Raw genomic sequence first — 72089 nt, forward strand, 5'->3', positions numbered from 1 at the left:
TTAAAATAGCTGATATTATTTATTAAAATTACAGTCAAACCTGTTTGTATGCGGTGGATAGGGACGGCATAAAAAAAGTCTCACATAGAAAATAACTCAAAACCGTACGAAATAGAATTTATTGACAACAGATGTCAGCACTTGACTGCATCGTCTCGTCTATCGTCTGTTTTACATATTTTTGTCCAGGTGGTGTTTTTTTTTACTTAAAAAATAAATTATTTCATTTTTCGCATATTCATGCAATAATATTACTATAATAAGTTCATTTATGCTGTAATAAGTTTATTTAGCTATAATAAGTCAACGTGAGATATGACGAATCGCACGAGACTAGTCGCCAACTATACCGCACAAATAAAAAATCGCACAAAAAAAACCGCATAAAAACAGGTTTGACTATATATAAAATATCAAAACACCGGTTAATTTAAATAGAAATTGACACTACTCCACCCGTCTGATTCCTATTTAAATCAATGTAAAATGAGAAATGCAAACAAATTTGGGGTTTCTGTATGTATGGATATTAGTGTGTAGGGTACGATTTTCTTCACCCTTTTCGAGGCTTAATAACTTTTATGCTTTTTGTCGGAAAATTTCTGAAATTTTGCAGGAAGTTTCTGTATTAGGGAAAATGATTATATTAAATTTCCATGATTCGGAAGTTAGAGGGGATGGTGTTTTACATCTAGAGTAGGGTCGATCTTAATGACGACTTTACTCATTATTAGCATTTATAAATTTTTATAAACTCATCCTTACCCACAAAATCAAGCTTTTTCCCATTTTATAATTGTAAAAAATATAACAAAGTTCTTTAAATAAAATATCATAACAGATAGGGAAAATTAAGCAACTCGTTACTGAATTTTCTAAATTAATTTATGATATTTTTGTTAAAATTGCGATTGTATCAGCAATCCTACTCTAATTTTCTACACTTGTGTAACTTTATTAATGCATTTTAGGGATGTACAAAAAAAATTATTAACATATTTTTGTATGTATTTAAAAATACGAATATCATGTCAGAATATATTCCTATAAATGTTAGTGAGTAGTAAGTTAAAAATATAAGCTCTCTCCGACTTATAGGCACCCAGAAAAACTTATATGTATATGCTTATGATGGAACCCCACGTTGGGAGAGGCTTTGATGGTAAAGAACTAGATGAGACATTCCCGAAATGACATACATAAAAAAAATTCCTGAAATCTTCACTCGAAATAGAACTTAGTTTTAAAGGAGCGTGAGGTGCTCTTGTTTTCACTGTTCGCTTGAGTCTACTCTGTCCGTTTTTCGTTTTATCTCTTATTCGTGGTCTCTATAACCAAACTTGAACCCACACATGATTACAAGTTTCTTTTTTCTTGCAACCTATCAGTTTATACTTGGCTTATTAAACTAGTCAGGCTAATGTTTCTACAGTATGACACACGTTTTATCCTTCTTTGAAGAAGGAAATATTTTGAGGTACTTCTTTAAAATATCATACACCTCTAAGCTGATCAAATAGCTGACGAATCTTTGCTTATCGTTCATATTTTGCAGTGCAACAATATTGTCGTTATTGTTGAGACCTAACGTCTTCGTAATGTTTTCTGGTATTTTGACGCGATGTTCGATATTTCTAAAATAATAAAAGTTATCGATAACGTGGTATATGCCACAAAAATAGATTTTATTTTTACGTCCGATGGATTTTATTCCAGTTAAGAAATCCGCTATACAAGATGCGGATTCTCGAATGTCGTGAAAATATTCCCATTTTCCGTATATAGCGTGAAGAAATAAGTAAATTTCTAAGTTATGTAAATGAATGTAGTTATTAAAAAATTCAATTAATTGCTCTTTCACTTCTTTATATTTGTTGCATGTCACAGGAAAACAGAAAAACAATCGCCGAAAAAAATACAGAGCTAACAATTCCTTCATTTCTTCCACTTCAATGTGATAGAACTTAACGCAGGTGTTGGCACAGAAGAGTTCCCAGTTTCTTTTCAGCTTTATCTCTTTGTACGCTTGAATCATGAATCTTGGACAGAATATTCGTTTCTTTAAGTAATTTAAGAGAACAGAAAGAAAAGTATCGATTTCGAACAATCCTAACAAAAATAACAAATAATAAATAAATATCAAGCAATGGGATCGGTTAGTGTATACGTTAAAAACAATAATCTTTAAAAATTGTGAAATTTTTAAAAATAAACGAGTTTTAAAAAAATTAACTCTTTTTTATCCGATTTCGAATGAGCTAAGAACTGAGATGGACACTGAAAATTAACAAATATTCCTTACTTTATTGTTCTTTATCCATACGTTATTATCTGAATTATCCAAATGCATTTCACAAATTTCTTTGCCTCTTCAGTGGATATTACACCTTTTCAACACTGTTACATTTATACTCTATCAAGTTTTCCCAGCATGCATCTACAGATAAACCCGTATTCAGGTTGATGACATTTGCATAACTTTTGATACAATAATGTTCTGCGATGCGTCTTGTTACAATATTATCTATTTTATACAATATTTTAATATTACTTCTATTTATGATACAATTATTATTTTTACAATGTTGATACCATGGGGATTCGGTTCTTTTCAAACGAATTGCCGCCTCATGCTCTTTAACACGTTGTTCAAGCTGTCTACCTGTTTCACCAACATAGATCTTACTTCTTGGACATGTGCATATTAGTTTGTAGACGACTCCTGCTTTTTTCAAAGGGTCGCTTGAATGTCCTACCCTTTCTCTGTTCACCACATAAATACTTTTGCTTAATCTATTTTTCTGCTCACCCACTAAGTTGACAGAACAATTTTTAAAGTTATTTTTATATTTTTCATAAAATTTTTTAATATATGGAATTTTTATGTATAGATTATTACTTTTTTCTTTTTTTACATTATATCTACTTATGGTATAACTATTGTACCACTTACGTATTACTTGTTGGGGGTAATCGTTAAGCAGATATTTTTTAAACAGGTTTTCAGTTTCAAGTTCTATATACTTCTGCAATGTCGTTCTGTTAAAAATTTTTCTTAGTTCCATTAGGAAAACATTTCTTTTTATACGTAAAGAACAGTACGATTTATAGTTGATTACTTTATCATTATTGCAAGTCTTTGTATACTTACGAAATAGTAGTGTTTTTTCTTGTCGTGTGATTGTAACATCTAAATAGTTAATTTCATTATTTTTCTCTTCTTCGTAGGTGAATCTAATATCATTGTTTAAACTGTTTGCATAAGTTTCAATGTTTTTGGCTGTGGTAATATTGGAATCATACAGGATCAATATGTCGTCTACATACCTGGCGTAGAAGGAAATGCCTTGGAACTGGAAAATCTTTTGATCTAATGATGTCATGCATATATCTGCAATCTTCGGGCCTATAACGGACCCCATTGCTATCCCATCTTTTTGTCGATAAAAGTCTGTAGAAACCGAAAAATAGTTGTTTTTAAAAGCGAATTGTATAAATTCTAAAATGTAATTAGGTAAACCATAATTACTTAAACATTCTAAAACAAAGTTCCACTTAATTGATGGGTACATTGATTTTACATCCAGACTCATAAGTCTAAAGGATTCCTTACTTTGACCATATAACAGATGCGAGATTAGTTGATCTGTATTTTTTATACTGTAGCTGGAATCTGGTATGCACTGTAAATAATTTTTTATATAATGTTCTAAATTATATAATATAGAAAATCTAAAATCCACAAGAGGTCTATAAACATTTCCTACTTTATGAGTTTTAAGTCTGATATTAAGTTGCGGTATACGTATCCTGTTAAAATCTATTATCTTTTTATAATCTTGGTTTGTAAATTCTTTTTTATGTGTCTTCATTAACTTTATTAATCCTTTTTTAATATCTTCGGTTGGATTATTATGTAGTTGTTCATATTCATCAGTAGATACTATTTCTTTTTTCTTCAATTGTAAATCTGAATTCGTAATAATTATGAGTGCGTGAGATTTATCTGCTTTAATGATGGATAATTGTTTATATTTAAAGTATTTGATTAATCTATTCATTTTACTAGTTATATTAATTGCTTTTTTATCTACTATATATTGGTTGTACGCACCTTTTCCCTTAAACTTTTGAAGATCTTTACTTAAGTGTATTCTCAACTGTTCTTTGTAATTTCTATTCTAATTCTATGAATAATAATAATATTAATATTATTATTAATATTAATACTAATAATAATTCCATTAGTTACCGTTACGTTTATTCTAAATCGCCGCCGTAGATAAATACAATTTTTTAATTTTTTTTTAACAATCAAAACGAGGCGCCGATCGCTACCGAAAACAGCCGACCGATTCCAATCACTGTAACTAAAAGTATTGTTATGAAATCGGACGGAAAAGGTTTTATAATTTAAGTAAATCGACTACCTACTTCCAAAACTTATAATTTTAAACTTGAGGCGGAAAAATATCGACAAACTTCGTCACACTGCCAATCAACGCGTCAAATGAGATAATTTTATAATTGTAATAATAGTAATAATAATAATAATAAAACAATTTACCACAACAGACCAGACATCACACTTATCGACAAACACAATAAAATGACATACATTACAGACATATCCATTCCAAACACTCACAATATACAAAACGCATGCACTGAAAAAATTAGCAAGTACACAGAACTCGCCCAGAAAATAAAATATCTGTGGAGGATGGATAGGGTGCTTATTGTACCTGTTGTTCTCTCCTCTACAGGTGTCATACCACACACACTACACAAAAGCCTGGGCCCATCAGAATTAAATAGAAACACATACATCACACTACAGAAGGCCACTATATTGAATACATGTCATATTGTGAGAAAATTCCTGAATACAGACACACACACTGATACACTTCTTTAATTTCTGTTTTGGTTACTATGCCTTGACTTTGGTCCGGCATAGTACACAGCCACCGGTGTTAACCGAGTATATCTCACTTAACCCAACATATAATAATAATATTGTTATTATTATTATATTATTACAAAGTATTTGAACAATCAATAGGAATGTCGATATTTAAAATTTGTAATTTAAAATAATGAAAACATTCCGAGATCTCCCGCTTGGGGGCTTCTGCTAGTTCGCTGCCGACGAAATCGAGTGATTCCAAGTACTGTACATTTATCGCGGCGAAACTGAACGGATAACGTTTTATATTTTAAGGCATAAACTACTTCGTTCATAACTACCGCCAGCGACGATTTATAATTTTTAACAACAAAAAATCAATCGTTAATATTCGGAAAAACGACAATGTAAGCGACATCAACGTTTGAAAAAAGCAGGAGTCGTCTACAAACTAATATGCACATGTCCAAGAAGTAAGATCTATGTTGGTGAAACAGGTAGACAGCTTGAACAACGTGTTAAAGAGCATGAGGCGGCAATTCGTCTGAAAAGAACCGAATCCCCATGGTATCAACATTGTAAAAATAATAATTGTATCATAAATAGAAGTAATATTAAAATATTGTATAAAATAGATAATATTGTAACAAGCCGCATCGCAGAACACTATTGTATCAAAAGTTATGCAAATGTCATCAACCTGAATACGGGTTTATCTGTAGATGCATGCTGGGAAAACTTGATAGAGTATAAATGTAACAGTGTTGAAAAGGTGTAATATCCACTGAAGAGGCAAAGAAATTTGTGAAATGCATTTGGATAACTCAGATAATAACGTATGGATAAAGAACAATAAAGTAAGGAATATTTGTTAATTTTCAGTGTCCATCTCAGTTCTTAGCTCATTCGAAATCGGATAAAAAAGAGTTAATTTTTTTAAAACTCGTTTATTTTTAAAAATTTCACAATTTTTAAAGATTATTGTTTTTAAAAATAACAAAGCTTTATCGTGATATATCTTCGATTTAAAAATATCAGCGATGTCGTACGTGCTGTCGTAACAATAGCTGAGATAAGCTGTAAATGCGGCAAGAAATTCACTAAATGTTCGATGAACAAATTCGTAATTGACATCATCGTCATACTGATTGAAAGAATAAAATGCAAGAATGTCCAATCCCACGATGAAATTGAATTCTTCCTCCTTCGGAAAATGTTCTTTCAAAACCGTAGAAGTGACGGATCTGCAATAATGTAGTAATTTCCCTAATCTAAATATTAATTCTTCTCCCACAAAATATTTTCCACGTTCAAAGACATGTTCCTGGATGTTTTTTCTATTATATCGTTCGGTAATAAGAGAGAAAATTCGTATATATAAGTCTGTTATTCCTTCTATGTTATCTACGTTGTCATCCTGGTGTAGACAGCATAGCATGTGCAGCATAAGAGGACATTCGGCCATTTCAGCGCACAGTTCGTTGTCTTCCAGTTTACGAAGCATGTGTTTTCTTTTGGCATCATTATCACTGAACATTGACGTAATGTAATTCAGCTGTCGTTCCCGAGAAAATACTTGCGGAGAAAATCGGGATTATGTCCTCTCTGATATTCTCCGCAGCTTGAGGTCGACTGGTTAAAAGGATGGTCATTTCAAGTGAAATGTCGAAGGATTCTTCTCTTATAAACTTTTTTTGGAACCGTAGTCCCCGTCCAGTTAGGTGTCTGCTTGCACAGAAAGAAGTTGCGACATGATCTCCCCACCCAATTCTTACACGATGACACACATTTCTTGTGTTTTCCGTGAGCAGTTCTGTACGTACTGTATTATTTATGCCTATACGTAATGTATGTACTGTACATTTATTGGCTTCCATATTACTTTTAATAAACATGTTTTAGTTAACCGAAATGGGTGTTTTATTTCCATATTAACCTAGGTAGCATTTTACTCATAAAATGTAGAAATATTGTAGGCTACTTCTAGCAAAATAATGCCAAATGCGTAATCACTTTCGGTAATCCGACATCTCTTTAATCCCATACCTGTCGGATTATCAAGGGTCAGCCGTTTTTTCCTGAAGTTCCTCTCTGGGTAACTCAACTGAAGTCTTTACCTATACGTTAAAAAGTTATTTAACCCGTTTCGAATACCATAAAGTAATTCTGACCTAGAAAATTATCAATAAAATAAAAATGGTTAATTTCTTAAGTTTATAGTTTTATATACTTTCTTTTTTTACTTTAATATATATTCTAAAATAAACCAATTACTTGGCCCCATTCAGATTCTTTCAATTCAAACAAACGAAAAGAGATAAACTATTTATTGAAATTTCTTACAGAGAATATAACAAAAATGAAAAATTTAAATAAAAATTATTCGTTACATCAATCAATTGAAACGACTTTATATGGAAAAGTGTATAATAAAACAAAGTAATACACATATCGATGCAACTTTTCACTCTTCAGACGAACAATTAAAGTGTAATTTGAATCTATGAATTATATACTTCATGGAATCGAAGGATTGGTAAAGTACATAAAGACGTTGTTCTTTGAAATTATAGAACTGATTAACAGCAATGAGATGTTTTTCTATATCAGAATTTATAGTGACGTATCGATTTTCATTTTCTCTTTTATCCGACAAAAAATAAATCTTTTCGGTTTTATAACCATAAAAGCAATAAACCCTGCCATAAGCAACAAATGCAAATTGTATCAGCATACAATTTGTAGGATCAACTGTTTGTTTAGACAAAATTTCTAAATTTTCTGGATCGATTTGAAGCGCCTCGTGAATCACGTAAAGACGAACATCTATAAGGGTAAATGCCCAAATATTGTCCTCGTCTATGCAGAAATCCAGGTAATCATGAGGTGGAATATAAGGAAATTTATATCCTATTATCCATCCCCCAGTCTGGAAGTTGTATTTGACAATTCTGTGTTCGTAATCAGGTCGAGCGTAATAACTTCCATTGTATACAATTCCCGAATTTGACAGTGTGTGAGGAAAAAAAAGTTCCTTGAGAATTTCATAACTTCCGTTTTCACTTAATCGATATTTTTCTAGACCAGGTTTATTTTTTTCCTTCAGCCAAATGTTTAGATTTCCTTCAGAATCCTCTTCAAATTGTGCAAAAGCAAGTCTTTGGCTGACATTAAATATTGGAAATGGAATAATCTGGTAATCTGTAACGTTGTCGAGAACGCAATCTGAAAGTAAAAATATCAAATGAATATTTACATTTATTTATATTTATAATAAAAATTTAGACTTGAAATGTTCCAATCAGCTTCCAAGTTTCGATCACCACAATATGATATCAGTTTAATTGTTTTGAAAAAGCGAAAGGATTAATATTGAAGACTGAGATGAGCTTCTTAAAAATTGTAAATGCCACTAATGAATAAAATTTTCATTAAATGTCATCCCACTAAAGATAAGACAGGTCTCTATATTCTTATCTCCGCGTGGTCCCTTGATTTTTAATCACCAAAACAGAATAGTACGAATGTCCCGATATATGAAAATATTGCCGAAAAGTCCCACAATTTTCGCAAATTCATCTATAATTCAGGGCTTTTGAAGTGGGAAAAGTTTGAAAAACTTTAAGTAAAAAAAGTACTTAATTTACGATCTATTTATTTACTGTATATCTACTTATATTGGTATTTCATTTGATTATAATAAATTATATAAACTGCTGTCCCTAATAAATCAATTAGAATATTTCCATCAATTACAACACTTAATTTTAAAAAATCTAGCAACGAGTTGCCTAAGTTCTCTGATGTTACGATTTTTACTTACAAAATAACTTTTATATCGATTTCTTAAACACTATATAGTGCAAACAGACGAACTCTTGGCATTCTTCACATTTAGTTTATTCAATCAACGGTTAATGTTACTTTAGGTAGCCAAGATGGCGGCTTGTCTCTGATTGCAGCGAGGAAACAGTGGGACGCACGTTTCAACCTAACCTAACCTAACCTAATTCTAATAATTTTGTTGCTAATAATTATGGTAAGTTATTAGAATAGGTTCGGTTAGGTCAGGTTAGAACGTGCGTCCCACTGTTTCCTTCCTGGAATCAGCCGCCTGGATGCCGCCATCTTGGCCACCTAAGGTAGCATTAACCCAATCAACTAAATTGAATAAACTTAAGGTGAAGATTGTTTGAGTTTTTGCACTACATAGTGTTTAAGAAACCAAAACAATTGCCGACAGGGTTTCAAAATTGCTAAAACCTTTATATTATCAATCATAATAAATAAAATTGTTTGGCGTTATTTGTTATAAGATTTTATCGTTAACATTTATTATTATTAATTATTATAAACTAAAAAAAAAGCTTAATTTTGAGAGTTGTGGCAAGTTTTATAAACAAAAAACTGTAAATGATAATGATTAGTGAAACCTTCGAGTTCGATCCCTCTCGAGATGTCATGTATGATCCTCTTTTTATCTCTTAATTCCTTGACTTTTAACCTCCAATATTTAACGTCAATGCTCCTTATGCACACAGCTATTATGCCAAAAATTTATATTCTTAACGATTATTTTACTTCGAAATAGTAAGCGAAATATATAACAATATACCCCAATCAATAGTAAAGTAACATTTCTTTTTCGTATCTTCTTTATTCCCGAACAATGAAAACATGACACACATGTGATAGTATACTTAATTACCGAACCATATTCTTACTGTACTCTACTAAATGTTATTAAATGTATAAAAAATTAAAAATTTATCAAATAAACAACCGAAAAGAAAAGAAAATGTATTATAAAATAAAACTTTTCTTACTTCTACGTTCTTGTTTTTCCTTTTTATCAAAAGCATTTTTTTCTTCCTCTTCTTATCCTGTCAAAAAAAACCATGTTGTATCAGAAATTTGGGTTAATGTTACCTATGGTTCCAAAATAACGGCTCGTCCATTCCAGCAAACAGAAGAAAGGAAATAGCGGGGACGCACGTTCTAACCTAACCTAATCTATTCTAATAAATTACCATAATTATTGCCAACCAAATTATTAAAATAGGTTAGGTTAGGTTAGAACGTGCATCTCCACTGTTTCCTTTCTTCTGTTTGCTGGAATCAGAGACGAGCCTCCATTTTGAAACCATAGGTAACATTAACTGAAATTTGTTATTCCCTAATATCAGAATTTTAGAAAGTTAATCGATGGATATAAAATCATAAACTGCAACATAATGTATTAAAAATTGCACGAAAGGAAAGGTTAGTTAATTTAGTACATTTCTTTATCTTTCCTTATTGATATACGCCAAATGAACGTTAACAAGGAAAACAAAGGAAACAGAAAAATAAAAGAAACAAAATTGCTTTTGTTTCCCACTTTTTCTGTCTTCAAATTTGTATTTTTTTAAACAAAGCAAGAAGATTTAATTATCAGAATATTTTTATAATTTCGACCATCATAGACATGAACAGGAATGTCTTTTCATTCTATAAACATTGTAATATCCAGTGTACTGAATTATTTTATTGATAAATTTCTATACGTTTAATTAATTGTATATCTAATATATGATAATATGTATGTATATATTGTACTGACCTTCTGTTTCTGTTGTGTTCTGTTGTATATCTGTTCTATTTTACAAATGTCTTCTGCAGAAAGACAATACTCGCGAAGCTCAGATTTCTTCAATATTAGAAAAAAATGTAAGTAAATAAACAAACAAAAACCCTTTTCTCATGTTGTAACTACTTATATTTTCAGTAATTTCTTATTTCATTTTATTTTGAAGTGATATTTAGAATACAATTTACTGTAGACTTACTTTTATACTGCATTTTCCGTCCAGCGTTACTGCATCTTCGTCTTTCTCTCTGCATTCGGTTTTAGAAGAAATTTCTCTTACTTTAACTCGACGACGAATAATTTCACGATTGATGTCTTCATACTGTCTTCTATTTTTCTCGGATTCGATAGAGCGCTCTTCTATATCGGGTGAAGCCATTTTAATATTAGAATTTTGAACTGAATAAATGATGACGAACAACGAGGACAAACAGGAAGAGCAGCAGGTTCAGAAGATAGAGTATTTTTATCTGTATTCGAAGGTCTTTTTCTTTACTATTCTTCATTTTGCTATTATCACGATAAGGTACAAATGTAATTATTATTAATAAATACATTTCTGAAAAAATTAAATACAGTCATACCTCGGTACTCGAACGTTTCGAAGCCCGAACAAATCGGTACCCGACCAAAAATATCGAAAAAAAAAATGTCCCTGTTCCCGAACAAAATTTTGGTACTCGAACGGGAAAGCCCGCCAAGCCGACGCCGACGCCACGGCGGGAGCGTCAGTTACGAGACATCATTGTTTCGCATGCACATTAACTTACGCTGTGCTATATTTTTTGGATTAGCATCCTTTTCTTTTGATTTATTAGCCCTTAGACATGTGTCCCAAGAAGAATAAAAGTGAAAGTGGTCAAGTGAAAAGGAAAACAGTGAGAACAACAATAGAACTGAAAAAAGAAATCATTGCTAAACACGAAAATGGAGTGCGTGTTTCGGATCTTGCTGTCCAATATTCTATGGCTAAGTCGACGATATCGACTATTTTAAAGAATAAAGAAACAATAAAATGAACTAATGTTGCAAAAGGAATGACTACGTTGACAAAGCAAAGGCCTCAGATGCTTGAAGAAGTGGAGAAGTTATGTTACTAGCGAATCAACTGGGAATTGGAACGCATTAATCCATTTTACATTATTTGTAATGGAAAAAAATGATTTGGAGTTCGAACATATTGGTACTCGAACCTTTTTCTGGAACGGATTATGTTCGAGTACCAAGGTACCACTCTATAAAGATTAAATTATATGTAAATTGCCCGAGATAAAAATTAAAGCCATGTAAATTCCTACACTGAAAAATGTGTATTTTACAACTGAAAGTTTTATGTATGAAGACAGTGTCATCACTAATCGTTAATTTTCGAGAGGTATGTGACAAAATACTCGAATGGTATTTCCAGATTTTATTTTGTATTTAAAATAACAGTACCGAAGTGTTTAAAAGCTTTTATAAAAATATGGCTGATTAAGCTAAGGAGAAACTTCAAATTTTAGAAATTAATTAACTACATGTTATATTTAGAAAGTCAGACAATTGGGTCTTTCTGAGACCTGTAATAGTTCTTGGCTGTATCATTTAGTCATTTCCCGACTGTGAGATATATTTTCCCACAGATACTATCATATTAAATTTTTGGACGGGCAATTCACTTCTTATAACTATAGAACTTTCTATATATATTATTTTTAATATTTTTTTTTTAATGTAAAATTGGCAAGTTTCGTATTGCACACACATACAAGGAGAACCAGTGCTTTCCATTAACGCTGGTATTAATTTGATACTGAAATTTTGTTTATTGCTGCAAGTTTCAACTTTTAACGTTTTTTTTGCGCCAAATGAAAGTTTTCGTTTAATTCTTTTCATCTGAAAATATCAATTGTTAGGTAAATGTTTTAACGCTTTCGCATTTTAACATTGAATACAATTTCTTTTTTGTTTATTTAGCGCAAGCGGAACCAAACCATTGTATTTCAGTCCATTTCAGACAATGCTTATTTGCAAGACGTTGAGATTTGATGAGTCATAAGTTTCTTACGATTTTCTTCTGTAACATTTCTTTATCGACAGCTTTTTTGAAACGTATCGGACAGTCTTTTAGTACGTTTTCAATTACTTAGATAGAAATTTCTCGATGGAGTGAATTCGGACTGGCAATATCAAAACACGTGCAATTCATTTAACTTTATAAATCTTAAATTTATTATTTTATTAATTTCAGATAATCCTCCTGGTCACCCAGTGATTTGTGCTAATGTCTTAAATTATGTTTTATTTTAAAGCATTGAATAGAACTTCATTTTTTAGTTTATGAATTAGAAAAATGATTTTAACTTTTAAGAACCCTCGGACCTCGCATCGCAATTAATTCGTATTGAAATATATAAGTTTCGACCCTGGCAACAATAACCCTGATCACAATAAGCACATTCTACTAAATTTAGCGTATCGATTCATAAGATCCCAGCGTTAACGTAATAAGATTAAAATAAAACTACGAATATAACGAAGGTGTTTTCTAGTCTATTAACAAGAATAAGTGATATAAATACATATAAGTATATAAGTCAGTGGTTTCCAAACGTTCCATATCTCCGCTTCCTGTTTTTCAGAAAAAAATTTTTTTTGCCCTTTTCAGTTTTCGTAACCGTCAGATTTCATAATTACTGTCTTTATATTTTATATTATACGCCGAGGCTCGACTATTGTCAAGATGTTTCAGCAAGAGTGTGATAGATTTTTTACAATTCTTATCTGAGTCGTTCGGACGAGGGTTATGCCTAATTCACATTAGACATAACCGATTTGATGATTGATTTTTTAGTCATCGATTTGACTTTTTTTTGTTTGTTTGTTTTTATTAAAAAATGATAATTTGGTAAAAGCTGCACGCCTCCTTGCAATGATCTCGAGTCCCACAGATTAGAAAACACTGATATAAATTATCACGAAATTACAGGGCGTAATTCGAGTAATTAACAACAACGGTAACGTCTAATCGTATTATTAATGAAAGAAAGTCGTAAAAAATCACGCTGTTACACTTTTACTGTGACTAAGCCTTAGAAAGCAACAAGAAATTTTTCTACTAACAACAATATATTTCCTTTTATAAAACAAATCAATTTAAATTTAGTAGTAAACCCATCCTGTAACAATGATATTTCTTTCATACGTTTAAAATTTAATAAATATAATTGTTTTATCATAAAAAAACAAGCTGGAAAGACTCGAAAAATATTTATTTCGATCGAATTTATAAAATCGTTTCATTTAAAACGAATACTTACCAACTTTGTTTTCTGTTTAAACTTCGACACTTTCCACTTTTACTTCCAAGTGTAACTGACCTAATAACCGATTTCCGCTCGTTTTGTATTTCTGATAAGGACTTCATCTGAAGGAAATATTGACTCGATGTTTAAAACAGAATTTAAAAAAATTTCCAATCAGTTGGCATCTGATTAGGGAGATTTGGCGCTTTCTAGTCATGGTTTATTTGTTTCGTATTACTCTTTGATTGATTATTGTATTAATTTATTAATTATGCTCAATTAAATTTTTTTTCTTTTCTGTATCATCAATAAATCATCTCTTTTTTAAATTGAACTGTATAAGTTGCTCTCCTGAGTTCGAATTAACGAGATTTTACTGTAAATTGTTTCTGCTAAATAATACAATTTTAATTGTCATTTGCTCCTTTATAAATTTAATCAGTCACATTCGGTATAATTAGAACATTTAAGATTGTTTTTAAAAATAAATAAATAAATACATAAAAATAATATAGCTGATGTAACGTTATGAAGTTAATTTATTCTTAAACTAAAAGTAATTTCTCAAATAAAATTTTGTTTAAAAAATATCCTTTGGGAAGTTATAATGTACCGAGGAAATAAGACAGGAAACCAATTATAAATATGATTAAAGCAACGTCTTTCACCGTTCAAAAGTAAAGAAAATTAATCATAAAATTTGTAATATTTTTTTCTATATTTAAGCAAATTAACGGGAAATTATTATAACTTTGAATGTAAAAATGAGTTTTATAAAAAAAAATTTGTAAATGCTGATAATTAGTAAAATCGTCATTAAGTCCGACCCAACTGGAGATACACACGATCTCCCTACCACCTCTACCTTTAACCACCGAAATTCAATTGCACTAATCCCAATAATATGAATATCTTTTTGCAAAATTTCAGAAATTTTCGACAAGTATTAAGCTTCAAAGTGGGTGAACAAAATCGTGTCCCTTACACAGTAACATTCATACAATAATCATGCTTTCCCTGTTATAACAGCCGGGAAAGTAAAAATTATATTTCTTGAATAATTTAAGGAGTTTATTGTTTTTTTCTAATCTATAAGAAATTTCTCAATTAATCTAATTTAAGAAATTTTAATAATAAATATTTTAATTTGTGTTCTGGTTGCTTTACTTTATCTATGTTATCTTATGCTAATTAAAGGAACTGTTGTGCTGGACAATTTTATAATCACTGAAAATAATTTATCAGGTATCATTTGTTACAATAATTATTTTTATTTGTTATATTTTATATTTATAGTATTAAAGTGTCTTCTAGATGAAGCAGCATATTGCCCAGAAGGATACAGAGACTATTTAGATCCTAATGGTGTATTTTGCGAAGGTTCATGGCGCACAGATGAATTGTTTGAGCAATGGAAACCATTTAAACAAAATGTATCACGCAATTTTTCAAAATTGGCAGGAGATATTAGAGACAAATTTGCCATATATTTTGTTTCAGAAGGAAATGTATCTTGGCAATGGAATAATATATATTGATTAAATAAACAAAAATTGTTTAAAAAGTGATGTTTATTAATAATTATTATTCTAACACATCGTCAATAAAACTATTCACGACATCAATCACCTGTCCTTTTGCACAATCTTCTTTTTTTCGATGGCACTTGCTTCATTAAAGTGTCAAGATATCGTGTGAAAGGACTTCCTTGACACTCATTCAATTCCCTGAAAAGAAATAAATATTTAATGTTCTGAATTGTAATTTTTTATAAATTTTTGTTAAACAGATTTTGACAATTATTACATATAAAATTGTTCTGTAAATAGAAAATATATTCTTACTTATTTACATTACTAATTTCTTTTAGTTACTGATCTGAAAAGGATGTTTTCCTCTTCTTTGGATGAGGATGTGATGTGGACGGTGAAATTTCTTCTATATTTACATAGCGATATTTTCTAAAATCTGAAGTATTAGTTGAGATTTAAAAATAGAACAATAAAAAATAATTTTAAAGATTACAAAAATAATACATACTTCTGATGCAGTTAGTTCCATATTTTCATTTATTTCAGTTTCTGAAATATTTGAATGTGTTCTGGAAAATAAGTATAATAATACTATTGTGTGAAATGTTCTACTTGTACCTTAGAAAACTACTAATAAAATAAAATTTATTTATCATTATTTTTAAATATTAATGTAAAGATTCTTACTCTCTAGCTTCTACCACATCAGCTAAAAACTGTAATTGTGAATAGAAGATCCATTTTGGCTTTTTGGCTTCTAAGCCACTTCCACTCCTCGGCAAACTGTTGTGGATAGCCCGGAACTATCACACAGATTTTTCCATAACTTCTTGCATTGGTTACTGCAAATATAAAAGCTAATTTATTAACAACTACTGTATAATTTAACTCATAAATAATCAATTTTATATTTCGACATTAATTACAAGAGCTTTTAGTTATATTGCACGTGTCTGGAGACAGAGAAAAGCACGGTATATCCGACGACGCGATATAACGAAGTAATAAAAATTCTGAGCATATATTAAACAGGTTATACACGCTACGGAATCTTTATTCTCTATTTTTTATGTCAAGTGTTTCTGGTATAAAATAAGCTTATTACGCTACTAAACTGAAACTTACCTTCTAATTGAAGTGCAAATGCTGTCGAATATATGTAAATGTAGAATTTTATCGCACCCTTACTCCTCTTTTTAAATATTTGTTAAAAATTAATTTTTTTATACAAATAAATATTAATATAAGTTAAATATTTAAAATACTAACTACGAGGGCGGTTTTTTTTCAAGCTCCAATGGTCCAAAAAACAAAGACAAGTATAAATAACAAAATGAATTTATTCGCAAAAGTTAGGTACAAACACGATTACTTTTCGACATAATCACTGAGGATTGAGTCATTTGTCATATCTGTGGAGGAGCCTTTCTATTTCCTTATCATAGAATGTTGTCGCCAGTGAATTAAGATGGCCTTAACAACGTTGTTTTGAAGATCGTCATTAGTTCATTCAGCTAGCAAGGCAGTCTCAAACGTCTGCCTTTCTAGCTGTTTTCAGTTCAGGAAAGAGATGGAAGTCTTCACACATTAAAAAGTTTTAAGTTGGGTGGAAGTCTTCACCACCTTTAAACACCCAGAGTATAGCCCCGACTTAGCGCCGAGCGACTTCCACCTCTTTCCTGAACAGGAAAAGTGGCTAGGAGGGGAGAGGTTCGGGACTAATGACGATCTTCAAAAAAAACGTTAGGGCCCATCTCGAGTCATTGGAGGCAACATTATATGACAAGAATGGAAAAACTGGTGCACAGATATAAATTTCTCAACCTTTACGGTGATTATGTCGAAAAGTAACCGTGTCCATGCGTAACTTTTCGTAATAAATTCATTTTGTTATTTACACTTGTCTTTTTTTATGGACCATCGGAGCTTGAAAAAAAACAGCCTAAAGTATTTGGGTAAATGCCCGGGGCTCCTTTTAGAGTTTAGAGTAGGCTACCCCCTGTATGAGCACCTCTCCCCTCCATAAAATTACTTGGTTTTTTATTTTGCCGGAGTCGGCCTACTAAAATTATCAGGAGTCGGAGTAAGAGTCGAGTGTTTTCTTACTAATTCGCAGTCCTGGTTAATAGTACTTAGTTTTAAATGATTATATGTACTTTTTAAAATACTTTGAAATAATTCACAAAAAAATAAATATTTTTAAATGAAATAAGTGGAGTTTTTTAATCAAATTAAAATGTCACACAATTTAAAATTCGGTACTAAACGCGATACAATCGGCAACTCAGAGTGCCGATTGTCTACCGTATGTCGGATGATCACTCCTCAACATATTATCATCACTTCGCCCAACCAGGTGATAGCAGTATTCATAATGACCGGTCAATTTGATAAATGAATCAATATTTATCACATTGCGCGCCCTTTTAAGTCATTATTCATAATGCCCGATTAATCACTCGGTCCATAACATATATAATCCATAAAACGACCAAAATTTGTTCATATAAATTGTTCGCTTCTATGTTAGGTTTTCCTCAATGCTTAAGGTAGTTCTAATAAAGCAAGAGTGACCAGACATACTGATTTTAGAAATTATCTTCTGATTTTAAGCACGTACTGAATTTTCAAGCTGAGCTGATTAATTTTTTAACACTACTAGAATTGTACACGTTTTTTCTCCATCCCCTTACAGATGGGACACACTAAATCGTAATATCACCGGTTTAACATTGAAATCCGTAAGTAATATAAGATGGGAGAGCGGAATAAATATATCAAATATTTTAATAGATTTTTTTAAAACTCCTGTCCACTATACAGAACTATCATGAAAACAGGCCAGTAAACTCCTATCGGTTGGGCTAAGTTATAAATCTAGTCTAGGGTGGGCAACCTTTTTTATAACATGGGCCAGAATAAATTTTACGTTTTTTCCGCGCGCCGTATGCGGCCGGGGCCGGAGGTTGCCCGCCGTTGATCTAGTCTGCTCATGATTCGCATAATCGGGCGAGGGTGGCCGAATATTTAACAGGCGGCTAACAGCTCAGAACCTCTCCGGAATATAAAATTGGAGTGCTTTATGCGTGTGTTGCTTCTACCAGCTAAACCGGGTGAGGTTGGTGCTCTGTAAACCGCATGCACCAATGCCTATATAATCTGGTTGATTGGAAACTCACCCGGTTTCGACATTCCTTCCTCCACCGAATTATTCGAATATACAATAGCAATCTTATCGTTTTTTTCACATGTAGTATAGAAATTTGTAAAATATACATAATGCAGTTATAATAAAATATTAATTTTAATTAATTAAAGTACGTTAAAATATGAAAATTTATATTTTATAAAATACAGGGGAAGGTCATTGGAAGGTGGAAGCAGCGCTTCCATCGCTTCCAATGACGGCACGCCACTGATATTTGTGAATGATTCTGAATAATCCAGCTTAATTTTCGAATTAAATTAACCTGAAGAAGAATTTAGAAAACGTCAGTTATTCAACACTTAGTGGTACTACGCGCCAGTTAGTGGTTGCAGTGAATCTTAGTTATCGTTATCCCGGTGAGGTATGCAGATATCTAAAAAATTTTTAAATTGGTCACGGAAGAAGAAGGACCTAATTCTCGCACCCGTTCAGAACGGGAATATCGGCTATAATGTTAATCGTATAACTTTAATCGTTGCTATCGTTACTTTTTGCCCGAACCGGGCTCATCTGCTAATATTTCAATACTTTAAATTACATTTATTATGATTTATTTATGCTCATTAATATCACATTTATGTGATTTTATTACGAAAACGCATAAGTAGAAAAACAATTGAATTGAAACAATGCATCAAAAATTAACATGCAGTAACAATAAATTTCTATTTGTTAGAAATCTTTTATTGTGAATATTAATCTTCAGTTATGATATCACTGCCACAATTTCTTCTTACGTGGGTCTTGCTTTTACAATTTACAGTTCAACATACGAGATGCCTTCAAAACTAAAAGATAAGTGTAAATCCAAATTTGATAATTGCAAGAATTGTTATTAATGTGAAATCTTTTCATTTTCAGGTTTCAAGCGATCCAACATAGAAGAATGTGTCCGTATTTAGCGTATCGCTGATTGATTACTCATGATTTTACTTTTATTTCAGGTACGGACTTACTTTAAAATATATCAATGGAGCCCATCATACTATTACGATTGCTTCGAAAAATAATTATTCGTACCACATCTGTTGATGTGAGAAAAAATTTAATACAGTTGAATTGATAAAATATCGAAATATCCAATGCGTGATGACAGAGAAGTCTTGATAAATTAAAATAATTCTCATCGCAATTGAATTCAAAAAGTGCAGAATCATCAGCTTGTTCCATTTTCTAGTTTCATCGCAAACGTAATTTAACTCTATCGAAGTGTTACATCCGATATCGTATGGACTGTACTACATTCAACATGTGAATATAACAGAATACAAACATTATTTTCAAAAGAATTCATCGATAGAAGATTGTGTGGAGAACCTTGTAAGCAAACCGTCAGATCAGGAGTACGAGTGTAGTGTGTTGCTCCTATCATGCATCATTCGAACCTTCAATACTAGTTTTAAACAAACTTTCGAATACATTATGAATGTTTTATATTATGGAAGTGGCACGATTCCAGTTTTTCCCGTAATGTGGATGCTGCCTAGACATTACGGGGTTTCTGGACAAACAAAAAAACCCATGGAGAAGGGTTAGACCTCGACGATGGTTCCGTGGCTTCAAATAGAATCTATTTTCTGTTACTAACATCACCCGGCAGAAGAAATCATAAACTTTTTTAAAATATATTTATTTTTCACATTTATTCTTACCGGTAACGAAATGGATAAAACCGACTAACACTGGTAGTTCTTGTGGATTCGTGCCTGGACAACGGGCTGGTTACGTGAAGTTTCGGTGTTTGTTAAAGATAGTAACTTATTAATTGGGACAAGTTTCCCGTAAAACATCTCGAGGATGACATTTTTCTCTCGGCAGGTCGTTCAACTATCGTATTTTTCACAACTGTCAAATCGAATGTTTCGTAAAAACTTATTTACAGTATGCTATCAGGCAAAACACTGTGCATATGACTTACAAGGAAGTCTGCTATTTTGCTTTTTGTTTTACTTTTTTCCGCTGTATGGAGCATAATGTGGGTCTTCATTACAAACTCGTCATAGGTACAGTACGATCAGGCTCGTCACGGGATGCACGGGAAAAAAGATGTAGCCAAATTCCCTATTAAGACAGACCGCTTTTCAAAAAGTTCATTGTGTTTCATAATTCGTTTAGTTTATTTATTAAGAATTTTTTAAAATTACAATAAATGTATTTATTAACGTCTGTTAAAAATCTATACTTAGCTGGTTCCTTACGTGTTTTGATCTGATATAAAATCTTGGTGTTCTGTTATGTACTCAGCCAAAACAATATTTACATTATAGAAATAATATTAATAATAAAAATAAACAGGATATGACAAAAGAAAAACATGGTAGTATATTCATTTGATTGCAATTCTGGACGAAGAAAAACAAATATAGGAAAAACAAAAAGAAAATTGAAAATACGTATAAAGGAACATACGTGTGAATAATGCCTTCCGGGAGGCATTATTCCGCGTTACATCCATCGTAAAAAACGTGACAAACTACTAATAGTTAATAGTAAACAATGAGCTTACGCATTCCACAGGGCGAAATAGCCACAGAAACTGATGCCCAACATACTAGCAAGGGGTGTTTTTCGTTTTTCTGTTACATGAAACTAATCTGTAATTCTGTGTATTCGCTCTTAGAATATAATTAACATTTAATGAGTATAACAGAAATCTTATATTTAAAACCCTACAATATTTATGAAAGAAGGTGTTTAATTTTGTGGTATAAAATTAACTCGTTAAATGTGTTTCGTTTCTTTCTGAAAACTACCATTTTAATTATGTATAATAAACTATAGCAGAAAGTCGTCATGACGAATATAAAACTGTGAATCATATTTCCACATTAAGCATGATTAGACTGTGATTGGTCTGTTTCAGAAATCGCAGGATACTCATGAATTTTATAGAACCCAACAGTGGACGAGAGAATAAATCATTAAACAAATTCGCATCTAGAACAAAATACTAGGACATCGCGATAGAAAAAAAGCAGAGCCAGAAGAACAAAAGCCATCCTTGCACCTGTTAGGTACAGAAGAGGCGATTCTTGTTGAGTACCTGATCAACTTTGCACTTGCCGTCACAACAGGCTATCCTCGTATCTGTAGGCCACGGGAGACACGATCCTCGAACTGGCCAGCATTAGGCAGAGGATAGTAGGATTTTATAGGCGTACAAACGTTTCAAATTGCAGTGTAATTCTATATATCTGTACTTTTAATGTATTTATATTTTTTGTTTTCAACGCTTAAAACGTATATACATATATCATTATATGTAATATACTGTATATTATTTAGTTTAACGATGTAAATATAATCGAACCCTGCTTTTACGTTTTTCGAGGAAATGAAGAAAATATCGTGTAAGTGAGAAAACGGTACAAATAAAACTGCTCCTCGAGTAAGGAGAATCGCTAATTAATATTGAGTATTACACGTAAACGGAAAAGTGAAAGAGTCAAATGAAATCACGTTGTTACACAAATTTGATCGACCGATCGGCAAACTTTCTCTCTGTTATATATAACCAACCGGAAAGTAAAAATGATTCTGTAGAGTATCGAAGAATATGAGTTGTCTAAGCGATTGCTACAGTCGAATCCTATTCACGTAACAAAATGTAGTTTCATGATTTGTATGCACGTAAATACACTGCAACGGTGTGTTTGGTGTGGATGAAATGATCTCAATATTCTCCACAACAATTTCAAAAATATAACCAAAATAACCGTGTTCATTTGTCATAATTTCGACACTGAGGTACTTCAGAACGTGCAGATTATAATGTCATTTTAAATCAAACTAATTACTTCGTTCTTTATCTTTATTGCATATTGAGTAAAATGTAAAATTAATTTTACTAAATTGATTTTGCTTTTTTTTCAATTCTCTTCAGGGATCAAATATTCATCAAGTTTAAAAAATATATATACTTTAATTGTTTATATATTAATCGAGTTGTTCAGTTTTGATAATGTAATCGATTAATAAATAATTTGTCTCTTTGTCTTATACATTTGTGAAGATTTGAATTTCTTTATTTTAAAAATAGTTTAAGAATTTTAATTTTTATTCAAGACACAATACCAACCAACGGACAGATCAATAAATTTATAATATCCCAACAGTTTTGGTCTATTTATTAAAGTTTGCACTCGTCATAAACACAAAATAAGTATAAATTACAGATGAAAATAAAAAACAAAATAATAACTTCCTCGTAAAGAGGGTGGCCATCGCCTCACTAATATAGTTTATCTGCATTACATACAAATTATAGGAAATGCTTTCCTATTCAGTTTTTACTAATGTTTAGAAAACCCGAAAAACGCACGTGGCCAACCCGTAGAACCACAACCAAATAAAAACGTTTCGTTGTTTTATTCATTCGCAACTGTTGAATAAGCGTTTAAAAGAAATATATTTTAGAAATATTTCTGATTCCTTCTGCCAGGTGCAGTTAGTGACAAAAAATAAATTTCCTTTCAAGCTGCAGAACCACCGTCAAGATCTCAGCCTTTTCCGTGGGTTTTTTGTTTTTCCAGAAACCCCGTAATGTCTAGGTAGCATCCACATTACGGAAAAAACTCGAATCGCGCCATTTTCATAAGACAAATGTTAATAATGGATTCGAAACTTTGTTTAAAATTATTATTACACATTGGAATGATGCTTCATACGAGCAATCTACTACTGAAATCCGTACCTAAAATAAAAGTAAAATCATTAGTAATCAATCAACAATACGCTAATTATAGACAGATACTTCCCTTTTGGACTACTTGAAACCTGAAAATGAAAATATTTCACATTAATAATAACTCTTGAAATCTTCGAAAATTGGATTTACACTTATCTATTAGTTGCGAAGGCATCGATTATCTTAAACTTTAAATATTTAAAGCAGGAAACACACGTAAAGAAATATCTCTTAGCAAACATTAAACTTGAATGTTGATTTTCCACAATAAAACAACTCTAACAAATAGAATTTATTGTTATTTCATACTATTTTTTGAAGCATTGTTTCAGTTCAATTGTGTCACTAATTACATTTTTTAAAAATAAACCTACTTAAATGTATCATAAGCATGAATATAGTATAAAATATTAAAATATAGTTTTATTTCTCAAAACATTACAATTCTTTTTGGCGCGTAAAGATTGGCGCGATAAAGCTCCAATTTACAAATAAGACACTCGTGTCACGAACGTACCTGTACAAGGATAATGTGGTTCAATGTAAAAAAAATTTAAGAGTTATACAGTAATATAGGAAAAATTTAAAACGTACTGTGAGATTCGCAAGTGTAGCGAAATACTTATTTTTCTGATTAGGGGCACAAGAGAACCCGCATACAACTTAAAAGTTCTTCGCTAAATGCGCAAATTCTGACTTTAAAATGTCATACTTTTAAACGGTCGACCACTTCTGAAGTTTTTGATCGATGTTTCTAAATATATAGTTAATAAAATAAACGAAAACCCCTTATTTCATAAATATTTGTAGGATTTTAAATGTAAGATCTCTGTTATATTCATTAAATGTTAATTATATTCTAAGAGGGACTACACAGAATACAGATTAATTTCATGTAACAGGCTACAATTAGTAGTTGGTCACGTTTTTTACGATGGACGTAACGCGAAGTAATGCCCTCCGGAAGGCATTATTACCACGTATTTTCCTTTATACGAATTTTTAATTTTCTTTTTTGTTTCTTCTATATAAAGTTTTCTTTGTCCACAATTGCAATCAAACGAGTATACTACTTTTCTTTCTTTTGTTATTTCCTGTATTTTATTATTTCTATAATGTAGATATTGTTTTGGCTGAGTAGGTAATAGAACACCAAGATTTAATATCAGAGTGAAAACACATAAAGAACCAGTTAAGTATAGACCTTTAATAGACGTTAATAACTACATTTATTGTAATTTAAAAAAATTCTTAATAAATAAACTAAACGAATCATGAAACACAATAAATTTTTTGAAAAGCTGTCCGTCTGAATAGGTAATCTGGCCCATCTGTCTTCCCGCGCGTTCTAGGACAGGCCTAACCGCACCCATAATGAAATTGTAAAGACGACCCACGTTATGCTTTATAAAGCGAAAAAAAGTAAAAAAAAAAGCAAACAAAAAAACAAACTTCCTTGTAAGTCATATGCACGGTGTTTTGCCTGATAGCATACTGTAAATAAATTTTTACGAAACATTCGATTTGACAGTTGTGAAAAATACGATACTTGAACGACCTGCCGAGAGAAAACTGTCAACCTGGAGATGTTTTACGGGAAACTTGTCCTAATTAATAAGTTACTATCTTTAACAAACACCGAAACTTCACGTAACCAGCCCGTTGTCCAGGCACGAATCCAGAAGTACTACCAGTGATAGTCGGTTTTATCCATTTCGTTACCGGTAAGAATAAATGTGAAAAATAAATATATTTTAAAAAAGTTTATGATTTCTTCTGCCGGGTGATGTTAGTAACAGAAAATAGATTCTATTTGAAGCCACGAAACCATCGTCGAGGTCTCACCCTTCTCCATGGGTTTTTTGTTTGTCCAGAAACCCCGTAATGTCTAGGCAGCATCCTCATTACGGGAAAACTGGAATCGCGCCATTTCCATAATATAAACATTGAAAATGTATTCGAAAGTTTGTTTAAAACTAGTATTGCAAATTCGAATGATGCATGATAGGACCAACACACTACACTCGTACTCCTGATCTGACTGTTTGCTTACAAGGTTTTCCACACAATCTTCTATCGATGAATTCTTTTGAAAATAATGTTTATAATATCTGCTATATTTACATGTTGAATGTAGTACAGTCCATACTATATCGGATGTAACATTTCGATGTTTGCGATGAAACTGTAGGAAATGGAACAAGCTGATGATTCTGCACTTTTTGAATTCAATTGCGATGAGAATTATTTTAATTTATCAAGACTTCTCTGTCATCACGCATTGGATATTTCGACATTTTATCAATTCAACTGTATTAAATTTTTTCTCACATCAACAGATGTGGTACGAATAATTATTTTTCGAAGCAATCGTAATAGTATGATGGGCTCCATTTATATATTTTAAAGTAAGTCCGTACCTGAAATAAAAGTAAAATCATGAGTAATCAATCAGCGATACGCTAAATATGGACACACACTTCTGTGCTGGATTGCTTCAAACCTGAAAATGAAAAGATTTTACATTAATAACAAGTCTTGCAATTATCAAATTTGGATTTACACTTATCTTTTAGTTATGAAGTCATCGCGTATTTTAAACTGTAAATTGTAAAAGCAAGACCCACGAAAGAAGGAATTGTATCACGATATTATAACTGAAGATTAATATTTACAATAAAAGATTTCCAACAAATAAAATTTATTGTTACTGAATATTAATTTTTGACGCATTGTTTCAATTCAATTTTTTTTCTAATTATGCGTTTTGAATATAACATCAAGTAAATGTGATATTAATTAGCTTAAATAAACTATAATAAATATTATCGAAATTGTTAAAATATTAGCAGATGAGCCCGGCGCTGTTCGGGCAAAAAGTAACGATTAAGATTTTTATATTATAGCCGATCTTTTCCGTTTTGAATGCCTTAAGAATTAGGTCCTCCCTTTTCCGAGTCTAATTAGTTAGATGATCGGTACGACACTATTTTTAATGGAAAAGTAGTATGTATAGGGGCAAGCCACTAATGATTTGAGATGGAGAAAATATATTTTTAATTAAAGATATGATTAAAAATTGTAGCCTGAAATTGTGAGGATGACAATAAATAATTGCTCGTTATTATTAATATTTCCTTTTATGGAATGAAGATATCAAATATTAACCAATAGTGGGACATTTCCGGAACCTCACAACTTAAGGCTAATGTGAATACTTTCCTTCCTCATGTTAAAATGTGCATACCCGTCACAAGTGGGTCTTTACTGTTTTCTGTATTTTGTATGACATCTTTCTGTATATGTACGGTGATTCAACAGTTTACTATATTTTAGAAATAACGTGAATTTTTTAAGTGTATTGATATTTTTAAATTGAAGAAAACAACATTCGAAATATTGAAAAATCCAGCAACAAGTTGCTATTTGGTGGAATCATCTGTTATCATATTTTATTTTAAAATTTTTTATATTTTTAAGTATTATAAAATGGCAAATAGCTCAATTTGGAGGGTAGGGACAGGTTTTATAAAAAATTTTAAATGCTAATAACGAGGAAAATCTTCATTAAGTCCGACCCTACTAAAGATAGAGACGATCTTCATTATCTCCCTATCCCCTCGACCTTTAACCACCAAAATTTAATAGCATCAATTCCCTAATAAACATACCGCCGTGCCAAAGTTCATAAATTTTCAACAAAAAGCACAGGAGTTATTACGCTTCAAACAGGATGTACAAAATCGTGCCACGCGCGCACACCCCTACACACATCTTGAAGTACGATATGTAATTCAAACCAGAATTTATTATCTTTTAATAACTGAATAATTAATATATACTATATATATATAAATGTAGATGTTATGAAAGATGATTCCGCATGCCGTACTTAGTGTATCCTTTCACTTTCAATTTAATAAATAGGCAGTTGTTCTTTCGGAATGCTGTCAATACTTACACGTTAAGTGAGCGGTTTTCAACAGAAAAAAATTAATTCGGTAAGTAAATTGTTACTTTATTTATTTCATTTAACCTTATAATTTCGAATTTCAACTGAAAATAAAATATATACCTTAAAATCAAACTTTAAGACGGTCTGTCTTCAATTGTAATATATCTAAAATGGTTACAATTATCATGTCATCAAGTCTTGCAACTCAAATTTCATGCATATCTAATTAAGACAGAAGGCTGGGCAGCCGGATGGCCGAGAAATCCATGTGGCAACCTACGATGGCCACCTGGCTGCCCCATTGTAGGTCTGTTCGATCCTATTACTACTACTACTATAAAAGTTTAGAAGGCCGTACCTATGGCTTAGCCTTAGAAGAGAAGTGAGAAGAGGAAGAGAGGGGGAGGGAAGATGGGGCAAGGATGATAGAAAAGTGTGAAAAGAGGGCCGTGAGCGGTAAGTACCGGGCAAAGATAAGTAATGTCAAGATAAGCTTTTACAAAACGTGGGCCTAGGCCCACAGAGAACAGTGTGGGTGCTCCAAATTGGAGGTGACAGATGAAACCCGACAATTACAGTACACTTAACTAAAACAAGAACAAAATGCTCCCTCAAAGGAGAGGTAGCACACAAACACCAACTCGGAGTGGACAAAGAACACAACGAAGCAAACGCCGTTACATGGAATTCCGAGTAAAGCACGGGTGGCAGATGAACATAAACTGACGAACCACTGTCTTGGGGGACCCTGAGTACCATGTAGGACTTGCTACAGGTTCAGGGGTACAAGAAAGGTCGCGTGATGGACAACCCTCCAGATGAGAACATAACATTCCCAATGTGGGGGAACAGAGCCCGATAGTGAAGAGGCGCCCGACAGAACACTCGGTCCCGATGAACCGAACACAATGAGATAGCCTTTAAGAAGCCGAACGTGGGTGCAAAGACCAACACCCGGTGAGAGCCCCAGGGCTCGACATAACAGAACAATACCACGACAATACACGAAAATTTCGACTTACACTAAGAATAGAAGGCTAAAACTTTGAGGACATACCTAAGATCTATGAATATATATTTTAGTCATGTTTCAGGAGCATAACAGAACGCGATAAGCATAATCAAATGTAGAATTTAATCACGACCGTGTCTGTGTGCAAACACACTGTAATGATGGGGGTGCGATCAGTGGCGCGTTATAGCTTAACCAGGCCTCGGTAAATTTGAATTAGGGGACCTCATGTAAAGCGTTTACTTTATTTTTCTTCAGGGGAGTTTTTATGGGGAAATATTTTCTTATAAAAGATTGGTTTGGAGTTCCCGGAAAATTGCCCCTTTTGCTCATAAGATAACGAGCCACTGGGCGATGTTACTCTTCCGACCCCATCCAACCTCGGAACGAAGGACCACTAAAAGCACCCTTTTTAAAAAATTTTGTAAAACATTACAGTGATTATTTATCACCATTGTCTAGTTTTATGGTATGTAGTTTATTTTCGTATCATAGATTTTCGACGCATTATTTATTTTGTCATGTATTTTAACTAATCCTTCTTGAGTTCCCGAGACAATATCGTGATCAACTGCAAATTTTACAGTATCAAGGCATTAGTCATTGATTTTTCGCGCTATAAATATGATTAAATGTCACCCGTAATCAATTGCACTGGTATCAGTACGATCAAATATTTTTCTGCCGACCGATGAAATTTTTTCGTGGTCTAGCGGTTGAAAAACACGTTTTCATTTTTGTTTTATTTAAAGATTTTGAAATTTATGTTCTTCATTTTTTCTATTTCTAATTAATTTTGCTTATTTCACTTTTCCTTTACAATGGCACAACATGAGTTTTTTCTTCATAAAATATACATTTTCCTGCATACTCCTGGACCTGCCCGTCGTCTCGGCGCGAACTCACGACTAAATAACAGATTTAAGTTGTTTTATTCACTCGACCGAAAGAAAAAATGTGAAAAAGAAATACATTAAAAAAATATTTCTCATTCCTTCTGCCGGGTGAAGTTAGTGACCGAAAATAAATTCTATTTGAAGCCACGAAACCATCGTCATGGTCTCACGTCTTGGGTGGCTCCTTGGGTGTTTTGATTTTTCAAAAACCCCGTAATGTCTAGGCAGCATCCACATTACGGGAAAACTCGAATCGCGCCATTTCCATAACACGAATGTCGATAATGGGTTCGAAACTTCGTCTAAAACTATTATTACACAATTAGATGCTGCATCAGAGGAACGAGTGACTACACGAAACTCCGTATCTTAAATAACAGTAAAATCGTAACAAATCAATCAGCAATACGCTAATTATGGACAGATACTTCCCTTTTGGACTACTTGAAACCTGAAAATGAAAATATTTCACATTAATAATAACTGTTGAAATCATCGAAGATTTGGATTTACACTTATCTTTTAGTTGCGAAGGCATCGATTATCTTAAACTTTAAATATTTAAAGCAGGAAACACACGTAAAGAAATATCTCTTAGCAAACATTAAACTTGAATGTTGATTTTCCACAATAAAACAACTCTAACAAATAGAATTTATTGTTATTTCATACTATTTTTTGAAGCATTGTTTCAGTTCAATTGTGTCACTAATTACATTTTTTAAAAATAAAATTACTTAAATGTATCATTAGCATTAATAAATTAAAATGAATATAGTATAAAATATTAAAATATAGTTTTATTTCTCGAAACATTACATTCTTTTTGGCGCGTAAAGATTGGCGCGATAAAGCTCCAATTTACAAATAAGACACTCGTGTCACGAACGTACCTGTACAAGGATAATGTGATTCAATGTAAAGAAAATTTAAGAGTTATACAATAATACAGGAAAAATTTAAAAAGTAATTCTTATTCTATAAAAGTATTCTATACTTGTGAGATTCGCAAGTATAGCGAAATACTTATTTTTCTGGTTCGAACAAAAGAGAACTCGAATACAACTTAAAAGTTCTTCGCTAAATCCGTACATTCTGACTTTAGAATGTCATACTTTTAAACGGTCGACCACTTCTGAGGTTTTTGATCGATGTTTCTAAATATATAGTTAATATATATTTAGAAATATTATATAGTTAATAAAATAAACGAAAACACCTTATTTCATAAATATCTGTAGGATTTTAAATATAAGATCTCTGTTATATTCATTAAATGTTAATTATATTCTAAGAGCGAATACACCGAATTACAGATTAGTTTCATTTAACAGAAAAACGAAAAACACGCCTTGCTAGTATGTTGGGCATCAATTTCTGTGGCTATTTTGCCCTGTGGAATGCGTAAGCTCATTGTTTACTATTAGTAGTTGGTCACGTTTTTTACGATGGATGTAACGCGGAATAATGCCTCCCGGAAGGCATTATTCACACGTATGTTCCTTTATACGTATTTTCAATTTTCTTTTTGTTTTTCCTATATTTGTTTTTCTTCGTCCAGAATTGCAATCAAATGAATATACTACCATGTTTTTCTTTTGTCATATCCTGTTTATTTTTATTATTAATATTATTTCTATAATGCAAATATTGTTTTGGCTGAGTACATAACAGAACACCAAGATTTTATATCAGATCAAAACACGTAAGAAACCAGTTAAGTATAGATTTTTAACAGACGTTAATAAATACATTTATTGTAATTTAAAAAAATTCTTAATAAATAAACTAAACGAATTACGAAACACAATGAACTTTTTGAATAGCGGTCTGTCTTAATAGGGAATCTGGCTACATCTTTCCTCCCGCGCATCCCGTTACAAGCCTGATCGTACTGTACCTATGACGAGTTTGTAATGAAGACCCACGTTATGCTACATACAGCGGAAAAAAGTAAAACAAAAAGCAAAATAGCAGACTTCCTTGTGAGTCAGAAGCACAATATTATGCCTGATAGCATACTGTAAATAAGTTTTTACGAAACATTCGAGTTGACAGTTGTGAAAAATACGATACTTGAACGACCTGCCGAGAGAAAAGTGTCATCCTCGAAATGTTTTATGGGAAACTTGTTCTAATTAATAAGTTACTATCTTTAACAAACACCGAAACTTCACGTTACCAGCTCGTTATCTTGGCACGAATCCACAAGAACTACCAGTGTTAGTCGGTTTTATCCATTTCGTTACCGGTAAGAATAAATGTGAAAAATAAATATATTTTAAAAAGGTTTATGATTTCTTCTGCCGGGTGATGTTAGTAACAGAAAATAGATTCTATTTGAAACCACGGAACCATCATCAAGGTCTCACCCTTCTCCATGGGTTTTTTGTTTGTCCAGAAACCCCGTAATGTCTAGGCAGCATTTACATTACGGGAAAAACTGGAATCGCGCCATTTCCATAATATAAACATTGAAAATGTATTCGAAAGTTTGTTTAAAACTAGTATTGCAAATTCGAATGATGCATGATAGGACCAACACACTACACTCGTACTCCTGATCTGACTGTTTGCTTACAAGGTTTTCCACACAATCTTCTATCGATGAATTCTTTTGAAAATAATGTTTATAATATCTGCTATATTTACATGTTGAATGTAGTACAGTCCATACTATATCGGATGTAACATTTCGATGTTTGCGATGAAACTGTAGGAAATGGAACAAGCTGATGAATCTGCACTTTTTGAATTCAATTGCGATGAGAATTATTTTAATTTATCAAGACTTCTCTGTCATCACGCATTGGATATTTCGATATTTTATCAATTCAACTGTATTAAATTTTTTCTCACATCAACAGATGTGGCACGAATAATTATTTTTCGAAGCAATCGTAATAGTATGATGGGCTCCATTTATATATTTTAAAGTAAGTCCGTACCTGAAATAAAAGTAAAATCATGAGTAATCAATCAGCGATACGCTAAATATGGACACACACTTCTGTGCTGGATTGCTTCAAACCTGAAAATGAAAAGATTTTACATTAATAACAACTCTTGCATTTATCAAATTTGAATTTACACTTATCTTTTAGTTTTGAAGGCATCTCTTATCTTAAACTGTAAATTGTAAAAGCAAGATCCACGTAAGAAGAAATTGTATCAGCGATATTATAACTGAAGATTAATATTCACAATAAAAGATTTTTAACAAATAGAATTCATTGTTAGTGAATATTAATTTTTGACGCATTGTTTCAATTCAGTTTTTTTTCTAATTATTCGTTTTGAATATAACATCACGTAAATGTGATATTAATGAGCATAAATAATTCATAATAAATGTAATAAAGTATTGAAATATTAGCAGATGAGCCCGGCGTTGTTCGGGCAAAAAGTAACGATAGTAACGATTAAGATTATTATATTATAGCTGATCTTTTTTGTTTTGAAATTAAAAGAAATAGACTGGGCACACTGAACGTTATTCAACGAATGTTTATGCCCTTACATTATTATTATTCGACATGTGTTAACTAATAATAATGTATGGGCAAAGAGCAGAGTTATTAATAAAAATAAAATGATGTTATTTCTGCATTATTCTACTCCTTTGTACAAAAAATTAGGTGAATTTATAACGTTATCTAACAGAAGATTTTATGCTATTACTATTAATACAATTAAAATATTTTTCTGACAGAATTCAATTACGGTAATTCTAGTGATTCCAGAATTCCGGTATCTTTTCTTTTAACAATTTAAAATCTATTTCTGTTTGTTTTCAATAATCGTAGTTACTTTAAGATAAAGTGAAGGAAAACACTGGGCAAATTTTCATCCTTTATACCAACCGAATAAAGGATGAAAATTTGCCCAGTGTTTTAAATCTACTGTCACTGCATTGTGTCTTCGCAAGAAAGAAAAAATGTATACTTTAATTGTTTATATATTAAGAAAAAAATTGCCCAGTAGATCCGTCTATCAAAGATTACGTCCACTCCCCTAGAATTAGCTGTGAGTGAGTGGAGGTTTAAGTCTTGAACCCTGTCTTTTCTCTAACTATTCTAAGTCGCCTTCTCAAAATACGGGAATGCAATGTCCAGACAATACTATGGTTGAGTATGTCGTGTGACTAGTGAATTTATAATTAATGCAAACAATAATGTTTTTTCAGGCTGTATACTTATGCATATTAAAGAACGTTCAATGACTAATAATAATAGCACTTCTCTCGATAGGAGAATATCAAATTTTAAGTCACCATTTGTTTGGTTTTATTCATAATTCCATCTCGTAATCTTACAGTAATAATTTTTTAATAGAATAATTCATTCTAAAGTAAGGTTTTTTAAAAGGGACTTAATTACATTAGAACTTACCACAATAATTTGGTAATAATGGCTACTTGCAAGTACTTGCTACAAGTAGACAGTAGCGTGTAGCAAGTATTGCAAAAGTATTGTTTCGAGTTGAACAGATAAAACAATTTTTAATGAGACTGTTAATTAATAAGTAATATAGAAATATAACACAAGACAATATAAATTTAAAAAATGAATACAAATTTTAAAAATCCTTTACTATTCTTTATTTATCACTTTGGATGGTGCCAGGCCACTTGGCCCACCTCCTAGGTGCGCCACGGGCTTGTAACAGGTACAATCGTTGCAATAGGGCCGTGTAGAGGGGAAATGGGGATTTTCCATGAAAAACCATGGAAAAAGGAACCCGCTAAAGATAGATACATAGAGTGATGGAGATTATATGTGTCTGTTATATGAAAAACTTTCAGAAAAAGAAAAAGAAAAAGCTTTAGAGAAATGTTTATGATTCATATATAATTAGAAAATACAGTAAGATGTGGGGTTTCCATGTAAACATGAAGTTGACATCTTTTTCATTGATTATGGCGCAATCTATAATGAAATCGAAAATCGATTCCTTGTGGCACGCCTTGAGGACACTATATATATATATATACTAGCTGACCCGGCAAACGTTGTTTTGCCATATAAATTATTTCTAGGTAATTTCTAGCTGACCCGGCCACGCGTTGTTGTGGCTCAAAATGTATCTATCATAAATGTATAACACTTCCCCCGTGAGGGGAATTTCAAAAAAATCCCTTCTTAGTGTACATTCTCTTGACGTACCCTATTAAAACGCAATCAAAAACGCGTCTAAAATAGTATAAAAAAAGCCGAGTTCTTCACAGTAAGCCTTAATTCCGTCACTTTTCCCGCTGGGAAATATCGAAAAATCCTCTTTTTAGTGTATATTCTGTTGACGTAACCTATTAAAACGCAATTAAAAACGCAAAAAACCGCATGTAAAATAGTATAATAGAAGCCGAGTTCTTCACGGTAAGCCTTAATCCCGTCCATCTCCCCCCACTGGGGGAATTTCGACATGTATATTATATAAAAACACGTGCGTATTCGAATGCAACGTTGTGTCAAAATTTCAAAGGAATCGGTAGGAACAAACGAACGTTATATTTTATTTATACTTATATTATACGTTATACTTATATTATACGTATTATACGTTATATTAAATATTTTATTTATATAGATAGATAGAAAATGATCTGCTTCAGTCCATTCTCACAGAAAAGCAGAATGCCTCACAGAAAAGCAAACTTAGGTCGTCGGAAGTAGCGCCATCTGTTGGACATAAAAGCCTTAATCCATATATAAATATATTTTTGAAAGGAAGGAAATTGTGTAGGGGTATGAAAAATAGATAGTAGCCGATTCTCAGACCTACTGAGTATGCATATGAAATTTGGTAAAAATCGGTAAAGCCGTTTCGGAGGAGTAAGGTAACTAACATTGTGACACGAGAATTTTATATATAAGATATATATACTGTATTTACATACTTTAATGTTATATTGCTTACCGGTTTCTTATTTTCTCCATACATCTATTGTAGTATTAAGGCAACATTAACAAACGGTGGCAGATCTTGGTTTCACATCGCATCCACTATTCCATCAATTTTAGTCCATTTTTATATGTAAGAATTTTGCTTCATCCCTATTTTATTTATTTTTTTTATATCAACAGCCGCAGATAAATTATATTTAATAGATTTTCTTTGTGACGTCTACTAATAACACATTAAACAATTATTTTTAGTTTAAAATTTTTATTATTTCTTAATAAAATATATTTTACTTCAAAAATACTATAACATTTAAAAATTTACACCTCGACAATATACTTTCCCGAAGACTTCTATTCCAGCAATTTAAATTAGAAAAAATAATTTCTGTATAGAATTCTTCAGAACACACATAAAATAGATAAAGGACTAGGTGCTGTCTTCTCGCACCTACGTAACGAGTGAAGACTGTCAGTTGTAGTGGGAAGTAAGATTGAATGAAGTGTTATAGGGGCCCGATATACCTGAAATCCTACAGGGCCGGCTGTGAAACAATACGATTTGTTTTCCAGTCTCCCTCGCCATGTTACCTTAATCCTGACACTTTTATATCCTCGGTAATTCGATGTTTCTTGAAGAAAAGACAGTTATATGGTGATTTATTACATTCATCTAAATGATCACGCATTTTGACTTCTTTACTCTAATTGGGTAAATTTTCATGCGATCACGTAAAGTTTTATACTGTTCCAATGACAAGAAATAACTATTAAACGTCCTTTCTGAATTTAAAGTTTGCAATGCAATCAGTTCTTCGTCTTCACCAATACTTAATTCTTCCAGAATATCCCCAGTCAAATTCAAAGAATAATTAACATTTCTGAAACAATGAAATACATCGATAAAATTATATATACCAATAAAGTAAATTTCATAATCGATTGGTCTGACGTTACGAAAGAAGTCGATGATACACGAAACGGACTCTCGAATATCGTGTGAATAATCCCAATCTGTTGTCAAATTAATAAGGAAAAGGTAAAATTTTAAACCATTTGGAAAACTGAAATCGTTAAAGAACTGCAGAATTTCATTCTTATTGTTTTCATAGTCAAACTCGGTTTCGGAGAAACAAAAAAACAATTGTTTAAATGCATACAAATTCAATAATTGTTTCATCTCGTTTAATTCTATATCATAAAATTTTACTTTGGAATTTGAACAAAATTCCTCCCAATTCTCCTTTAATTTAATTTCTTTATGAGCTCGAAGCATGAAATTCGGAGTGAATACTCTTTCTTTTAAATTACGTAGAAACCTTTTAGAAAATTTATCACTTCCGAACAATCCCAATAGAAATAACAATACGTTATCTGTGATGGAGGTTGAAAAATAGGAAAAATCGTTATACGCAGTGAAAGCTACAAGAAATTCACGAAATGTGCTATGCAAAAAATGATAACGAATGATTTTATCGTATTGTGAAAAGGAATTCACCGCAAGAATGTCCAATCCTATGATGAAATTATATTCATCTTCGTTTGGGAAGGACTTTATTAACGCCTCTGATGTGACCGAATTAAGTTTTAGATCTAATGTTCCCAATCGAAGTAGCAAATTTTCTCCTATAAAATGTTTTCCTCGTTCGAACTTGCCATTCTGATCCGTTTTTCTAACATAACGTTCGGTTATAAGAGTAAACATTCTGATGTATAAATCCGTTATGCTTCTAATCTCTTCCATTTCTGTATTATTAAAAAGGCAGCACAACATGTGTAGCATCAGAGGACATTCGGCTATTTCTTTGTAGAACTCGTCTTCCTCCACTTTCTCAACAAGACGGATCGCTTTACTCTCGTCTCTATACATTAACTGAATACATTTCTTCTGATGTTCTGGAGAAAACCCTTCTATGGAAAACCTCATCTTCATGTCTTCTCTGATCTCTTCCGTTGCTTGAGGTCGACTCGTTACCACAATTGTCATTCGACGAGAAATATCGAAAGATTCCTCCCTTATAAATTTTATTATTTTATTTTTCTCTACAACCTCATCGAACCCATCCAAGATCACCAAAATGTTCAGTTGCGTAAAGGGTAATTTCCAATCTTTATCAATTGACGAGTTCTCGTGCAAGTTGTCGATTAATGCTTCATTTACACTTCTATCGCCTAACTCTCTTAAAATAATGCATACTGTTAAGTCAAAACGTTGCAAGTAATCCGTGGATGCCCAGTCGTATGCAATTTTCCTGCACAGAGTGGTCTTTCCATAACCGGGGTCTCCTGTCACCAAAATAGTTTGATGTTCGTCGTCCTGGTTAGAAAATATTTCATTCAGATTTACTTTATCTCCTCTTTCCTTTCCAAATAAATCCGCCTTCTGTATTGTCAAGTCTACGAAGTAATCCTTTAATGGAAAGTCGTTCCTCTTTCCTTCCCACAAGAAAGATCTCATGTAAGCAAAGTATGTCTTGTACTTGTTCTTCAATTTCTGGCTGCAATTGACGTACTTTTCTATAAAGATAAAAAGAATTAGTAAAAATTAGTGAAGAGTTTCAAGATATATATTCTAAGAATTTTAAGGCACTGCACATCTCTGTTATGACAATTATATATGAATGTAATCGAAATTTTCACAATTCAAAAGTGTTCAAACAAAGAAGAGAAATGCATAGCATTTGATTAATGGAAGGCGACCGTGCAACACATGGGTAACCTGCCAATCAGGCTGCCTCCCGCGACGACTTTCTATAGAAAACTGGTCTTTAGCTAATACACATGAAGAAAGTATGGAAAACACGACTCGCCAGTACCTATGTTAAATAATTTTATTCCATTGGTCACTGGTAAGGACAAACGAAACACTGTGAACAACGAACAGTATGAAATTTTGGAAATTTAGTGTTTAAAAACTAATTTTAAACCTCAGCTTCCATATAATATAACTTACCAAGTTTCACTTTTCGAGATAAATAATTAAATTTTAAAGTTTTCCAATAATAATATTTAAATATAATATTCATTTTCATATATTCTCTCACAGAGTAAGCAAATACGACTATAATTGGAATTAATTCTGGTTTAATTAGAGGGGTAAGACAGTGTGCACAGAGGGTGGTGAAGGTGATAGAATAAATGAGGTGTGCATTCCTCAGGAGTATTATCAGTGTCAAGAGAATCTGATGAATGAATGAGCGATAGAGTTTATGGTGTAATAAACCGGGTTTAAAACTGGTTTTTCTTGAATAAAATTTGGAAATTTGAATACTAGAATTAATTATTTAATTAAACAGTTAACATTTTGTAGTAGAACGTTACCTGTGGGAAAAACAGCAACTGCCTGACCCTTGAGCCCCAAACCGATTTTTTATATGAAAATATTTTCCCTAAAAACTCCCGAAAGAAAACGTTTTCAGTCAACAGTGTACACGGCTCCCCAAATTCAAATTCGACTGGGCTATAACGCGTTACTGCCTCGTAAATCGTAACGATATTTTCAGTGGATTGTAAGAGAATACCACTGGCAACGCAACTGTGCTCTATGAATGTTAAGGTCCTTTTGTAATATTGTCCCTAACTAACAACATACTCTAAGAAAATACGGTTTATATGAAATTCTGAGTACATTTCTATCAGTTATCTAAATCATAAATTACGCAATATGCGTTATATAAATATATATTCATGTGAATCTAGCCAAACTGAATGCACGTAGAAAAAGTGCTTTTGCCCGAGCAACGCCGGGCCTATCTGCTAGTATGAAAATATTTAACGAAACATTAACCTTTTGATACACTCAAATTTACTGATTCGTGACTGTGTTTGGTCTTCCAACTGAAACTAATTTAAATTTGAAAAAATAATAGAAAACAAATCAAACAGGACAACAGAGAAGTTATTCACTGATCCAAACCAGGTGTTTTTCGCTGATTTAGTAAGAATTTCTATTGTTTCTGCTCGTTTGTGTCGTTTAATTTTAATATTTCCTGTAAAATATTCTACGCTGTTTTACGACGTATAAAAATAAATGTGTGTGTAAAAAGAAATCAATTTAAAGCAAAACATTTTCTAAAAACCGTTATAAGTGTAGACACTCACCATTTTTTTCTTCATCTTCTTCCTTTAAGTAACTTGTTTGCGGTTGTTCGGAATGGATTTCTATTTTCGTACCAATGTGAACATCTCTGCATTTCTTCAGTGTTACTGGATATTGGTTACCTTTCTCTGCTGAAATTAATACGCAATTAATTATTCAAAAATTATTACCAAGTATTATATACGTGGTAGTGTCAAAATTAAACCTAACTTCTAGTTGAAATTTTATTACGTAAAACAGAGACTTTTACACCCACTATCATCAAAGTAGGTTCGTACTGCAGCTATACATATCTGCAGCCATACATTCTGTAACTAGATGACAATCCCAGCCTTCAGATGATCCTGATCTTTGACACCTGACCTTTGGAGTTGAAAGGTGGACGAGACTAAAGAAGGATGCACACATGCGGCGCGGCAAGGAAAAGCGGTGTCGCAAACACATCTTCGCCGCGCGACAGCACAGCCACACAAGCGGCAATTCGCTTACATTTCGGCGCATGCGTTCAGTATTCAAGATGGCGAACAATACCGACATTGTCGCTATCCACGTGTTTACAAATTTTGTTTTGTACGGCTTGCTTTATTTAGCTAGAAGATTTTGTCGAAGATTGGAACGAAGACTTTGGATTAGAGATATTTTGTTGGATCGATAAAGAACTGATGTACAAAATAGGCTTATTCCTTGGGTGCGTTCTTTAATAGCGGTCGTTCCGCGTCGCCGCTACTACTGGAGTGCGCTGCAGTTTGTAGGCATTTAGGAACGACTGAAAGGAAAAACAAAATGGCGGCGTCTGTATCTATCGATGATATCGTGATGGCGGGAGCTATGACGTTAAAATACGCGTTTTTGCACATATTTGAAGCGGATTCTTCCTCTTCCTCCGACGAAGAATCAAACGAGTCACAGAGACGAGCATATGTTCCTCGGATAAAAAATTACATCACCGAGATTGTTCCGTTATACAGGTAGGATAAGGACCATATAGAAAAACTCTACTGGAGGACTAGTTATTATTATTAATTTTTTTTTTCCAGCTCGAGTGACTTCAGATCTCACTTTAGGCTCAGTGGGGCTTCATTTGAAGCACTCAGTAATTTACTGATGCCAAAAATTACAAATCATGCGATTAACAGGGCAGGGAGACCGTCTTTGACAGCATGTGATAAGGTGCTGATGACCTTATGGTTTTTGGGCAACCGTGAGGCATATAGGTAAATATTAACAACACGTATTACGAAATAACGCCAACCAGTAATCCTGAAGTTTATGTCGATCAACATTAACTGCAAAAAAACTGCAATTTATCATTTTAAGTTTTTATCTAATCCAGTCATCTTCAAAAGAGTTGACTTATTTTTTTGCTATTTTTGAGATAACATTTTGGATATCTATTTTTTAATATGACTAATTGCATTGTAGGCATTTGGTATCTGTTAAACTACTGTATAGTGAAATCTTATACAATATTGACAGAATCAGTCATTTATTGACAGATGTAAATTGCAGGATTACTCTCTAATCTCTTTATAGTAATTTCCGTGTAGTAATAAGATATTTAATATATTGTAGGTCTGTTAGTGACAGGTTTGGTGTATCCAAATCGACATTATTTCGTGTTGTGCAAACAACATGCACTGCTCTCTCAGAACTTGCACCACAATTTATAAAATGGCCTTCAGGAGAGCAAGTGCAAGAAATTACACAAAGTTTCCACAACAAGAGTGGTTTTCCAGGTGTAGTAGGAGCTATTGATGGCACCCACATTGAAATTCCAGCTCCACAGATACATGCAGTTGCATATGTAAACCGCCACGGCTACCATTCTATTATCTTGCAAGGTATGTGATGTCACTTTTGATACAAAGTGATCTAGTCCTTGAATAGAAAATTGTCACATTAACAAATTTGTTCTGTTATGAATTATGTAGTTCTATACAGTAATATAGACAATCACTTTCTATGAATTTTCTTAATTTAATCTGAAGTTCTACAGTACAGATCTGTACTCTAATAATGTTTTTTAACTCTCTTGTTTTCAGCTGTGTGTGACAATTCTATGGTGTTCATCTCTTGCCATGCTGGTGAATGTGGCCGTGTCCATGATGCCGAGGTCTATGCTCGCTCTACATTATCTGGAAAAATAGCTAGGGAGGCTGAAACAATGTTTCCGTATGATTCCCATATTGTTGGAGATGGTGCTTATCCAATAAATAAGCAACTAATGAAACCCTATCCTGACAATGGGCACTTGACAGCTACCCAAGTCCGGTACAATAACAAATTATCATCAGCCAGAAGTGTTATTGAACGGTCATTTGCTCACTTGAAAGGAAGATGGAGAAGACTGCATTATTTGGACATGTCGAAAATGGAGTCGATACCATCTGTTGTAATGGCTTGTTGTGTCTTACATAATATTTGTATTACAAGAGGGGACATCTTACAAGAAAATACCGAACTCGAAAAAGTACATTAATTTTTTTTACTCTAAGTTTTGGTATTATGTACTGTACATATATAACAAGTGTAACATTTTTTGTTTTCCAGGATCCAGGCAATCATAACCTAGGTGTATATCACAGGTCATGTGTCATTGAGCAAAAGCAAGGTGGAAATGCAAAGCGTGACAGAATTGCTCAAAACTTATAAACAAAGACATTTAGTAGTAAGCAAAATATTCCACTAATGAGCTATTTATTAATTATGTACCTTAAGAGGAAAGGAGTAAATAATTGCTTATATTCTGGTGTTGGATAAAGTGGAGTTATGAGCTATTTATTTATGGTTAATTAAAACATTATGGAAATCAGAAACTATATGCAAAAACTACTTTTATTTATCTTTTTATTTTTTAACATTTTCTATTTTTTCTATAAATTGTTTAAATAAATTATTAAATTCATCCATCCTTTTCAGACGTTCCTCATGCCGCCGCTGTTTTGCAGTCTCACGTTCATCTGTCGATAATTTTCTTTTTGGACGTTGGACTGGTGTTGGTGATGGTGATGGTGATGGTGATGCAGAAACTTCAGGCAATGGAGATGCAGAAACTTCAGGCAATGGAGATGCAGAAACTTCAGGCAGTGGAGATGCAGAAATGTCTGATTGTGGATTTCCACTACCTGATGAGTAGCTTTCACTGCTAAGAGTGAAAGGTGAAGCCACGTCAGGACGTTCACCGAGCCACTCATCCATGTTGTTATAATAGCACCACGTCCTCCTGAAAAAAGACCACAATATATTTAGTATTGAGAAATATAAGTGAAATTTCAATAAAAAAGAAAAAAAGTCACCTGTTGTTGCCAGATGTATTATTATGTTTTTTTACTTTTTTATATGTTCTCCACAGTCCATCCCACTTTTTTCTGCATCCTTCCCCAGACACTTCTACTCCTGTTTCGGATATTTCTGCAGCAATTCTGTAGAAGAAATGTATTGGCATTACAATGAACGGTTACCATTAGCATAGGGCTGTTTATGTATTATATCAGACAGGGCAGACCTTACAAAGTGCTTAAATGTTTATCAGTGATTTACATGTGTAGGTAAGGTTGATATAAACTTTTATTAAACACTTCTCAAGTGTTTTTGAAAAAATATCTGAAATGACTTATGCTTAAGAGTTAAAGCAAAAGTTCCCAATTTGTTTACAACATTACTGATTCAAGTTAAAGGTTTATATCAAGCCTTATTGAAATCACTGATGAACAGCTCATAAGGGTTCCTTGCTAGTAACAAAATAAGATAGAAGGAAAGAGGTATCAAATACACACCTGTTCCATAATATGGACTTTCTTGTTGGCCCATTTTCGAACATTTCGTTCATGTCCTTTCTTAGTTCAATTAACCTTAAAATGTCCTTATGGGGCCATTTCACACCACTTGAATCTTCCTGGGAACTGGGAATCGAAATCCTACTGTCTTGATCTTGAACTGACGTTCCTGTAACATTTAAATTAAATTCACTACTAAATTTATACTGCTTCTAGTTGAAAAATTGAAATATTCTAGGCAATGAATTCATCAGCAAAAAATGAGTTAGATTTTACAGCTAAAACAATCCCTGGATAGGTGTTAAAATGTATGCTGTTGCTAAAATACACTCAAACCTGTTTTTGTGCGATTTTTTATACGTGCAATGTGTTTTGTGCAATTATTTTTGTGCAGTATACCAATTTGATTGAAATTCATATACCGCACACAAAAACAGGTTTGAGTGTATTAATAATTATCATTGATATACAGTATATGTGTGTATATATATATATATATACTGTACTGTATATTAATGATAATATATATAGCACATACATTATAATAAACACAAAATGTTAAAAATTAATCATCATTAATGTTTGATGACACTAAGATATCTAAAAGCAATTTTGGAAATGAACTCATTTTTAAATTAAGACCAGTTTATTTTTGAATGGTTTAAAGTTATAGTACTCTACAAATGTAAATATATTTTATTAAACAATTTAATGGATGGTTATTATATTATAACAGCCAGTCATTTAAAATTTTTGAAATCTTAATGATTTAACAGTTTTAAACACTAATGACAATGCCAAGACTTAGCAAAAACTTTCAGAGGCTGATAGTTGAAATATATATAAATTATGAGATGCTGAATAAGTGTTTAAGAGAAATAACCACAATAATTAATCATTCTAAAACTGCTGTGGCTAATGTATGGATAGACAAAGCAAGAAAACAAATAAGAGATTTTTTTTCCCCCTTACTAAGTAACAAGCAGCTATCTACTAAACAAAATAATTTAATTTCATTTGGACCATTAATTGATGGAAATAATTGGTTTCCTCATGTAAACCAGTTAAAATTTGGGTTTTATGGATGCTTGGGAAAATATTGGAGTGAAACAATTACAAAAATTTATTAAAACTGTGCCTAATAGTGTGTTTAATGTTATCCAACAAAGGAGGTCCAACTTCATTATCATCATCAACTATTAATGATGATAAACTTTTAACACTGTTTTGTGTTCATTATAATAAATCTAAAATTTCAAAAGAATATTACAAATTGAAGTTGAGAAATTAAAACTTAACTGTTGTCCTTACAATTATGTTACACAGTCTATAAAATTAAACTATTTATGTTTCTTTCGAGTGAAATTTTGATAACTTTCAACCCTTTTCACTTTTAAAAAATAAATAAATAAAAGAAGTGTTCCACTTGTAAAATTTAACCATCAACTGGATTGTCTTGCTGACTGAGAATTCAAAGTAGCCACGAATAAATTAGAATAATGGCTTACCTATTCGAAAACAAAAAAAAAATTGACATAACACTTACCTGCTATAACACCGTGAGAGTTAACATGCGCTTGCACATCTTCTAAACTTTCTTTGGTATAGCCACATAACGGGCATTGGTAAGCCATCACATGTGACATGGAGGAAGCCATCTTGTTTTACGACAAACTACTGCTACAAACGGCCGTTTTTGCCGTTCGACGGCGCGCACTCCGACCGGAATTTAGGAACACGTTCCGTAGGAATTTTTAAACGGATGTCGCTCGCGCGGAGTTACGCGGAGGAATAAAAGAACGCACCCCTTGATTAACGGCAAGTCACGTGACATACGCCTAAAGGCGTATGTTACGTGACTTGCCGTTAATTCGTGATGCGACATACGTCTTTAGGCGTAATTAATAAAAAAAAATTCGATTAATTTGCATTATATTCGATTTTCCAGCAACCCTAGCTTTGATTCGATCTTCTGTAGGTCGATTGACTTTGTTTAAGCCAATAAGTGTTTTGTTACCACCCCTGGGCCATAAATATTTCGGTAAAAAGTACCCCCTACCATTCTACAGCAAATCTTCGCAGTTAATTACACAGTTGAGTGAAAACGATCAAAGGGAAACTCCTTCTACAGTTTTATTGGGTATCTTCTGTCTTTGTTGACAACTTTAACCAATCACAGACTTGTGAAAGGAAAATATTGCCGCGAAAAGTCCCGCCTCCAACCTTCCAAGTAAAATGTGAACAATCGCAATAAATTCGCTTTTTAAATCGTTCTTTTAGCATTAATTAACTAATTTAATGTACTTAGACATTAAATTAGCTAATTCTATAATATTTCGGCAAATAAATATGTTTTTAAAACTATCTAGCAGTAAATATTTCCAGGAAACTCCACCTCCCTATAGTAAGTCTATGGAAGATCTTCTTGCTGTTAATTGGCTTTAAAATTTTTGTTTCTACGCCTATTACGCTCTGATTGGTAATTTATATTATGACTGAATCAACTTCAACGAATGAGAGTTTTTTTAGAACCATTTCGTCGGGATTTTCCCGCAAAGAGCCTATCCACGTGATTAAAGTCAGAATGTAAACAAACTTTAAAAGATAGCTATATTCTTCATTTTAGAGCCGTAATTCTACTAGTTTTCATGTTATTTGACTTTATTTAGACAAGAAGATATCAAAAGCTTCTATCAGAAAAATTTACCGGGAAACTCATTACTTCCGGATATTGTGTAATTGCAAGAAAAAATTAACTAATCGCTTATTTTAGTGTATTATTGTATAAAACATTGAAAAAATATCTTAAAAAAGTCTCAAATATTCACTATTTTAAGCAGAAATTTATGATGATAAACTTTAACGTGTTGCTTTACGATAACAATCGACTCCTTCTCCCTGCTAAGTAATTAGAGACATAATGTAAATAATGGCAATAACTTCTCCCCCGCTCTAGCTAGAGAGTTGCGGTTTCTATTATTTAAAAGAAGACAGATGTATCTAACTAACAAATATACAAAGTTTAGCGATTCTCTGTAAATTAATTAATTTTTTTCTTTTGTTCGTAAGCTTCAAATTTTAATATTATTTTAAATTTCTATTGAACTAAAAATTAAACAGTCGTAAACTGTGATATGTTTTTAATCAAACACAAAAGGCAGATTAAACATAGCGCGATTTTGAAGCGAAATGTCGCGATTTAAAAATTATCCAAAAAATGCGCCGCATGACGAATTCCACTCAATTATTTGCTGTAGATCGCCAACAGGGAAAGTTAATTAAAATGTAAAGTATCAAACTCAAAACATGTATTTACCATTTAGAACTTCCTGACAGATATCTGCATGTTCCAGTATCTTATCCACGTGCTGCAGCATCTTATCATTTGCCTATAAACAAACAGTAAGTACTTATTTTACTCTCTTCTACCATTAAGTTTACTGAAGTTACAAATAAATTCTATTTTAAACATGTGTGAAACTGTAAATTACTTAAACATAGTCTCAGAGACAAATTAATATATCCACATGAAAAATTAATAAAATAAATAAGTATAACGTTCATTTTATCTGTGTAAGATTTCACGAAACGCTAATTAAATTTTAGTGAGGAGTATACAGTAATATATACAATGAAATAAGGAAAATTATTCGGGAAAGAACCGTAGACAAAATATTCAGCACTTCTACGTGGCAAGCAAGGAAGCAAACCCATAATAGCCTAAGTAATTTCTTTCGTCTGCATCTGTATTAAAGCTGCTTTACCAGACAACGTGTTGATTATGCTTCGAAGTTTTCCATGTTATAGTGAAAATAAATGACAAAACATCTAACACTTCATATCGCTTCAATAAATAATATACCTGTTGCACTAATTCAGAGTTTATACCACGGGTCGTCTTGACCAGTTAGCGGTCGATATAACTTCGCGAATATAAAAAGTTTGTTTAAAAATTTTACTGTTTATGTCGTAAAATAAATGTAAGATTCTTTCAATAATACTGCACAATATATAGCATATAACAGGTGTGGCCAAACTTTTATCCCTTAGGGGCTACTTTTTCGGTAAAATATAGTCTGCGTGCGACTGTGAATATGGGCAAACAATTTTAGGATTTTTCAAATTTTTCATAGATATTTTAATAAATAATTAACAAGAATTTCAACTAAAAAAATATTATGGAAAATAAAGAACGGGATAAATACGGGATAAACATCGCAATAAATACGAACAGTATGGGTACGTTGCACAGACAGTCTATTATTGTAAGAATAAATTATCAAATTAAGATTTTTAAACATTAATTTAAGTGAAAGCAAATTGTTCAACTTTAGCTTCGCGGGCTACTTTCAAAACCTTTGCGGTCGACCGCGGTCTACGTGTTGGCCACCCCTGGTATATAAGATAGATAAAAGAAAAGGGTTAGTAACCCCTGTACTGATTAAAAAATACGTATATGATATTAGATATAGTAGCATTTATCAAATATAAATTATCAAAAATCTTACACAAAATGTAATCTCTACTCTACTCTACTCCACAAACCTCTACCTCTACAAAACTCTACTGAAATGAACATCTGATTATTGTGTAAAATAGTTCTTTATCTCCAGAAAAAGAAAACGATAAACTTATTCTGTTCTCGTTCGTAAAGATTATCCCTTAATTGTTAAAACAACCTGTTTAACCAAATAACCAAATAAAAAGCAACAACCAAAAGGGTTTGAGTAGTCCGAAATTTTTCATCAGTAAAAACAAGCAGAACCAGTTTCTAATGTGTGTTTTTGTTTTGTCTGTCTGACTGCTGTTCCTCAATAGCTCGAATTTTCACTACTTTTTGTCGAATTTAAGAGAGAATTGCCCTTTCACTCGATATAAAAATAATGATAAATATCAAATATCATTAAGCAACGTTTCATATAAATAATTCTTAAATAATTAGTAATTTCTATTTTAATAACGAATTTTAAAAATATTATGAATAACTTACTTCTATTAATTCTGTTAAAAATCCACTTAAAACTCTTTCTAGTAATATTTACGTCCCATTTGGATCGTTCAGAAACCTTTGTATAATTCATAGGTCATCAGTTCACTCGCTAACACGTGCGAAGTTTAACGTCACTCGTAATTTCCCAGTGACGTCAGACGTACGACAATACCGACTCCGTTGTTTTACAAACTATCGTAACTGCCACGTCATTAACATCACTCCGAGTATATATCAAATAGAAAAGAGGTTACCTATGTTAATCAATGAACACCGTGTAAGCAATATAAGCGACGACCAGTCGATCGGCTCGTTTGTAACAAACCGCAAACACTGACCCACTCTAGAATATCCAACCTTGAGCTCGCGACTATTGCGTAATACACATGAAATCGATAGTGTACTGTTACGTGGTGCCATCTGTTGATAAAATATTCAGAAAACATAACTTAATAAGCGTTAATAAGCTTTAACCAAGCTGAGATATTAATTTTCTGCTTTGATTTAATGTGCAGAGGAGTGTCATTAATATTCTTATTATAATTGTTATTTTTAATATTTCTTATTAATATAACGTTTCGAGTTAAAATATATTTTCCTTTCAAACTTGCTAAAAGCTTTTCAGAAATGTGTGGGTCTGGGAGTGTTTAACAGTTCTTAATCTGTTACACGTAAAAAATTTGAAAGTAGCTATACTGGCTATAAAGTAGCTATTTATATACTGGCTGAAATAAATTAATTATATATAAAAATATATTATACATACATATGTATATACATATATATACATAATTTATTTCAGCCAGTTATTATATATATATATATATAATAAATGTTATCAATTTATTTTAATTAATTTGAACCAGGGATCTATTCTAATTCGAGTCTCAAGAGTCAAGGAAAACACCAGGTCTTTGCTTTCAGTTTCCTTTATTTATTAAATACAGTATTTATTAATTGTATACATTATTTATTAATATACAATACAGTATCACACTTTAATATAACGCTACTCATGCAGGTTTTCATATGCAACACGTAGTGGACAAATTCTCCTGTACCTGATAAACATAAGTAAATTTTAAGACTACGTTATTATGAAGTCCGTATAAATAAGTACAGTAGTTTACTTTATCTATAAATAATTGTTTATTTATGCAAAAAAAAAAAGACCATTTTCTGTAAATATGCGCCAAAAATCAAATTTTACAGCAGAAACAAAAATCATTTAATATTGCATAAAATAGCGTAAGATTTTATGAAGATTTATAAATTGTTATCATGTAGTCATGTAAATTTACCGTAAAACTGTTCAAAGATTTCATCACCATGCAAAGTGTTCAGTTACGTAAGTACGAGATTATTACAAGTACAGTACAGCCAATTCTATTGGTTGGTTCTAAGGTTTCATAGATTTTAATAGTACATGTATACCCCAAGGGCTGCACAATCATGACGTAGAACTTTATCTGGATTTTTTCATATCCACATAAAGTTTTACGACAATTGTGCAGGCTCTCAGAGTATTATTACATAAAGGTTTAGATTCTTACATTAGATGCAAAGCTTGTAATACATCAAAAAAATTACATATTATAAACCCTGTTCAATGTGTTACGAACGTTATCACTTTATAACAGCATTAGCCAAGATTTGGAGAAGAACGTTCAGAGTAAAAGATATCGGAAGCTTTAGTCACGTAACAGTTACACTTTAGCCACCGTGCTAAAATTATGCCACACTTAGCTGAGTATTTGTAGTCGCTTAATTTAATGCCCTCAGCCAGTGCCGAAATTAAGCCACAGAATTCTCCAAAGATGTTGAAAGGTTCTCCAAAATTCAGTCTTTAAAGATACTGTATCAGGTAACAAACTAATATTCATATGTAGACTCTCATTCGTTGAATTTTATCTAATTGTAAAAGGATTAGAAGTTTAAGGTAGTTTAGCCTCTTTGTAGAGATTGTATATATTTTTTTATTTATTATTATTTTGCTTATTAATAATCTCGTGTAAATATTATTTAGCTTTTAATAAATATGTTTGTTACAGTTATTACAATAAGTTTATTGCTTAACTTCATCATCGGATATTAATTGTACTCGTGGAAAGTTGTTGTTAACACTTTTAAAACTGTCATTACCAGGAGTAGACAAAGTTGTACGTATTCTCTTGGCAGTTTTGTGTATCGATTTCCTTTTTATAAAACAATTTTTGCTATTATTTTATTTCTATTTTTTATGTTCTTTCAGATTTTCAAACACAGAATTTTCGAAAAAAAAGAAAGAAACGCTTTGACAAGCGTGTTGTGATGTCACTTGCGAGTGTTTTTGTGAAAACTGGAGTTATGTCGGTTGGTAGTTTAAATTATAATTTTATTTCTTCACTTTTCTCGTATTAAAATTACTAATGTCGGATGTATTTTATGTATTTGTAGAGTGAAGAAGGGATGTTTAAAACTATCGAAATGCATAGCGAATAAAAGTTTCTTTTGTCAAATGAACTTTGTCTCCCGATTAAAACATACTTGGGATTTTCGCCACGATAATATTTATTAAATTGTATAAAAATCTTATATTTTTACTATAATTAATATTTATTTTGATTTAAAATCATTGCTATTTTAATCTATAGGCCTATCTATATATATAATCGAGACGAGTTGATAATAATAATAATAATCAGCGCAGAGCCCAAACGGTTAGGAGTTGAAAGTTGAAATTTGGTACACAGTTAGGGTACGTCACGAGAACGCACTCTAAGAAGGGATTTTTCGGAATTCGTCCCCACGAGGGACAGGGACAGGATTAAGGCTTAACACTTCCATCAACAATGGAAGTGTTAAGTAACAATGGAAGCGTTAAGAATGGAAGTGTTACGTAACAATAGAAGTGTTAAGAGAAAGCGACGTGCAAGACGCAGATGCAGTTTTTTTTTCGTGTTTTCGCGGGAAGTAGAACATATTTTTAGACGTATCTAAAAATTCTCTAATTAGTCTGGAAACAGGGGGCCCAATTCTTGCATTCTGTGAAAACGGGTAAGGTCACAACGGGCACAATGAAAACGAATCGCCCGAGCAACGCCGGAGCCTATCTGCTAATATAAGTATAAAAATTATAATTGATAGAAATAATGTTATTAAATCTATCCAATATACACCTGTTGTAAGTTACTTTTACACATTTGTTAATGCGGTTGTAATATGGTCGTATGTATGAAAAGTTACGTCAATTGTTTTCCATTTATTCAGTTTCGACCTGGATCCAGCACAACAGAATTATTTTCAAATGATTCATTAGAGAAGTGAACAATGCGCAATCAAGTTGTTTCTCTGCGGAAAATTTAACTATAAGATTATTAATCATTTACTCCCGAAGATCTACTTGTAGCGAAGGTCGTGTTTTGAGAATATGTAGACAGTTAGTTAAGAGAATATTCGGAGATGATTACATACTATTTACACGCAGGCTTTGGCCTGTGTGTAAATAGTATGTAATCATTACAAATTAATATAAGTAATCACCGAATGTAGCGAATATATTTATTTTTGTTTCGGATCTACATACCTGTCTGAATCGGCATTTTCATACTTAAAGTTAACGAAGACTAAACAACGTTCTGTCCTGACTGATTCCCATATTGAAGACTCATTATTATTATCTTTGTCAGGATATACACCTAATTATGACTACTTGATTAGAGACGTGCAAACTCAGTTCTCCCATTAATGTTAAGATAATAAAATAAATTCTAAATCTGTCTTTATCTGTAGCTATTTTGAATTAATAAATATTGTTAATAATTCATGTTTTAATTCCCCTGGATGTGAGATTTTTTGGCCCGTTAAATAATTATGTCGTTTTTTACGTAGATATACAGGGTGTTTTAGTACGAGGTGTACTCCCGCCAATTATTGATAGATTAGCAAAAGAGTACACCTTGTACTGAAACACAGTGTATAAACATAGTATGTTTTTCACACCCCCTCCCCATTTAGACTATGCCTATGACAACAAGTCGATCGCTACATATTTTTAAGATAAAAAGTAGATCTCACGTACACAAAAATTGGTCACCCCCGATATACATGTTGCACTAATTGAGGGTTTCCCACGGAGTCGATAAAGTTTGCGAATATAAAAAAGTTTATTTAAAAATATTAAAAATTTTACTGTCTCTGTTTTAAAATAAATGTCGGAAGATTCTTTCAATAATACTGCACAATATACTATTAAATAGGTCGATGAGAAACAACTTTTGTTAAAAGAGATCGATACAAGAGAAGGGTTAGTAACCCTGTACTAATTAAAAAATGTGTATATGAAATTAGATATAGTTGTTTTAATCGTTAAAATAATCTCTTAATACAAATATTTATATGCATATGGATATATTTAAATTAAGTGGAACAAAGGGTTTGAGTAGACCGAAACTTTTCATCAATCAAAACAGGAGGACTAATTTTTAATGCGTGTTTTTGTTTTGCCTGTCTGACTACTGTTGTTGAATTGCTCGAATTTTCACCACTTTTTGCCGAATTTAAAAAAGAATTTGCCCTTTCATCCGATAAAAAATAATGATAAATATCAAATACCATTAGGCAATGTTGACAACTAATTATTTAAGAATTATTCATTACATGAATAATTCTTAAATAATTAGTAATTTCTATTTTAATAACAGATTTAAAAAATATTATGAATAACTTACTTCTATTAATTCTGTTAAAAATCTACTTAAAACCATTTCTAGTAAGACTTACGTCCCATTTGGGTCGTTCAGAAACTTTTGTGTAATTCATATGTTATCAGTTCACTCGCTAACACGTGCGAAGATCATCGTCACTCGTAATTTCCCAGTGACGTCAGACGTACGATGATACCGACTCCATTGTTTTACAAACTATCGTAACTGCTACGTCAATAACATCACTCCGAGGATATATCGAATAGAAGACGATACCTGTGTTAATCAATGAACACCGTGTAAGCAATATAAGCGACGACCAGCCGATCGTCTCGTTTCTAACAACCGCAAACACTGACCCAACCTAGAATATCCAACCTTGAGCTCGCGACTATTGCGTAATACACATGAAATCGACAGTGTACTGTTACGTAGTGCCATCTGTTGACAAAATATTTCGAAAACATAACTTGATAAGCGTTAATAAGCTTTAACCAAGCTGAGATATTAATTTTCTGCTTTGATTTAATGTTCAGAAGAGTGTCATTAATATTCTTATTATAATTGTTATTTTTAATATTTCTTATTAATTAATATAACGTTTGAAGTTAAAATATATTTACCTTTCAAACTTGCAATAAGCTTCTTTCAGAAATGTGTGCGTCTCGGAGTGTTTAACAGTTTTGAATGTGTTGCACATAAAATATTTCAAAGTAGCTCTCCATGCAAAAAACACTGAAAGTGTTGACGAACATGTATCAATTACTCAAATTATTTTATTTATTTATCGAAATGAAAAAATAAAATATAAATAAAGCGTTTAAACAATCGTGCCTTTTGTTTCCCATCTTGAATAAGTTCCTCACAAGCACAATGAAATGAAAAAATAATAAAAGATAAATGTCACGTTTTTGGCCGCTCTTTAGATGTCACTTTTCTTTGGTATTCGTTTTCAACCCCTAACGATTGTTATGAATACACCACCACCAAACCTTAAGCAACACGACGTTTACTTATCAATACATTATTGATCAGTATAATGCAAAAGTACTTGTAATTGTTATACGACAGTTAGTGTTATCGAAATTACAGCGCCCCAACACGCAATTTCAAATATAATCAAAAACGAATTCTCTGGGCTTGCTTAGCATGCGCAGCATGCTTAAAAGAAAGTTTTCACAGTCAGTATACATTTTATATAAAAACAGATATGCCAATAATAATTTATTCTAACGTGTAAACCCTTTCATCATTTGTGTTTGCTTTTACATTGACTGCTATCGGATAGCCGCTTTAAGACAGTGCCAGATTGTATCGAAAGCATACATAAGGACTAATACGGCTTAAGTCCCGGATCCCCAGTGTCAAAGACCAACAAAAATTAAATTATCATCTCAAATTTTTAATACGTTTTCATTATAATATATTTTATGTGTACAAATAATGGGCTTTATGTTAGTCCATACTTTTTATTCACATCAAATATCGTTTCTGCCTAATGTTTAGTGCTAGAGACAGGTCTACGATTCTTATTATAATCTGCAGCATGCTCAAAAATTTTGGTCAGGATTCGCATCTGAATATAATATTTATCAATTTACATTTTCGGACATAAACATTTCAGTTTTTATTTGGTAACGGGTTGATTTAATTAACTTAACGTTAAGAACAGTACATTAGGAAAGATCGGTACATTGTTAAACAATAGAATGTAACTTTAAAACTAAAATCTTTAAAACAAATTTCTTTAAATTTTCCCCACAAAATACTAACTAATTAGTATTATATATATATATATAAATATATAAAAAATATAAATATAATATAAAGAACTATATTTATATTTCTGTGAAAAAAAATGAACTGACTATTTTTTTTTCGCTAGCATTTGTCAATACTCCTTTGCCTCACGGTGGATAGGAAACACACGAATATTACCACTTTCGTTGTTTATAGTTTAGTGTCGATTGCAGAATGTTTCAGCAAAGACAAGAAACAACGCTCACAAAATTATATCAAATAATATTACGATATAATGAAATGTCATGTTGCGTGACCAAGCGGATAAGTAAAAGATAGAGGTGTACAAGTAACATCAATGGCGTTTAAGGTAATAAATACACTGTAAAATTACATATTACATTTAATTATTGACACTGTAAAAGCAAGTAATAAGATGAAATTTGTAATTATACCTTAAAAATGAAAAATGTTTTTCCTGCAAAAAGAAATTTCCGATTTTATATTCTATTCTGCAGTTTCGTCTTTTATTTCTTTCTGTAATAGCTATGAGTTTCCCCTATTAAATACTAGTTACTATTAGGAGAAGGTGGAGCAAGATGGCGCCATGGGGTAAGACGGGGACGTCTGTTTATTCGTGGTTAATGCTCTAATCTAGCTGTTATTTGGGGAACCTCAAAAGAGATCATGGCACGAGAGAACGTCCGAATCGCAAGAACGTTTTCGATGTTTTAGCAATACTTCGTCTAATTTTCCGCATGCTACAGTTTTTACAAACTAAGTATTATTGTGAACTTTTACATTACGTTTTAGATAAAGAAATTGTGGTACTCAAAGTAACCTTTAAGACTGTAATTGTTTAGTTTTGAAATAAAGTTGACCTGTGATAATATCCCAATTTTACCCCGTGGGTGAGATAAGATGGTGTATTTACATTTAATTTTAAAATATTAAATTTTCTTGTTTTTCAGAAATTAAATTTTGCATTATATATTAACAAATGTAGTTGCTGAGAATAAAACATTATCGTTCTCATCAAAGTGGTTGCCATCTTCTAACTTTTCACACTTTAAAGTCCTCATCTTGCTCCACCTTCTCCCGTATATAAACCATTAAGAACACTCATCGTGCAATATTTAATACACTAACGAAATAATTAATTTAGTTTTTAAATCATTTTTCTTTGCAAAGATTAATTTAAAGCAATTAATTTCATATTTACAATGATTCGTTTAAAATTAAAATTAAAAAGAAAAATTAAAACTTTGGCCAAATGAAAGCCAAATAAAATTGAAGAAATTCTTTATTCGAAAGTTCTTTATTTCGAATTTCTTCGGTTGAAAGACCCAGTCTGAAATACAAATAAATCAATTATTTTATTTTATGTCGTAAAATACTAACATTTCAATCGGGATGTTGAGAAATAAAACTTACAATTACGGGCCAATGCACTTCATTAATTTAAAATACTTGTGTTTCAGAATATCTGGTTCAAGAGGACGTTTGTAGGGTCTTGAAATGATCCAAAACAAACAATAATTAATTCAAATTTACTATTCGAATGAATATAATTTCTTCTGCTCAGACTCAGCTTCTTAATGAATACAGTAGAAACATACAATACACCTTATCGCTGAGAACAAACAATTTATTACCTAAAACTAAAGTTTTCGGCCCAATTTATGGGCCATCTTCAGGTTACAGCTGTTCGATTCCGATACAAAATCGAACACATTCAAAATTAAACCAAAATAGAACATACGTTTAAATTAAACCAATAGAACAAGCATAGTACAAAATAATAAATAACAAAAATTAAAATAACACGAAAAATGTAAATGAAATTAAAATACAAATATAATACTGTGACTGGCCGTCAATCTTAAGAAACCATTCGTTTTGCATTAACCCAGAAACCTACTGAGTGACGGCAGACTCATTATCACGTGTGTTACGTCTTACTACGTATTTCCAGGATGACGGTAACACCGTCGCATCCTTATAATTTAAACATCTGCCAGCCAAACTCGCTCTGTAGATTTCACATTTCTCAGTTATGGACGACAGCGTTGGCGAGTGTACTTTTACAAGAATTTTGGCATTTTCCCATTCTACCACTGAACCATCTGCTTGCGCCATTTTGGATAACGCTGGTTATAAAGTACAGAACCATTAAAGAAATAGTGGAACTGGAAGAGAATTTGTTTCGAAAGAACCCGGATACATTAGCGAGTATCAATTCAAGAGTAGTTGGGTTAACTGACCAGATAAGCATTAGTTTAAAGAAGAAGTACAAGAAAAAACTGTTGTGGATTTCGAAAAAGCAACCGTCCAAAGTTAAGAGCATTTTGAAGCCAACCCCGTATATATTATGGGATCAGATGCAACTCCCGCAGTGGGTTAAACGTGTTCTGGAAAAAGGTCCGAATTATGTTCCGGACAGCAGTAGGAACTGGAGAGGCGTAGTAGCCGAAATAGAAAGAGGAATTACAGGAATGTGTGAAGTGGATAAGGACTATTACAGATGGAAGACGGCATTCAAAACTGAAAAATGCTCCAGGAGGCAAGATAAAGAATTGTGCATTAACCAGGCTAGAAGATGGTTGAATGATAACGATATAGTGGTCACTAGGGCGGATAAGAGTAAGCATTTGGTCTTAATGAAGAAACAAAGGTATAATGAAGCCCTAGATGACTATATAAGAAAAACGGAATGTGAAGAGGTGGACAGAGGTATTGTTGAAAGAATTGACAGAAAACTAAAAAAATTGGAAAAATCGCCCATAGCATCGTTATTCCCTTTCCTAAAAGGGGCCCACATTACCTGCCCAGGGGTACCTAGGTTGTTTGGATTTGCAAAAATACATAAAAACAGTAAAGAAATCAGACCGGTTGTAGAGAAATGTAAAGGACCAACCTACATTTTGGAAAAACGTATGCATAGGCATTTAACACCACTTATTGAAGACTACCAATTTGTCGTAAAGGACCCGTTTAGTTTGGTTAATAACCTACATGATATGTCGTTAATGGACAATGAGATTGGGACTGTTATGGATTACGAGAGTATGTTTCCATCAATAAATCTTACCTCATGTTTTGATGAGTTAGTGAACCTGTTATGTGGGTTGCACCCAAAAGCATACAAGCACAAAAAAGATTTAGAGATAATGGTAGATCTAATATGCTTTCAGTCATTTTTCAGTTTCCAAGGTAAAGTTTATAAGCAGTTAAGAGGGGTCCCAATGGGCAGCCCGATGTCTGGCCTGCTCTGTGAATTGGTAGTGAGAAGGATTGAACGCATGACAGTTTTCAACTATAATGAACACATAATCATGTACAAAAGATATATAGACGATGTTCTAATTATTTGGAAGAATGACACAATGATACAGCGATTCCTAGACCAAGTGAACTCTAACCAACATGGCTTGAAACTTAACCTTGAGCAAGTTAGTAACAAAGAGCTACACTTCTTGGACGTTGCCATTGAATTTAAGAATGGAGCTTTATGCACGAAGGTGTACATCAAGCCCACACATGATCCGATGTATATTCCGGCGAGTTCCAATGACCCAACGGTTTATAAATTATCCGCATTTAGGGCCCTAATCAGAAGAGCGTTTTTATATTGCTCAAATATAATGGACACGATGAATGAGCTGGGTAGAATCAAAGAGATAGCAAAGGAGTTAGGGTTTGGAACAAGAACTATAGAACGTTTAATAGCGGCGTACATAAAGCCTAGGAGCAGTTCTAAGAAGAAACCGGAGTCTGGGGGTAACTTCACAAAGTTTACATATAATAAATGTCTCTTCCCGATTATGAAGCAAATAGCGAGGCACAAAAACGCCAGTTTAATATGCAAAAGGGCCCCCACAGTGTATAGGTTGATTAGAAATGACAAAGAAAGAATTGATGTTAAAGAACAGGCGGGAGTATATGCAATTCCCTACAAAAATGACCAGTTGGGAATCGATAGGGACTACGTAGGTGTTACTAATAGAAACCTTGGAGTGAGGATAAAGGAGCATCGGTACGATGTCACAAAAAACAGGTGCACAACAGCGTTATCCAAAATGGCGCAAGCAGATGGTTCAGTGGTAGAATGGGAAAATGCCAAAATTCTTGTAAAAGTACACTCGCCAACGCTGTCGTCCATAACTGAGAAATGTGAAATCTACAGAGCGAGTTTGGCTGGCAGATGTTTAAATTATAAGGATGCGACGGTGTTACCGTCATCCTGGAAATACGTAGTAAGACGTAACACACGTGATAATGAGTCTGCCGTCACTCAGTAGGTTTCTGGGTTAATGCAAAACGAATGGTTTCTTAAGATTGACGGCCAGTCACAGTATTATATTTGTATTTTAATTTCATTTACATTTTTCGTGTTATTTTAATTTTTGTTATTTATTATTTTGTACTATGCTTGTTCTATTGGTTTAATTTAAACGTATGTTCGTTAGTTTTAGGTAATAAATTGTTTGTTCTCAGCGATAAGGTGTATTGTATAGAATATAATTTCGTCTGTGTTATTTCGGTTAAGAGAAATGTCATTAAAATAATCATCAATAAATTCTGTTTCTAATCGTCATTAAAAATTTACTTAATAATATGAAACAAGTTATCAACTTTTGACAGAATATAGTTAATGTTATCAATTAAACGAATGGTTTTATTCGAACACATAAAGTTATACTCGTGACTTAAATATATGAGATTAATTCGCTGCATATACTCAACAAAAGAATTCAATGTGTCTATTTAATGCTTTGGTATGTAAATAAATGCTATTCCGTGCATACAACAAAGACACAAATCTCAACTTTAAACTACAATTAATTATAAACTTACCTTTCGCAATAAGTCGTTAAAATATACTCGAATACGAATATAACGTAATTAACTAAACAATAACATTAATACTCGATACATTGTAACCTACACGCCATCAACGCCATAATATATCGGGCTTGATAAAGGCTATAATATTATTTAATACTAGAGTTAGATGCTACTTCTTATTAACTTTAATAATTATAATTTAATGCTCATCATTAATAAAAGTTATCAAAATGATTAATTTACTGTGTTTTTGTTATTTCTTACTCCTATTTTTAGGCCGAAAAATAGGCTGAATACCGGGTAGTAACCGAATGTTCGTTACATCACTAGTATTTACAGCTTATTTTTATTTGATACCGCCTCCTAACTTGAATATATCTTGATCGTAGTTATAAACATATTAAAAATTTACTTAATTACGTTACTTGTTCTGAAGACAGTAGTGTAACATAACCGGTTCTGTTAGTGAGCAATCGTAATTTTACTTATTGGAAATTTGTGCTTTTTCTTTTTAGTTTTACAATAATTTTTAATTCTAAAGAATTTCCGTTGTGTTGTCTATTTTAAACATTCGTATTAAACATACAAAAATAAGAAAAGACGGTCGAATTTCGATCACTCATAAATCTTTTGCTATTTTTATTTTACAACAGCCGAAACAGTAAAAGCAATTTTCCCATTCTTTCTAACTCGATGAGGACAAACACATCGTTTAACCACTGTTATAGTTCTATTTTTATAGACATCGATTATAATTAACACGGCAAAATAATATGATTCTCTCGTGTAAAAACTTTGTCTTTGTCATGACGAAAATTTTCATTTCAAACGAAATGTTTAATGTACCTTACTCGTTGTTATTCAGAACCAATACGAAATTCCGCTATTGCGTATATATGTATATGTATAACGAATGACCGTTTATAATGTTCCTAAGAAATATCTGGTAAAATACGTATCCAATAGAAAATTTGAATACAATTGAAGTTATTTATTGTTTAAACACCCTTTTAAACTAATCGAAAAACTTATTCATTAAAAGTGTGAAATAAATTTTTAAGTAAAATCTATTTAAACTAAATAATTGATTATATTTCCATAGTCTCATTTGGATTTGCTTTGTGTGTGAGAAGCATTGAATATCTATAAAATTATGGTATTGTTTGAAAGTAATACTCAGACTTATCATGACGAATATTAAAAAACTAAATTTTACTTTATTTAATACAAACAATTAATCAATAGTAATGGAAATTTCTACTCACTAATAATTATTTTTTTAAATTACTGTTATTAAATGAATTTATATACTGATTAAATTCTGAAGTATACTTTTGTTTTTCTTTATTTGCAGAATATTTATTAAAATACACAAATTAATTTAATTAAAATATGGAGAAAAAACAATTAACATTTTATTGTCCTTTCTTCAGAAAGTCATTATTATAAATGTATAAAAATAAAGTCAAAACGTTGCAAAGTATTTGGTTATCGAAAAATCTTACTTGCATTGTGTCTACTTATAGGAAGTTGTTGCTGTTATATATACACTAGTATTTATATTTTATTTATTTTTTCGCATCTGTCGTGTGTATGTAAATATAAGCAGTATAGTTATAACTTGTTCATTGTATAAAGACATATATATATATATCTGGACATGTACACATATTATTTTTGAAACTTTTTTTAGCCCTACGAGCAATAATTTAGCAATTTTTGGTACACACAGTGGGTCGTCCATGATTTAATTAAGGAGTATCATGAAATGACGATTGACGACACGACAAACGATATTTTCAGAAAGAACCACGAACAATCCGTTTGCATAAAAAATTGAACACGTGTTTTTGAAGAATGAATTCTGTAAATTAAATAAGACAACGCAATAACTGGTCGATCTGCCACGGGAATTTTTTCGGAAGGACATCTGTGGAAAAATGGCATCTAATTACATATTTGCTACCAGAAAGAAATCGTAAAAACGTTACATGGGCAGGCTATTAGTGAGGTGCACAAACCCTTAACCTGTGCACGCCTGTGTTCAGTTGTTTCATTTCTAGGTGCGTTTGCCCGTTTACACTCGCATTTCACATTGCTGCGCACACCAATGTAAATTTTAATATTTGGATGTGTTTATGACGTTAGTTAATATTATATCAGTTATAGACCAACCCACATACTTGCTTAGCTGCAACAAAAACAACAATAACGAACATATCTTAGAGACCTGACTGCGACTCTTGCCTGCTAGTGTATTCATATATTTATCAAGTGATAGGTGTTATTCCGTCTCTACTTAAAGTTTAAATTTGCACTCATTACTTTGAGAATTGTTTGTACATAAAATTATTTTTTGAATATTTTATTGTCGTTAGTATTTTCAATTTTTGCATGTTATTAGAAAAAATGAGAAGCCACTCATCATTGCATCTATAAAATTATTAATAATAATAATGATTCCTTTATAAGATTCCTTTTACCCAGAAACAGTTTATTTATTACACCTTAATGGAAAACAAGATATAAGAAAAATAGAATTACATTAGAGATTCTAAAGGTTTTTCTCTCCCTATAAGAGGAAAAAGTGGCTTCATATTCGTTAAATTTTGAAGGTTACTCAGAAATAAATAACTCTTATTTTGGTCAATTTTTACATTGATCACATACTTTTACAAGATATTTATCGGTACATTATAAACGAACCACGCATATACATAAACACAGGTATAGAATTTTGTATATTATTAGTTCGAATAACTACAGATCAGTAAATATATATATTTATCATTTCGTGTTTTACATGTAAGCTTCGTCGTGACAGAAGTAAAGGTTTTACAGCAGAGCATGAAATTATTTTGCATGGCAAAATAATAATCTTTTATAAAAAAAAAAAATAAATAAACTATAAGCGTGGTTAAACGAAGTTTTTGCCCTCGCACACTTAATGAAAATTCGAGAACCTCTCTTACTTTCCTGGCTTTTATACAATTGAATTGTTGGAAAAGTTTTGTTTTCGTCAAATTTCATCACCGCGGTAGTCTTGTATACTGTGAAAAACAAATATTTAAGACAGCAAATTTCTAAAACGTAGAAATGTTTGAATAAAAAGTTTCTACAGAAATTCAATAATAATAAATAATACAAAGATTTACAAAGTAAATTATCACTGCTCAGTAACAAAACCTACTATGGCACAGTATCGTGTTTGGAACAAGAAACGTTTTCATCCTTAACAACGTAACCGTAACAGTAGTTAAAGTAATATTTAGTTACGTCCATGTTTTAAATGAAAATCTCCTGTAACTAGTAGAAAACGTTAATTAAACCTTCCAAGCGAAAGAATAGAAATGGAAGAACTTAAGACTTGTATAATAAATTAGTATTTAGTAATGGCAGACTGTGAATCACGTAATTCGCGGTAGTTTTTGGCTAAAAATTTTCCTTTAAATTTATATTACATTTTATTATGATTCTACATCCATTATGACATTTTCAATATTTTTGATTTTTTTTCAATTTTATATTACAAATTAAAGAAACAAAAAGTATGCCTCTTATTTTAATAGCATAAAAGTCATAAATATTATGTTATATTTAAACAGATGCGGTAAGTTAGCTCCCTACAGCTTTAGACTGCAGGTGTGAAATTTCACGCTACGTTAAATGAAATAACACTTCCTGCAGCTATATTTATCAAATAAAATCATTATTTAACGATTATTTTTAACTTTTTAATGTCAGATTCGTATTTAAGCGGAAATAATTAATTAATATAAAAAATAAAATTCTTAGAGGATTTTTTCCCCATTAGGGATTGAAGAAAAAGGCCCAAGGAGTTAAGAATATGTAGATTCATGAAAGAACATTAAGAGATGAGTTCAATATACGCATTCTTTGGTGCCTGTTATAGCAAGAAAATACGATTTGGAAAAATAATAATTTCAAATTATTAAGCTTTCAAATTTTACTTACAAATTAATACTTATAATTTCCATTATTGTATGTTAAAATTTATACGTAAAATTATATCTTTTACCGGCAAAACCCGATTTTACGCCAAACTAGTTTTGCCTAGGCCAAACTAGTTTGGCGTAAGCATGTCAGGCCAAACTAGTTTAGAATTATTATTCAAGTATATTAATGGTTAATTTAAGTTCATCATAAAACACAAATAAGTTCATTTTTAATTTTAGTTTGATTTTAAAAGTTATTTTTATTATTTCGTTTGAATTCTTGAAAATATTTTTGAAAGTTAATTACATTTCAAAGTGCATGGCTTAATAAAAAAAATACGAACTGATAAGTACTGGTTAGCTTACTTTTATTTTACAATTTTGTACAAGTGTTGTGTCACTTCTAATCAATACCGTTTTTGGTTAATGTTACTCTAGGTATCGAAGATGGCGGCTCGTCTCTGATTCCAGCGATTAGAAGACAGGGAACAGTGGGACGCACGTTCTAACCTAACCTAACCTATTATAATAATTTGGTTGCTAATAATTATGGTAATTTATTAGAATAGGTTACGTTAGGTTAGAACGTGCGTCCCAGTATTTCCTCGCTGGAATTAGAGACGAGCCGCCATCTTGGCTACCTAAGGTAACATTAATCGAAAATTATAAATATAATTATATACACAATATACTTATATCCCGATTTTCTTCGATTTAACGAAGCAATATATCAGATAGTTTAATAACAAGTATTCAGTATAAATGAATAGTAATATGCAGTACAGCTTATAAACGATTTATTAATTTTTAATTATTTATACTGCATAAATTAGTTATAAATGGTAATACAATTTGATACTTACTTTTCTGAAGTGAACATTCGTGCCACCTCCGAGTTTTCTATTAATATTTTAAACAATTGATATATATGGCGTATATAATTGTATCCACCACTTTTTAAATAGCGCGTGACTGCATCGACGTCATAAGTAAATTCGGTGACATCATTTTATGATATTGAATGTATCATTAAAGATAACACGAATTATATTTAGATATTATATCCAGTAACCGGTAACATTACTACTAGAACATTGTAACGAGTACAAAGATATATCTGTATTAATCATTATACTTCTGTCAAATAGTTTCACTACGTAACAAAAGGCAATCTGCCCACGAACAAAGAGAAAACTTTACACAATTCGAAACTGAAACTATATTTCAACCTTGAAATGTTCTACCGTTAAATGTTGCCATCTTTTGATAAAATTTAAAAAAATAATAGTTGATAGCTTTAGTGAATAAGCTTTAGCCATGCAGAAATGGTAATCTTGTGTACAGTTTCATAATCAGAGGAGTGTTATCGATAATATTATCATATATTTAATAACAAATTGTAATTCTCGATATTTCTTTATGAATAATAAAACTAATATTTATTCTTCAGTACTGTATTTAAATAAATGAATAGTTTCATTTCTCAATCGGTTAAAAAAGAGAGGAAGATTATTATAAATAATTTTTTTCAATTATTTTTCTTTATATTTTCTTCAGACATATGAAACAAGCTTTAAACTGTATATAATGTTATCGTTTCCTAACTGTAGTTTGAGTTCACCTGTATAAACTGTACATAACTACTTTTTCAATAACAAACATCCAATATTTTTATCCATGTACACTTTATTATTATTTAAGTTTTTGCATTTTCTTCGGTAGCGCAGTCATACCATTTTTATTATTTTCCAAAAATAACCAGTTATTTCACTACTCCGTATAAAGTTAAATGGAATTATTCTGTATGAGAGAATAAGATGGAAATTCACATGCTTTAAGATTATTTTCCGTCATTTTAACCTTTATATAACGTTGATTTTTACCATATCAATGCTGACCAATACCAATCCTTTACACTAAATTTTGGTGCGAAAAAGTTATTTTAATTTATACAACGAAAGTCCAAATAGTTTTTAATATGTTTGAATGAAATTTATATTTTTTTCTACGGGCATTTTGGTGTATTTTATTCTTATGTTTCTTATGTTTTCGTATGTATTTGATAATCACCTCATATTTAACGTATTCTCGAAATACCAATTCAAGTAAATTGTTTGCTAATTAATTCTGTAACACTGCGAAACACGCATAAATATTACAAAAACAATTTGAAATATAAGACATATACTATGCATATAAAGACAATTATTTACTTTTTACATATGTTATAATCTTACAAAAATGTTTTAACCAACGACTCAACGTTCAACAATTCAGTCTATCCATTTCATTATGTGGAAGTCCGTAACTGATAAATACCTGTAATTTCCTAAATAGAGAACACACGATTCTTTCATAGAAAACTTAATATATACTTCAAAAGAACTCTACATAACTGCACATTTTAAATTCTGTTTATTGGCAGACTGAAATACGATACGATCGTGTAAAGTTTCGTATTGCTCCAATGACAGGATGAAACTGTTAGATTTTTTGAAATTGTTGACAGTTTCCAATGCAATCAATTTCTCGTATTCATTAATATTTAACGATTTCCGGATCTCAGACAAATTCAAATTGTATTGTACCTTGGTGAACCTACCGAAATCAAGATCCTTATAACATTTTACGCCAACAAAATAAATGTCTACGTTAATTGCCTTCATTAGTCGAATGAAATCGATAATGTGTGAAACAGGTTTTCTGATATCGTATAAATTATTCGAAAACTCTCCCTGAAGTAAAAGAACAAGATATATCTTAAAATTACTGCAAACACTGAAGAACTTCCAGAATAAACCTGCGGGTAAATTCATTACTTCGTATTCTCCTTTGGTCTGTTCGAAAAATAAATACAATTCTTTGAATTCATACAAATTGAATAGTTCTTTAGAAAAAATCAGAACTTCCCAATGAACAATTTTCACTTTTGTATGAGAACAAAATTGTTCCCAATTTGTTTTCAGTTTAATTTGTTTATGAGCGCGGAATATGAAATCAGGCGTGCACATTTTTTTTTCTATGTATGTTAAAAACGTTTTAGGTAAAGGGTCATCCTTATAAAGTCCAATTAAAAATAATAACTCGTCATAAAATGTAACACATGGAAATTTAATACATCCGAAATATATAGATAAAGCTGTAAGAAATTCGCCAAATGTCCGATGTACAAAACTGTATCGAATGATATTATCGCATTCAGAAAAGGAATCCAGAGTAAGAATGTCCAGTCCAGTAATGAAATTGCGTTCATCTTCATTCGGAAATAAATCCTCCAAATCTTCTGATGTGATATACAATATATACAACTTTAATCTTGTTAATTTCATTAGCAAATTTTCTCCCACGAAATATTTTCCTCTTTTAAATTTACGTTTTTGATTAGTTTTCCTAACGTAACGTTCAGTTATAAGAGTAAATATTCTGATGTATAAATCAGCCATAGTTTCAAGCTTTTCCATTTCTCCATTCCGATGAAGGCAACACAACATGTGCAGCATCAGAGGACATTCTGCTATTTCTCCGTAAAACTCATTTATTGTCAGAACCGAAATAAGTTCGTTCGCTTTTATTTCATCTTCTCTAAACATTAATTGAATGTATTTTTTTTTATATTCTGGAGAGAACCCTTTTATCACTATTCTCATCTTCATGTCCTCTCTGATCTCCTCCGCTGCTTGAGGTCGACTCGTTATCAAAATAGTCATTGTTCGAGAAATATCGAAAGATTCCTTTCTTATAAATTTTATAATTTTAGATTTATCTACAATTTCATCGAATCCATCTAAAATCACCAAAACGTTCAGATTTTTATCTTGCAGTGTCCAATTTTTATCAGTTAACTCAAGAATGTTATCAACTAATGCATCTGTTACACTTTTATCACCTAATTCCCTTAAAATTACAAGAAAAGTTAATTCAAAGTGTCGTAGATAATCGGTAGATGCCCAGTCGTACGCAATTTTCTTGCATAAAGTAGATTTACCATAACCGGGATCTCCTGTAACTAAAATAGTTTGGTGTCCATCTTGTTTTATAGCAAATATCTCATTCAGGCTTATTTTCTTTCCGCTTTTGTTTCCAAATATATCAGTTTTTTCTACAGTTAATTCTACAAAGTAATCCTTTAGTGGAAAATCGTTCCTCTTTCCTTCCCACAAGAAAGATCTCATATAGGAAAAGTAAGTCACATATTTTTCCTTCATCTTCTGGCAGCAATTGTCGAACATTTCTATAAGTAAAAAACATCATAATTAATCAAATATTGCATTAATTATTTTATTTTATTTTTGTATTCCTAATTATGAACAAACTTATTTCGTGTTTATGATAAGTTTCTTCTATTTCTCTTAGTACTATGATGTATATCAGTGTTTACTTTTTAATCTTTCCTTTATCGCGGATCAATATAAATACGTGACTGTTAATCGTGCTTTTGAATTAAGCTTAGAAATGCTTATTTATAGTAACTGAACGTAACAAAGTACGTACACTAACTCTATATTACTATTTAAATGTCTCCCGTAATCAACTGCGCTAACTAATGTCAAATATTTTTCGCGGAGGGATACCGGTTCGTGTACCAGCGATTGAAAAACACTGACGTTAATTACTATTTAAATATAGTTTTGTTAAATATGTGGAAACTTAATGATAATCTCAGTAAAGAAATAATTATGGAATATGGGCAAGTGAGTTATGAATATCGTAATGTACAAATGCGTGTGTACTGAAGATAGTATGAAACATATTCATCCATTGGCTACTGTTCCAAATTTTTACCAGCTTGCCAATTATACGAAATTTATAAAATAGAATTAAATAGTACAAGTTTGGGCAAAATGTATGGCCGGATATTAATTATACACCCGGTTATACTTTCTGCCCAACCCTGTACTATTTACATTTGCTGAATACTGAGCAGGTAGAAAATAAAACAATAAAAAATTTCAAGTAACGTAAGAAGTTCTCTTAAAAATCAAAAAATAACAATGTAACGATAAAAACAGACATAAACTTAGAAGAACGAATGTATTATCACGATAATTCGCTGCAAATGTGACGTGATTTCACGTCGCCACATCTTGATAATTATATAAAGCTCTTTATATAATTAAAACTTCACGTAATGGTGTAATATGATTAACTAATAATTTTGTAATTAATTCATTAATATGGTAAATTAAATAAAGAAATTGATTCTCGGCAAAAAACAATACAGAAGTCAAAATTAAAAAGATGTTCCCTTTTTATGTTTATTATTAAGACACGCACTTACCATTCCTTTCTTCGTCTTTCTTTACGCAACTTGCATTCGGTTCTTCACAATAAATTTCTATTCTCGGTCCAACGTGAACTTCTGTACAGTCCTTCAGCATCGTCGGATATTGATTACAGTTTTCAACTAAAATTAACGCTCAATTGAATATAATATTGTATTGAATCATTTATGTTTAACAAAACAAGAGTTAGGTGTTAATGAAAATTTCTGTGTACAATATAAAAAATTTTCATGTTTAAGATAATCATTCAAATAATTAATTTTCTCTGTAAAAAATATTAAAAGATAACAATTTACTCTCAGTAATTTATGATTAGTTTCTAAATATTTAGCACACTTTCTCGAATTTTCTTATGTACATTTTCGTCATTTTCGTTCCCAATACTCTGTGCTATAAATGTGAAAATAATCACTTTTATCTATGATAAGTTTTACGGACTTATTCGAAAGTTATTAAGGTAATTAATTGTTAACATCGAGTAACGTTTAAGAATTTCAAATATTTTTATTTATTCTATCAATCCTACTCTATGTGCTTTATAACAGTTTACATTAACCGATTTTAGTGGACTCGTTAGAAACTCAGAAAGATTAAAACGTAAATAGAAAAGTAAATAAATTTTGAGAATATTCTTCCTTTATATGAATTTTAGAGTTATTTTTAAAAGGAGAAAAACAAAAGCATTTACCGTTTAGAAGTTCCTTAAACATTCTTTCATTTTGCCTCACTCTATCTATTGCCTGTAATTATATAAAATATTCATTATAATGTTCCGTCTACAGAACTGTTTAAAGAAAATTTAATTAAGTATATAAAGTGTATTTTATATCATTGCTGCACTATAACGTTATGAGGACACTCCGTTTGAGTACGCGTATCTGAAAGTACTTTCCTTCACTTCACTGTTCTATTGTAACGGCTACTCATTAGTCATAATGCGTGAAGAAATATTAAATTTAATCATTGTTATTTGTTTTTATTATTGCTGTAATGAAGATAAATAACGAAGCTACTTAATTCAGTCTTTTGGACGAGATTTAACACTTTTTTAGTCAACATGGAATAATACATTACAAAACAATTGTCTATTGCAGGGGTCATCAAACTTGTTTACAGAGGGCCACTTAAGTGAGAGAATGAGCCGGTCCGCATAACCATTGTGTTCAATATAATACACTAAATACACAAAAAATAAAGACAACCAACATACAGTATAGGGCCATTAAGCAGCGGGCCAGTAATCCGCGAATTCGCTTAAGCCGCGCAAAAAGCTTGGATCCTAATTTGTTGACACTATGGATCGTACGGACCTGGACAACACTTGCCTCAAACACTCGAGACAGGTGTTGACAGCGGTGATTTTGGCATTTCGAATGTCCGTGATTGACGTGCTATGCACTATCGCGGATTAAATAGTTAAATGCTGACTTATAAGTTCAACGAGGTATTTATGGAAGATTAATCTGTTATCTATCAATAAACAATAAAATAACTTACAATAAAATTCAAATACAGTACTAATCTCTTTTATCCACGCTGAGTGTCAACGTTATGGAGGCCGCCATTGTAACCGATTCACACCTTACAATCCGCGGACCACCTGAACCGCGATTAAGCAGTTTGGACCCAATCACCGCGGCTTAACGGGCTTACACTGTATTTATTTACCTACGACAGATCTATGATATTTCCATATAAATCATTATATTTTAGCTCATTTGTGGCACAGTGCGGGGGTGGGCCGGATGAACTGATATCGTAGGTCATAGTTTAGTGATCTGGTCTATAGATTAAAATAAAATGCATGTTACCGACTTACGTATGCAGCTTGTGTGTAATTAGCTGGACAAACGACGACATTCTTCTCCTCACTCGAAACTTTTGCTTCTGCCATTTCTATAATTTAAATGTAATAATTTACATATAAGATTTTAAAATTTTATTTACAGATTCATTCGTTTTACTCCAATTTTTATTAAATAATATGATTTTAAATTAAACATATAAATATTTACCATAATATTTCTTACATAATATATATATAGTATTTTTTATGCTTAAAAATTTATGTAATAGTTCTTGGTAACTGACACTTAACAGGAAGTCTGTGTAAATACTGCTTATATATTTATGCAAAATATTTGAAAATTTACACTCCAAAGAACATCTTCTGTATATATATTTTATAAAAATAATATTTTGAAGTACGAATTTGCAGCCGAGTCGAGCTTTCAGTCTTTACCCGGGCATATTGTCTTAACATACGAAAACACAGTAACCGCTAACAATCTAATTTTATAGGATAAACAAAAGGCAACTAACACTGCATGGAATAGTGTAAGATTTTCTTGTGTGGAGACCCATTAGCAGTTGTAATCATGTCATTCCTAGATTGATCTCAGACCAATTTTAGCAAAAAAAAAAAAAAAAAAAAAAAAGGTCTTTTACTAGGTTTCCCCAGGAATCTGGAATGTCCAATTACACACAATCTTATTATAAGTATGAGTACAGCCAATTCAATGAGTCCTAGATTTTGTAAGGCACGTGTACTCCGTAATCTGCACAACTATGACATAAAACGTACTTGAATTGCAGTGGCGCTTGAGTTTCTCGTGTGTCAACGGAAATATATCCGTAAAAAATTCTTAACTCTAGCTTATTTCTACATTCCTTACATGTAGGAATATACTCGTTTTGAAAGCGTGGATATAAATGTCGACATATCACGGAGGTAGAGGACAGAATTTTCATCTGTTTCACAAATATAAGCTATAGGTATATTATAATTTAATATATTTGAGAATAATGCTAAAATTTCTTATTACTATGTAAACGAAAAAGCTTTTTTTGTTTCAGCTTATATAAAAACTTGTATAAAGCAATGGAAATCGATTATAAATAAGTTCATAAAGTTAAATAGTTTGAATATTGTTTATCTGGAATAAACACTAAAAAATTCGATTGTTTGTCTGAAGACGAAGCGGTAGCATTCCTACTCAATGTTTAGAAATGCTTCTTGTAATAAGAACTATTTTATTGCAAGAATTTCTAATAAAGACAATTTACAAACCATTCAGTTTAAATTTAAACGAAATCCACCCAAATTTCGTAAACGTTTACTTTTATATATAAAAGACAGTGATCGAAGCGGAAAATCAATAAGTATAAACGACGGAATACATCAGTTATTATATATTTGTCAACTTGGACATTAATCATTAACAGGACAATTCTACTGGTGTCAAACATTTACACAAGAATGAGGAAATTCTCAGACAAAACAGTGTTTCTGTATTAAGCTACCTGTACACATATAACGATTATCATCTGTTTTGGGCTATCATGCCCCTCACCAGCATGATTACACGGATTACAATTTTCGACTATAAGTAATATATAAATAATTAAAAATAAATAAATAAACATTCTTAATAGAAGAAAAAAAACATAGAAACAAAACATATCGGTAAGTGTTTCGAAGATAACTATAAGAAACTAATTAAAAAGATAGGTTATCCTACACTTACAGAAAGAGAGGAATGGAGAAATAGTAAACACAACGAACATTGAAATACCAAACCCTATAAGGGGAACACTTGAACTAGGAGCCAATTTCAATGGGCCAACAATAATGAAAAAAGAGAATTTTGCTGTATTTACTAAACACCTTTCATGGAGAATACCGGAAGAGAACAGAGAGA

The 72089-nt window shown here is 31.7% G+C and overlaps 5 protein-coding genes and 1 long non-coding RNA gene across 10 annotated transcripts; 3 read left to right on the forward strand and 3 right to left on the reverse strand.

Annotated features, from left to right (window-relative positions):
- Nucleotides 1-7824: 7824 nt before the first annotated feature.
- LOC136978313 (uncharacterized) lies at nucleotides 7825-11012 on the reverse strand. The gene is made up of 3 exons (XM_067274019.1): nucleotides 10738-11012; nucleotides 9736-9792; nucleotides 7825-8134 (listed from the first exon to the last, which is right to left on the reverse strand). Exons 1-3 carry the CDS (start codon nucleotides 10915-10917, stop codon nucleotides 8024-8026), a joined length of 348 nt encoding a protein of 115 aa, XP_067130120.1. The 5' UTR covers nucleotides 10918-11012; the 3' UTR covers nucleotides 7825-8023.
- A 24332-nt stretch (nucleotides 11013-35344) lies between these two features.
- Nucleotides 35345-52959, reverse strand: LOC136978317 (NLR family CARD domain-containing protein 4-like). 5 transcript variants are annotated; one of them, XM_067274022.1, is made up of 4 exons: nucleotides 52587-52959; nucleotides 46204-46276; nucleotides 39114-39242; nucleotides 35345-37529 (listed from the first exon to the last, which is right to left on the reverse strand). In XM_067274022.1, the coding sequence occupies exons 1-4, from the start codon at nucleotides 52620-52622 to the stop codon at nucleotides 35686-35688; spliced, it is 2082 nt and encodes a 693-aa protein (XP_067130123.1). In that variant the 5' UTR covers nucleotides 52623-52959; the 3' UTR covers nucleotides 35345-35685. The 5 variants fall into 5 exon arrangements, with proteins under 5 accessions (XP_067130123.1, XP_067130125.1, XP_067130127.1 ...); XM_067274024.1 differs by lacking the exon at nucleotides 52587-52959 and adding an exon at nucleotides 47878-48231; XM_067274026.1 differs by lacking the exon at nucleotides 52587-52959 and adding an exon at nucleotides 47878-48230 and having other exon boundaries at nucleotides 39114-39239; nucleotides 46204-46255.
- Nucleotides 39895-41590, forward strand: LOC136978316 (putative nuclease HARBI1). Its single transcript, XM_067274021.1, has 4 exons — nucleotides 39895-40079; nucleotides 40149-40325; nucleotides 40684-40952; nucleotides 41154-41590. The coding sequence occupies exons 1-4, from the start codon at nucleotides 39895-39897 to the stop codon at nucleotides 41588-41590; spliced, it is 1068 nt and encodes a 355-aa protein (XP_067130122.1).
- Nucleotides 41653-42406, forward strand: LOC136978314 (uncharacterized). Its single transcript, XR_010881199.1, has 2 exons — nucleotides 41653-41779; nucleotides 42031-42406. It is a non-coding gene; the product is annotated as an uncharacterized lncRNA (long non-coding RNA).
- A 3319-nt stretch (nucleotides 52960-56278) lies between the features above and the next one.
- LOC136978309 (uncharacterized) lies at nucleotides 56279-58603 on the forward strand. Its single transcript, XM_067274016.1, has one exon. It carries the CDS (start codon nucleotides 56279-56281, stop codon nucleotides 58601-58603), a length of 2325 nt encoding a protein of 774 aa, XP_067130117.1.
- Nucleotides 58604-65493: 6890 nt separating this feature from the next.
- Nucleotides 65494-70284, reverse strand: LOC136978311 (NACHT, LRR and PYD domains-containing protein 12-like). Its single transcript, XM_067274017.1, has 4 exons — nucleotides 70208-70284; nucleotides 69077-69128; nucleotides 68385-68510; nucleotides 65494-67337 (listed from the first exon to the last, which is right to left on the reverse strand). Exons 1-4 carry the CDS (start codon nucleotides 70280-70282, stop codon nucleotides 65494-65496), a joined length of 2097 nt encoding a protein of 698 aa, XP_067130118.1. The 5' UTR covers nucleotides 70283-70284.
- Nucleotides 70285-72089: the final 1805 nt, after the last annotated feature.

This window comes from Centruroides vittatus, unplaced genomic scaffold, assembly GCF_030686945.1.
Source record: "Centruroides vittatus isolate TY-2023 unplaced genomic scaffold, ASM3068694v2 contig_503, whole genome shotgun sequence".
In the NCBI taxonomy this organism is placed as follows: Eukaryota; Metazoa; Arthropoda; class Arachnida; order Scorpiones; family Buthidae; genus Centruroides; species Centruroides vittatus.

What these genes read in the sequence shown, in the direction of transcription:
- LOC136978313 (XM_067274019.1), bottom strand. Translation starts at nt 10,917, where the DNA reads ATGGCTTCACCCGATATAGAAGAGCGCTCTATCGAATCCGAGAAAAAT. An exon ending in ACGGAAAATGCAGTATAAAA is followed by an intron (nt 9,793 to 10,737) that starts GTAAGTCTACAG and finishes TTTTTTTGACAG; the next exon opens with GATAAGAAGAGGAAGAAAAA. An exon ending in GGAAAAACAAGAACGTAGAA is followed by an intron (nt 8,135 to 9,735) that starts GTAAGAAAAGTT and finishes TTTTACTTTCAG; the next exon opens with ATTGCGTTCTCGACAACGTT.
- LOC136978316 (XM_067274021.1), top strand. Translation starts at nt 39,895, where the DNA reads ATGGCGGCGTCTGTATCTATCGATGATATCGTGATGGCGGGAGCTATG. An exon ending in GGCAACCGTGAGGCATATAG is followed by an intron (nt 40,326 to 40,683) that starts GTAAATATTAAC and finishes AATATATTGTAG; the next exon opens with GTCTGTTAGTGACAGGTTTG. An exon ending in CCATTCTATTATCTTGCAAG is followed by an intron (nt 40,953 to 41,153) that starts GTATGTGATGTC and finishes TCTTGTTTTCAG; the next exon opens with CTGTGTGTGACAATTCTATG.
- LOC136978317 (XM_067274022.1), bottom strand. Translation starts at nt 52,622, where the DNA reads ATGGTTTTAAGTAGATTTTTAACAGAATTAATAGAA. An exon ending in TTTTAACAGAATTAATAGAA is followed by an intron (nt 46,277 to 52,586) that starts GTAAGTTATTCA and finishes GTTTGTTTATAG; the next exon opens with GCAAATGATAAGATGCTGCA. An exon ending in CTGTCAGGAAGTTCTAAATG is followed by an intron (nt 39,243 to 46,203) that starts GTAAATACATGT and finishes TATTAATTTCAG; the next exon opens with CAGAGAAAGGTAACCAATAT.
- LOC136978309 (XM_067274016.1), top strand. Translation starts at nt 56,279, where the DNA reads ATGACGGTAACACCGTCGCATCCTTATAATTTAAACATCTGCCAGCCA.
- LOC136978311 (XM_067274017.1), bottom strand. Translation starts at nt 70,282, where the DNA reads ATGGCAGAAGCAAAAGTTTCGAGTGAGGAGAAGAATGTCGTCGTTTGT. An exon ending in ATTACACACAAGCTGCATAC is followed by an intron (nt 69,129 to 70,207) that starts GTAAGTCGGTAA and finishes ATATAATTACAG; the next exon opens with GCAATAGATAGAGTGAGGCA. An exon ending in GTTTAAGGAACTTCTAAACG is followed by an intron (nt 68,511 to 69,076) that starts GTAAATGCTTTT and finishes CGTTAATTTTAG; the next exon opens with TTGAAAACTGTAATCAATAT.